The following is a 72,089-nucleotide window of genomic DNA, read 5'->3' as shown; positions in this document are numbered from 1 at the left end:
ATTACAAGAGAAGAATAAATGTTTCAAGTATAAAACTTTTTCAAGTGTCGCGCATTAATAGGATCTGGCAATTCTACCCCATCGGCATTGATGAGCCGATATGAGTTGCGGGGTAATGCTTCTTTGACGACATAGGGACCTTCCCAATTTGGCGACCATTTGCCGCCGGGACGATGCTTGAGATAAGCTGTGGATCGAAGTACTAAATCATTGACTTTGAATCTTCTTTCGATGATAGATTTCTCATATTGCCTGGCTACTCTCTAGCGATAGGATTGAGCATGCTCTGCTGTTTTTAGCCTTTTCTCGTCGAGTAAGTCTAGCTGCACTAGTCGCTGCTGCTGGTATTGATCAAGAGGTAGTTGCAGAAGTGAAGCAAATTTCAAAGCGGGCTTCTGAACATGTAGCGGCAATACTACTTCTGTTCCATAGACCAGTTCTAATGGGGTAGCATTCGTTGGTGTACGAATGGTGGTCCGATAAGCCCATAGTGCATCGTGGATCTTCTCATGCCAGTCACGGCCTGTTTCCACAGTTCGCTCCAAGATACGAATTAAAATCTTGTTGGTGGTCTCTGCCTGACCAATCCTTTGAGGATAATATGGAGCAGAAAAATGGTGATAGATCTTGAATTTTGAGCAGAATGTCTTCATCTTTTCGTTCTTGAAATGACTGCCATTGTCTGACACAATGTCATGTGGGATGCCGAAGCGGCAGAGGATGTTCTTGTGAATAAAAGAGACCACGTGTCGGCCTTCTACTGTGCGGAGACTGATGGCTTCTACCCACTTGGTGAAATATTCTGTTGCGGCAAGGAAGTATTTGTGGCCATTTGAAGCTGAAGGAGTGATGGGACCTACGACATCGAAGGCCCACATGGAGAACGGCCATGGAGAAACAACGGACTGTAAATATGTTGCTGGCGCATGGATAGAAGGTGCGTGTATCTGACATTGTACACACTTCTTTACATAATGATAACAGTCTTGTTGCATAGTCTTCCAGTAGTAACCTGCTCTTATGATTTGCTTGACAAGGGTTTGGTAGCCGACGTGACCACCACAGATACCTTCGTGTGCTTCTCGCACGATTTCTTTGGCTTCATCTTCATCTAAACATCTGGAATACTCTGAACTGAATCCGCGATGATAGAGGACATTTGCCAGAATGAAGTATCGAGTAGACATACGCTGGATTGCTCGCTGCTCTTTCTTTGAGAGTTCTGGAGGAAATTCACCAGTTTCTATGAAAGTTTTGATATTGTAATACCAAGGCTTCTTCCTTTGTTCAGTCTGGTTTACCTGTTCCGCTGGAATGAAGGCAGGTTGGTCAAGTCTGCCAATTTCAAAAGAGCGACAAGATTCTCCATTTCTGAATGTCATAATGGAGCCTAAACTGGCTAAGCCATCGGCCACTTGATTGAAATCTCTCTTGATGTGGAATAACTGAAATTCTTCAAAATTGCGGACAAGCGCTGAAACAATTTTCTGATAGGGAAATAACTTCTGATCTCTGACCTGCCATTCGGCTCGGACTTGAGTGACAATCAGTAATGAATCACCGTAGGCATGTACTCTCTTGACATTGAAGTCTAATAGAATCTTTAGACCTTGAATCAAGGCTTCATATTCAGCCATATTGTGGGTGCATTGAAAATCGAGCTTAAGAGAGAAGGGAATCATCTCTTTCTCAGGAGTGATTAATAAAATTCTGATGCCTATTCTGGCCATGTTTTTAGAACCATCAAAAAATAAATTCCAGACTGGAGATTGCTGGATATTGCAAATTTGCTCATCAGGGAAGTCATCTTCGGCTTTCACTTCTTCGGCCAGAGGAAAATCCGCCAATTGATCTGCAATTGCTTGGCCTTTGATTGATTGCTGTGAGACATATTCTAAGTCATACTGCATCAATAAGACTTGCCATTTTGCGACTCGTCCGCTGAGGAAAGGCTGCTCTAAGATGTATTTGAGGGGATTGAGTTTAGACAGGATTTTGACTTCTGATGCCAACATGTAGTGTCTTAGCTTCTGACACATCCATACCAGAGCTAGGCAGGTCTTCTCTATTTGAGAGTATCTCTTTTCATAATCTATGAAAGTCTTACTCACGTAATAAATGGCATGTTCTATCAGGCTGTCTTCTTTATATTGTGCCAAGAATCCACCGCATGCGACTTGATTAACTAAGATGTATAATAAAAGGGGTTTTCCCAATTCTGGTGGCTTCAGGATGGGAGGATTAAGAAGATACTTCTTGATTCGATCGAACGATTGCTGGCATTCTGGCCCCCATTCGAACTTCACTCCTTTTCTAAGTAAGTGGTTAAAGGGCTCACATCTCATCGCCAAATTGGAAATGAATCGCCGGATGGACTGCATACGTCCTTGAAGGCTACATAGTTCTTTGAGATTCTTCGGGGGCGGCATATCAATGATAGCCTTTGCTTTGGCTGGGTCAACTTCAATTCCCTTTTTGCTGACCAGAAAACCCAACAGTTTGCCTGATTCGACTCCAAAGACACATTTTTGTGGGTTAAGCCTTAACTTGTAAAGAATGAGTCTCTTAAAGACTTGATCAAGTACTTCGAGGTGATCTTCTCCCTCTTTAGATTTCACGAGTATATCATCAACATATGCATCCATGATTTTGCGCATCTGATCGTGAAAGATGATAGCCATTGCCCGTTGATACGTTGCTCCAGCATTTTTGAGCCCAAAAGGCATAACTGTATAGCAAAAAGTGCCCCAAGGCGTAGTAAAGGAAGTTTTTGATTGATCGCGGGCGGCCAACTTAATCTGATTATAGCCAGAATATCCGTCCATGAAAGAGAACATGGCATGTCCTGCCGTGCTATCGACTAGAAGATCGATGCTTGGAAGTGGATAGTCATCCTTCGGAGTTGCCTTATTGAGGTCTCTGAAGTCTACGCAAATCCTCACTTTGCCACTTTTCTTTGGGACAATGACGATATTGGCCAACCAATCCGGGTAGTCAATAGCTGGGATAAATCCTGCTTTGAGCAAATCTTCAAGTCCTTCTTTGACTTGTTGTTCTATTCTGGGATCCATTTTTCTCAGCTTCTGCTTGACTGGCTTAGCATCCGGCTTCAAGACGAGTCGGTGCTCGACCAATTTGGGGTCTATGCCCGGCATATCTTCATATGTCCATGCGAACACTTCTTCATGCCGCTTGAGAAAATCTGTGAGCTTTTTCTTTTCTTCAGGACTCAGACTGGTTCCGATCTGGAGAATTTTGGGATCTTCTTCTAAACCGATATTGACACCTTCAGTTGGATCTTGTACTAGAGGAGATGGTTCATCTTGCTTTTGAACAGCGGTGAACTCTGGTAATTCCTGAAGAGACTGATCGTATTCAGCACAATCATCTGACTGCTTTGCAATCTTATCATTTCCGGTGCTTGCTTTGATTCTGTGAATTGCTGTCGACTTCTGAAAGGCCTTGGGATTGAGAACGAGCTTCTTGATTGTCCGAGAAGTCATTCTGAAATTTTGGATAAGAAATCTGGTTCAGATAAATCGGCCTACAGTAAGACAAGCAATCATTTGAAGAGAACCATGCATAAAATGGCATTGAATTATAAAATGATGAGATAGACAGAAAGGGAGTAGATGGCATCCGGATAGACAAAGAAACTTGGAATTTTATTGATTGAATTGATCAATGACATTGGTAAAATGAGACATTTATTTGGAAAAGAATAGAAAGACAATAACAAATGGTCTTCATTGTGCCCCTTTGACATAAACAGTTTCCTTTGACGAGCTTCCGCCGGCAAACCCTAGTCCTGCTCTGTGGGGACGATGTTTTTGGATCATTGGCTCGATGCGGCCATCTTCGTTCCTGCCGAGTCCCTTGAAGGGTTGATAGCCATGCTTCAGGAGTAACTCAAATCCCTTTCTTGACTTCATGAATTATGGAAACAACGGGTGATCTTTAATGGTGCTGTAGTCGATTCGGCCTCCAACTTTGAAGAATTGAGGACCTTTCCATCGGGTCGTGGCTACTGTGTGTAGAGATGGCTCTGATGGTGCCTGAAGTATTTCTCGATTCTCTCCGAGATTGATCTCTTCACTTTCCCTGATGCTGGGAATATCTGCATTGAATGATGGCCGGGGAATCATGGGCTGCGGGAGCCTTTCTTCTAGGTCTTCTCCCAGTACCGTGGTAATCATCCCACCTTTTGACCACTTCACGCATTGATGAAGGGTAGAAGGCACTGCATTAGCATTGTGAATCCATGTCCTTCCGAGCAGCAAGTTGTAGGTTGGTGGTACATTAACCACATGGAAAAGGACGGAGTGCACCGAATAGTTGATGAACACCTCCAGGAATATCTTCCCTTTTGCCGTTTGACCATGGTTGTCAAATCCATAGATAGTGATGGGATCTGGAATATATTCTTCATCTTTGATCCCTAACGCTTTTGCGGTCATCTCAGGGCAAATATTGAAGCTACTGCCTCCATCGATCAGCACATGCGGTACTGTCATTCCTCTGACTCGAATGACGATGTAAAGAGCATTATTGTGAAAGGAATGAGGCTTTGGGAGGTCCTCATCCGAAAAAGTGATTGGTGCATTGGTCATGACAGAGTTCACAATCTGTGCCATGTCTTCAGGAGTGGTACTGGGCTTAACTTTGATTTTCCTGAGCAGATCATCCAGTACTTGTCGATGCTTGCTAGAATTCTTGGCCAAGTCAAGGATGGAGACATTGGATAGAGCGGTCAGAGGCTTCTGACTTGACCTTTCTGGCCTAGGTCTAACGATTTGCTTGAAGAAGTCAGGAGTTCCTTTTGATTTTGGGACTGACTTCACAGGTGCTTCAGAAACTTTCATTTTGCCGAATGCTGAAATTAAGTCCATCTTCTTGGAATCTGTAGCTGCCTGTCGTAGCACCGTCACCTGATGTTGAACTTGTAGATCTTGTGCAGAACACGGCTTGATGTGCTCATGCGGCAGAAATGGCTGTGCAGACACTACCGCTGTGGTGTGCGAAGGGAAGGGGTGATTGAGAATGTCCATTTTCTCTTCTTCTTCTCCTTCTACCAATAGATTCTTTTCAATGAGATCTTGCACGATGTTTTTTAGAACAAAGCAGTTCTCAGTGTTGTGTTCCACTGTCCTGTGGAACTTGCAGAACTGATCTTTCCATTTCCCCATGGGCACAGGGGGATCGGCCAATCTGGGCAACTTAACCATCTCTTTTGATAGCATGTACTCGAGCACATCCTCGAGTGATTGGTCAAGAGGAGTAAACTTTCTGTCATAGCTCCATCCTTCATGTTTGGTCTTCTCACGCAGTTTTGGCCCTTGATCCTGCTGAGGAGGCTTGTTGTACTTAGGAGCAGGCTTTGCTTTCTGATCTTTGTTGTTTAAACTGCCGGTGCCGTAGCAGTGAATTTTCTTCTGCCCTTTGTACTGATTCCGACCGGTGTTGTCGTTGTTGTTGGCAGAATAGGTGAAGTGAGCTTTCTTCTTCTGCTCACCTTGGGAGTTGTTCTTGGAAAAGGTAAAGCCTTCATAGACTCCATTTTCCACACTCAGTTCGAGCCATTCGGCTCGTTCAGTCAACTCAATGAAGGTCCTGGATGGTGCTGTGGAGATTAATCCTCTTAACGGCTGCAAAAAATTGTTGAGGATCAGGGACAATGCATGCCTTTCCGAGATAGGATCTCTCATCTTATTACAGGCTGATCTCCATCTGTGAATGAAGTCCCGTGCTTTTTCATTCTCATTCTGCCTTAAATTGCAGAGATGACTCAGTGTAGGCAGCGCTTCTGTGTTGAACAAGAAGCGTTCAATAAAGAGATTCACAACTTTGTCGAACTCCTTGAGCTCGATGGGGTTGATATGCTCAGCATACCATTTGGCTGCAACTCCTTCTAAGCTGCGGGGGAAGCATAGAAACAATGCTCGGTTATCCCTTTTGAACCGAGAGCATTCAGCAAAGAACGTGGCGAGGTGCGCTTTTGGGTCGCCAGAACCATCAAACTTGATGAATTTACGAGGGAGATTCTCCATATCATCATCCCCTTCTAAGCCGTCATAGAAGTCCTCACTGGTGAAGACTTTCTTGCCCTTGTCGCGGGCTTGCAGATCCTTGACAACTCGGGTCATTTCCTTGAACTGCGCTTGCAAAGGCTCTTCTTTATCTCTGCTCTTTGATCTGCGGCTTATACTTTGGCCACGTTTCTGAAATGCCGGAGGCACCTCATATTCTTCATCAGTATTTTCAGTGGAATCTGATTCATCTGAAATCTCTTCTGGCTGGATCTGCTTCTTGGGAGCCTTCTTACTCCTGCGACCATGGAACCTTTCTCTGAATGGGTTCCTTTCTGAGCTGGTCCCGGACTGCTCATTCATCATCTTATTCATCATTTTTCTGAACATGGCATACATTTGAGGGTCTATGCCGTCATTTTCTTGCTGCTGCTCTTGACTCTTCTCGGATCGAGGGGAACCCATTTCTTCTTCCGAGGCTGACGAGTACTGGGATGCTGTGGTTCTTTTGTCTGATCTTGTCTCAACCATCAAATGATACGGATGTTCTCTGCAGGGCAAAGACCTGATTAGATTATGAAGAAATTAGCTTTTGGAAGAAATATTTGCTGAAAATATGGTAGACAATTTGGAAAAGATGTCCCATTACTAGGGACTGAGTCGTCGTGGGAATCAGACAATTGTGTTGTCATTCCTTCTGCAAAAGAAATAAACAACTAAAATATGCCTTGTTACCTAGGCGAGGTCGTCAAACCACAATGGAAAGAGAGACAATTTTATAGAAATGAGAAAAACATGACTTTATTGATCTTGACAAAGAGGTGGGGGACAAACAATTTGCCACCATTCATGATAGTCGGCAGACACTCTAGGACCAGGAAAGATTTTAAGAGAAACAAAAGAATCCCAGCTGTAGCGGGCAGAATGATATGCCCCGGACCATTGCGCGGAAGTGAGATCAAACTCTGCCATAACTCCTGATAACAGTCGGGCTTCGACATACTGCTGCCTCTGGGAGAACTGTCGAACACATCTCTCTGGTTGGTAGTAAGTGCAGAAGAATGGTCCTAGCAATTTGAACCGCTTGCCATAAGCGTACGTATATCGGGGAGGAGACAGTTGACGATCAAAATAGTCCCAGACTACGTCATCCTCTTGAGTGTTGTTGATCATGGTTCGGTACTGCGACACTAGGAGAAGTTCTTGACCATTGTATCTGAAAGAGCTTGCTCGGGCTGGGATGTGTTGGAAAAACCAGGACTGAAGTGCGTAGATGCATCCTTCAACTAAAATGGATTCTCCAAGTGAGAATCGGGTCAAACCACGATATAAGAAAGCGAGCGCTGCCATGGCTATGGAGAGGCGATTGGTTTGCCGACTTTCCCATCTTCTCATAAGCTGGATTATTCTGATGTCCATATAGTTTTGTCCGTCTGGGAAGAGGGATAACCCTACAGTGCACAGAACCATTGCATTCTGAATCCTTTCTTTGGCTGTTCTTGAAAGCGAGCTGACTTCGACGAAGGTTCCGTACTGGCGGTACAACTCAAGTAGGTCAACATATTCATTTCCTTTCAACTGGATCAGGGGCCAAGATCGGCGGCCTGTCATACGAGCTAAGGAGTCTCGGGGGTCCAAACCCTTGACATTGATAAGGAATTGATGCTCTAATGGGTCTCCTGGTTGACCGGCTGGTTCTGGTAACCCCATGATTTCTGAAAATTCACCCATTAAAACGGTCATCTCTCCCCATGGGAACCAGAAGGTACACGTCTGAGGATTCCATCGCTCCGCCATTGCATGGATCAGGTTGCCATTGATGGTCTGCTTTTCGACTGCTGACGCCAGTTCTAATCCGCACTCGCTTAAATGGTTCGGGAACATTCGGGAAAAGCCCTTTAGCCAAGAATAATACCACCGGGGAATGAAAGTTCCGATGCTAAGGGCTCGATGTTCAGGACGACCTTGTCGCACCTCGAAGGAGATGTGACCTTCAGAAAAGATATGATCGATTTGACTGGATGCCATCGAACTGAAAACAGAGAAAGACTCAGAATGAGACTTAGGAAAAAGTGGGAAATTTTTTGAAAAATTTTGCAGGCAGGATAAAAATGCAACTAGAAATTCGAGATCCAGTAGAAAGGTAGAATGTAAAATCGCCTGGAGTTTTGGAAGAAATGGGATATTTGAAAAAAATCATCCAGGGTTTGAGAAAAAGATCTTGTGGAAAATAAGGATATTTTGAATAAGACCTAATGAGTTAAAAAAAACCTTGGCAAATATAAAGAATGGAGAAAATCATACATACAATCACATCCTGCACAAACATTTATGCACATTCAGCATTCTCTAAAAGGCTGACTCTAGATGCATCATTTTGAAAATAGCTGTAGGACCTTAATCCTAACTCTAAGTTCAGATCATCTTTGTCTAATCCAGTTATGCCGATATACCCGAATCGAAATCTGAGGTACGTGGCATAGAATTTCAACTCCGGTTCTAAGGTAAGGTTTTCCAACATCCTTGAGCGCCTACCGATATACTTCGGACTGTGGCCTGCGGTACGTGGTAGGGGGGTGTTAACCCAAATAGTTGGCCCAGTTGTGAGGCTCTGTCCCGAACTATGGTTCTGAAAGAGAGCCCAGCAACGTGAAGACCGGGTAATAGTAGGTAATGGAGATTTTGAAAAATGATCACATGCAAGAAATAGAGGGCTCTAAATCCTAGAGAGATAGATTTTGAAAACTTTGAAGAAGCATACATTGTTTGCATTCAGATCCTAAATTGAGGAGAGTTGTATTTAGACCTAAGTCTATGTGAGCATGAAAATTTCTCCTCAATATGGTCCTACCAAACCATGCCTAAGCTATATGCAATCAATGTCAGCTAGGTCAGAATCTAGGCTCCTAGGCTCACATGATATCAAAAGTAAAAGAGCTGACATTTTGTGAACATAATTTTGATAATTAAACTAAGTCAAGCATAATTTAGGTCAGACAAGGACAGGTCCCATCACGGTCGCCAAACCTGTTATCGTCGCGAATTTTTTCCCATCTCTTCCCTTCCTTGCGGAAGAGAGAGAGGGAAATGCTCTCGCGCTTCAAACTTGACCGGATTTTGGAAAATGTTTTTGAAATACTCGCCTCCGTTTTGAAAATTGCGGGAAAATCCATGGGATGGGGCTCGACCTGTCGGTACGAGGTTCGACCGTTTCTACCGCCTTTAACAGGGGTAATCGAACCAAGGACCACAATTGTGCTTGACTTAGTTAAATCATCAAAATCATGTTCTATCCTAAATGCACAGAGAATTCAGGCATGTGCTATGAGATTTTGGAAAATGCAGCTTGAGAAAACATGATATATGCTTAGAAAGTATTTGGAGTTGAAAAGATTCTCTCAGGAAAAAGCTGAAAGTCACTTTCTCAGGAAAACTCATGTGAAAACGGGTTTTTAAAATCACGGGAAAGTTCATGAAGTTGTGGGAAAATCATGAATGGTTGAAAATTCTGGGAAAATGGAAGTGATTCTTGAGAAAAAGGTGAACCTTTGAAAAGGGAAACACTTCTTATGAAAACTGGGACTTGGAGAGTTTTCTTAGGAAAATGATGGAAAATTTATAGGAAAACTCATTGGATAAGGAAATTCAAAACTTGGGCAATCGAAATCCTGAGAATTTTACCTTTGAAATACTTGGAAATCGATTTTGGATCTTGGAGAAAGATTGGAAAACTCTTTTGAATCTCTCAAGAAAATATCATTTTCCAGGGAAAACTGTAGAAAACTTGACTTGGGAAAACCGATTTTGGAAAATACTCAGAGTTTCTTGAGAAATCGATTTCTTGATTAAGAAAATCATGGGAAAACCAATGACTTCATGATGCGAATGACATGAGTAAATGAATGTACTTTGAAAAGATTTTCTGAGGAGTTGGTTGGAAAAATGTGCATTAAGTCCAAATGAATCCTTCACATATCCTGACTATGGCCATGAATATGTTTAGAACTTAATTGATTTAATGCACAATGCTTTGAAAACATTGGAAATATGATGTGCATTTTCAAGATAGCCTAAGAGTGTAGGCTTAATGTGACTAGTAGAAAGATGATGGATCTGGGTCTCGTCCATATTCCGACTAGGGCCGTAAATATGGATCCCACCGAGTCCATCAACTCCCTAAGAGTTGGTGCATGTGCCATTCGTGAACATCCATGGTGCTTTCGAAATAAAATGCATGAATCATAGAAAACAGGATATTGCATAAATTCAAACTATATGATATGCATCCTAGTCTAAGCAGGAAATTAAATCTCTTATTCCAAAATTTACATTATTACATCAGTAAATAAATGAAATAAAAGAAATTTGCAGACTTCAGCTCCTTCTTTGGGATGTCCCTGCCAAACTTGAAATAGGGTTAGCTCAAATATGTGGGTTTTTCCAAGATTTTCCAATAATATTGTGAAATTATTGGATTTAATTGGATATAAACCCTATTCTCATGCTTCCTTGATATTTGAAATGATGTAAATGCAGGGAAATCAGTGGAAAACAGTTTGAAATTCGGAATTGGGGTTAAAATGACCAAAATACCCCTAAAATCAAAGTTATACCTTTAAAATCAGGGTTTTTGAAGGAAATTTTGATAAAATTGAGATTTTGAAATTTAAATTGAATCAAATGCAGTAAGAGACATGATGACATGCTGCTAAACACATTAAGACTGTAAAAATCAGAATTTGACATATTGCAATTTATCCAAAATCACGAATTTCGCTTGTTTTTCGCTTGGATCTGGGTCCTGCGGGACCCTATTTTGGTATTATGGCTAATCCGAACCCCAAATGGATTCCAAATTGCACCAAATTCGGTATGAAGCATCTAATCACTTTGATAAACAGCCTAGAATGCTAAAAATCATGAAATAATATGATTTAAATGCTAAAATTTAAAGAAAGTCCTAAAATGGTGGATTTTGCCTATAGATCCGAACCAAATGCAATGCTTAACATGATACTGCAAGATTTACACCATGAAAACTTCTGATATTTTGCAAACTGTTAAAGGACCCGAAATGAAACATTTTTGGTTTTTACAGCCTCGGGATTTGAGCCATAGTGAATTCAGAAACAGGGATTTAGTTCTGACGTAAAAGTCACACTAATCTGATGTAAAATGCTAAAAATATATAAAACAGCCATGGAAACTTATGAAATTAATCAGAGCTACTCATGACACCTACCTGAACAACTTTCATGTTCATGACTTCAGCATTTGATCAACAAAAACATGGATAAAAATATAACTTTGTGTTCCTAAATTGATAGAACAGACCAATATGACCAAACAGGGGACTGACAAGAAAAATCCGAAGCAGGTATCAAGACTATTCTAAAAATCACAGGCTTTCAGATGCAAATAAAGAACACCTCGGACATAACTTTCACTTTTTACAGTTTTGGATTTGGAGCAACACACAAAGAGAAACCATAGTCCTAAGTCGATCCAAGATCTCAGAGGCCCAAATCAGGCTCTGACACGTGTCCCTAACTCTCGGATTTTTGTTAGACAAAAAAAAAAATCAGAACAATTGGAGAAAATCAGGTTAAAAAATAGACATTCTCCCGAGTTCAGAACATCTTTCGGATCGAAAATCGGATCTCCCATGAGGGATATCTCGATTTTACAAGTCGGCAAATGATTTTCAAAACGCATCCCGGGTAACAAAACCCGACTTGCCATTTTGAATGTTTACCACAGTAAACAAATTCAAATGCCTCTGAATTTTTGGCACGATTTTAGGGACACATAATAGCGTATTCCGTGATTTTTTTTGGGATTTTTAATAAAAAATAAATGCATGAAATGATGTGTGGACTGACTGACAAAAACAGAGACCTACTGAAAATGAGCAGAATTGAAATAAATGCTAAATTAATCCTAATTAATTCATGAAATGCACTAAATGAATGAAATAAAATGCAAATTAAACCTAGCTAAATGCATGAATGTTAAAAATCATCAAGGAAGCATAATTAAACATTTTTATATATGTCGTTTTATGAGAATAGCTCAATCCATCTCTCGGATGAGCTCTTTCTTCAAACGACTCCCGAATCGAATTATGGCATCAAATCAAGGGGAAAAGAAGTGAACCTTGCTTCGTTACGCAGCGTAGAAGCTCTTGGAATGGGCGGCTATCACGAGCTTCCTTCGTTCTTCGCTCCGGGCTTCGGATGGTTCACCAAAATCGACCTATGCTTGAATCGAATTGACCACTACACGAACTTTACTCCACCTTCTCTAATGAGCCAAAGGGGGAGCGATTTCCAAAGTTCAAAATCAGATTTTTAGGAAGGCTAGGTCGAATTTTCTAGTTCACCAAAAAATGGTCTCCTTTATGTTGGGCGTGGAGCATTATTTTTATAGATTTTCTGAAAAATTTTGAATTTCAAACAGGCTCAATCTGAGCCCTCCATGTGGCGCCATCTCAGGGGTGCTATTTTGTTTTTTGAGAAAATAAAAAATGAAATTTTTGTGAGTGAGACACCTCAGCAGGATTTGAAATTTTTCAAAATTTTGTTTTGCTTGATTTTCTCTGCAGGAAGCTCCCAGATGGCGCCACCTCAGAGGGTGCTCTCTTGGAATTTGAAATTCAAACTCACCTTTTGTAGGGAGTCCTCAGGTGGTGCCACCTCATGGTGGGCTACTTTTATTAAAAATAAAATAAAAAAATAAAAATGGAGCCAAGTGGAGTCCTGGAATGGCGCCACCTCAAAAGGTGTTCTGAGGTGTAAAGTTAGAACAGTAGGGGCATGCCATGTGGCACCACCTCTTGGGGAGTTCAAATGTTTGAAATTTTGCTTTTTCTGCAGGAAAGGAGATCTGGACATGTGGCAGTCCAGGATGGTTCCATACTTGACAAGTGTCAGCCTGCTGGAGGAGGTTCTTCAGATGGCGCCACCTCAGAGGAGAATTTGAATTTCAAATGGAGGTTGGCCCTGGAGGAATGGAGGGTGGACATGTGGCGCCACCTCAGGGAGTCTCCTACAATGCCATGTGGCAAGAGGGAGGAAAAGGAGGGAAGGAACATGTGGCGCCCTCATAGGCCATCTGGGAAAATCAGAGCTCAGGATTTGCGCCACCTAGGCCTTGTTTGAATTTTGAATGGTTTGCTTTTTCTGAAGAAAGCCAGGAGTGACATGTGTCTCCTATTTTTCTGAGAAACGTAGGGAGAAGACATGTGTCCTCTACTTTTTCTGAAGGAGGTAGAAGGAGACATGTGTCACCTGCTTTTTCTGAAAGAAGCAGAGAATGACACGTGGCAGAGGGGAGAGAAGGAGGGCCAAGCCATGTGGCGCCATCTCAGACAATATGGAAAAGGTAGGAGTTCAGGATCTGCGCCACCTATGAGGAGATTTGAATGTTTGAATTCTAGTTTTTCTGGAGAGAGCAGGAAATGACACATGGCATTTGCTTTTTCTGAGGAAATGAGAGCTTGACATGTGTCCTCTGCAGGAGACACACTCCAAATGGCGCCACCTCAGAGGAGACAAGCCTACCTTTTCTGGAGGAAGCTAGGAGTGACACGTGTCTCCTACTTTTCTGAGAAAAGTAGGGAGGGACATGTGTCAGACTACTTTTCTAGAAGGAGGGAGAGGTTGACACGTGTCCTCTGCAGGAGACACACTTCAAGTGGCGCCACCTCAGAGGAGACAAGCTCCACTTTTTCTAGACAGGACAACCTATGACACTTGGCATCTCCTGGTAATCTTGGAATGACACATGGCGCATGATAGGATACTGACACATGGCAGATACCTGGGATGACATGTGGCGGCTTCTTAAGGTAGCCCCACACTGACACTTGGCATGGAAATGGGAGGAGAGAGAAATGACAAGTGGCACCAATCCAGGGGACAAGGCTCCTATATTTTTGGGTTTTTCAAAATTCAAATTTTTCAAAAGAAAAGCTTGTGTGACTCCACCTCAGTGTGGGTCCCACCTTGCTTCTTTACTGAAATAAGGATAAAACAACTTCTTTTTGGAATTTTCATAAAATCTGGACTAATTGGTAAGATAGGAATTTTTGGAAAGAGTTGGCCCCTATAGGGCAATTTTGTAAAAGGAAGATATTTGAAATTGTCAAAAGGGCAAAATCTGAGGTGAAGTGGCTGAAATCCATATTGAAAACTATCCAGATCGTTTTCCTGAGAAAATATTTTGAAATTCAGAGTACTGGGGGTAAAATGGGAAGAATTGATAATTTTGAAGACCCAGGGTTTTGAAATCAATTTTGAAAAGAGTTGAAATTCTAATCTGGATTGAAAATTTTGAAATCAAGAGTTCTGGACCTCGAAATGACATGCTGTGCAGTGCAGTGATTTGAAATGCTCATGCAATGATATGCAATGTCATGTCTTATGAAATGCAATCTTGAACCAAGACTTGGAGATGTCTATCTCCTGTCAGGAGTAAAATTTTGAACATCTGAGATAAAAAATAGAGAAATTGAGAGTTGCAGATGAAATTTAGACTTTTGCAAGGTCCGAGCTCAGAAAATGACCATTTTGCCCTCCAGCGATTTCAGAGCCTGGATGATGATGCTTGGTGGAAATGTTTGGGGAGGTGAGTGAAAATTTGGGGTGTTTACATATCCCTTGATTATTCTTTTTGTTTTGTCATTAGTTTATGTAAATTTCATCACATTTAATTTTGTTTCATTGCTTTACACTCGTTTCATCTATTTGGTTTTCTCCCATTGAAACCGTATTGATAGTTGTATTTTTCGATTCTAGGTGCAAAGTTCATTCATTATTTTATGTAGAAAATCTTATCTATAAATCCCGAAATTTTTATTTTGGTTAGGTTTATTTTTATGTGATTCTCAGCAAAAAAACCAAGTCTTTTTATAATTTGTAGCCCCCATAAAAAAATCCAAAACAGAATCGAGTTTCGAACCCCCCAGAAATTTTAATTTTTGTTTTAGCAGACAAGAACCTATGGGATCTCCTAGATGGACGATTCAAATCTTCTTTTTAAAATTACAGTAGATTCATGGTGGAATATACTAATTATCTGGAAATTTTGGAATCTTTATAAGTAGATTTGACCTCTGTTAAAAATCAATTTTCCCAGACCTTTGGGAAAACCTTGATTTTTCCTTGTTAGGGTATAGACAGACCTTAATGTGCTGTGTTCGCTCAGCCCGTAGCTTGAATGCAAAAACTTTTAACACGAAAGTTGTTTCTAACCCCTGTTTCTGTCATTTACCAAAATTTTAGGATTTTTTGGATTATCTAAGTATTTTTCATGAAATTATCTTTTATGTCTGACAAATTCTAATATTCAGAATTTCCAGAGATCTAGGTCTCTGATAACAGTGTGCTCATTTCCAACCTGTAACCCAAATCCCAATACTGTAAAAAAAATAAATTTGCCTATGTCTGTCAGGGACATTTTTCCATAATTTCAGACATTTTCCCATCTGTTTGTTCTTTTTCCCACATTTTTTCCCGAAACCTGTCTATTTTCCCTAAACCCTAGAGTCGCCGGATTCTGATCCAACTTGCCGAAGCTGTCCAGCTCCGACCATAGGTCAAAACCAAAACATGTAAAAGGAAAAAATCCTTGCCTTAGTCCTCTGTGACCCCATAAAATTTGAGAGATTTTTATGGAAGTTTGATATCCGAAATCCCATTTATAATCAACATTTTAGGCAAAATTCTGATTTTTTAGGATTTTTAGCTATTTTCTATATTAAGAAAATAACAAAAAATAAATTTTCGAGTTCCATTATGTTTTTAAGGTTATTATAGGTGTCCATGTCAAATTTGGCTCAAATCCAAGTTTATTTGCTTTGTATGTTAGTTTATTTTTAAATTCAGAAGCGAAAATCAGACAAAAATAAAGTTAAATTTGATATTTTATGATATTTTTGCCATTTTAGGATTTTTATCATGTAAATAAGCATATATAATCATATTAGGGTTAATTTCAATCTCATTTGCATTTCAATTTTCCATTTTCGCAAAATTTATTTCAGAAAACCCTGGTTTCAAGGCCATAGTCTTGTTATCAGGGGTATTTTGGTCATTTTGACCTAAATTTCGAAATTCCAATTTCTAATTCCATAAATTTTCATGCATATCATCATATTTCATCATATTATGTTTTATTTATTTTATTTGATTTTCAAAATTCCAAAATTTATAAAAATTCTTTCAGAAAACCCTGATTTCAAGGTCATCAGGGGCATTTTGGTCATTTTGACCCAAATTTCGAATTTCCAAGTTTATTTTCAAAATTTATTCATTTTTTATCATGTTTATATCAAATGGGGTATGATTTTGGTTTTATTTCTGAATAATATCCGATAATTTTTAATATTTTCGGATAAATTCAGAAAAACCTACATCTTTGTGCTAACATTGTTTTCTAGTTTTGCAGGAACATTTAAGAAAAAGACTTAGTTATTTTATTTTATTTTTATTCAATTCAATGTAACATCAAATGTAATAATTTGGAATAAAAAAAAATCTGCTTAGAATAGGACTCCATTGCATATAGTTTAATTTCAGCAATTTTCAATATTTGATGTATTATTCATGCATATATAATTCAAATTCAATATGGTTGACACGAATGGAACATGCACAAGCTCTTATGGAGTTTATAAACTCTGTGGGATTCATATTTATGGTCATAGTCAGAATACGAAGAAAACCAAGATTTATGATCTTCATATTAGCCACATTCAGCCTACACTCTTAGGTTAACTTCAAAAATGCACTGCATTTCTCAAAGTTTCAAAAAGATTTCCCAATTCCTCAATGAAATTCTCTTTCAAATTCATATTCATTCATTCATATCATTCAACTTGCATTATTTTCAAATTCATTTTCCAATTTCAATTTGAAAAAAATCAATTTTCTCAAGGATTTACCAAGTCTTTCTCACGATTGGATTTTCTCAGAACTCTGAATTTTCAAATGAGATTTTAAAGTATTTTCCAAGTTCAAATTAAGATTTTCCAAGATTTCTACATTCTCAATTCCAAGTTTTCAATCTCAAAATTGATTTTCTCAGATTTTCCTAAGAATCTATTTTCCATTTTAAAAATCATTTTCCAATGAGCTTTCTTGATTTTCTCAGAATTCTCAAATCCATTTCCTCAGAAAAGCAATCTAAATCTCAAAATCAATTTTTCAAAGTTCAAGTTTTCTTGAGAAATCATTTTTCAATGCAAATTTCTGATTTCTAATGAATTTTAATGACTTTCCCAAGAATTCCAATTTCAAGCACTTTTTCAATCATTTTCCAAGTACATCTCAATTTTCCAAAGCAAACATCATGTTTCTCAAACTTGCATCTTTTCAAAATTTCATAGCACATGCCTGATTCTTTGTGCATTCTAAGAAAATAGAGTATAATTTAGATAATTTAACTTAGTCAAAGTGCACAATTGGTCCTTGGTTCGATTACCCCTGGTAAAGGCGCCAGGAACGGTTGAACCTCGTATCGACAGGTGGATCCCATTCCACGGAATTTTCTCGCAAATTTTCAAAACGGAGGCGAGTGATTTTCAAAACTTTGGTCGAGTTTGACTCGCAGAATCGTTTCTCTCACTCTCGCAGAGGGAGAGAGGAAAATTTTTGTGATGATAAGAAATATACATAAAGATTTTATCTCAGAGAGGTCGGACCAGGGATCAATAGAGACAAGAAAAGATTTTGACACTTCATACACAAGCTTGGAGGAAAGTTGTATGGGGTGACAAATACTGACCAACATGAGTATGAGGTTGATCTACCCCCAAATGGATTAAATTCATCTGTATATAAACTGAGCTTAACATTTCTCACTTCTATTGCAAAGGTCTGATGAGTACGATCAAACTGCTTTCAAGCTTCCGCGTCAACAGGATGCGTGATCTTGTCTTCATCATGTCAAACTTTATTTGCATGTTATCTTATGTGTTTAGCTGTCCTCGAAGATATATACAATTGTTGCAATCTAGGGGTGAGAGGAAAGTAGCGGAGTGACTTGTATGACACTTCTTTTGACCTCGTGCTAACATTGCCTCTTATCTTTGGCTTGAACCGAGGGTGCCCACATGATGGACATGATCTACTATTTTCTTGATCTTTGAAATACAACATGCAGTGATTTGGACAAGCATCTATCTTTTGATACCCCATACATAGAGTGTTGACCATAACCTTCGCACGATAGAAATTTATAGAAATTTCTCATCTATGGGCAACATAGTCATCACAATAGAGCACAGACAATCAAAACATGATTAACTCAAATTATACTCTAACTTTAAATTCAGTAGTTAAAGAACTGCAGACAAGATAGTGTGACTCTCGCAACCATTCCATAGTGGCTCATCAGCATATCTAAATAAGTCATGAAATCTACTAGCTGCATCGTTTGCTGCTTCTTCCTCTACCCTAGTTGGTACATCACTAGGATTCATAGAAGAACCTAGTTCTGGTCCTGCGGCATCAAATATCTAATCCACATATGGATTATTGTGCACCACATCCACCCGTGCATCAAAATTGTTCCAAAATTCTTTACCATGAAGCGTCCAATTATGATAACCACTCATAAAACTTTTCCTGTATAGGTGATGTCTAACGCTATGAGGTTCTACAAATTGATTATTCTTATACATCGTGCAGGGGCACCTGATCCGACTGATGAGATCCACTATACTGACACTTGTCGTTGCAAATTCAATAAAATTGTCAACACCATCCATATATTCAAGCGACACCTCATTATCAACTATCCTACGGTACATTCATTCACGGTTTTGCAGTCATTTTATCTTATAATATTACGGATATTATCTTCACTAGTTAAAAGAGAATCATAATAATATGTCGATGTAAAAAATATTAAATTTATCATGCATTATTGGTGGATATAATGATTTGATATATATATATATATATATATATATATATATATATATATATATATATATATATATATATATATATATATATATATATATATATATATATATATATCATAAGGATATTTAGAAAGATGAAATCGCATTCACAAACAAGATACATCCAATTTAAGCATGTTTTCATGATACAATTTTACATAAAATGCATAATCAAATCGAAAATAACTTCATGTAAGCATGGATAGTCATGTCAAACATTGCAATACATTCAATCATTCATATCATAACAATGTCAAACATGTACCTGCAACAAACACACTCCAATATTCCACTAACTACTACCATGGCTAGCATGGAATCCAAACTACAAAAATAAGAGCACTTCTATTCTCATACATTCAAATCATGCTTATCAGAGATCCACAACTAAGTGAGTGTGTGAGCAGGAAAGTATTGCATCCAAGAAAGTAAATAACATGTAATATGCTTGCATCATTTACTCACCACGGGTATTTACTCGATTTGCATGCTTTTGCATTTGCATTTTTCTTGTTTCTTTTTGCATGACATTTTAAGCCATATGCGATGCTTAGCATTAAACATCGCGCATTTTACTCTGCTACGCACCTGTAATGCACATTTATATACGACAGGGACAGAAACCCATTAAGAGGCGATAGGGGCTCCGCCATCGCCTGGCAGAGAGAGAGAGACAGTATACCTGCAAACTCATCGGTGAAGAGGATCCGACCGCGGGTCGGCTGCGGAGCGAGGCTACCAAAATAGAAGGATGACCGACGACAAGGTCACCGACGTGGGTCAGGAGAGAAGAGAGTGATCGAGGCTGTCGGAGAGGGAGGAAGATGAGAGGGGGAGGAAGAAGAGGAGGTCAGTGAGGGTCGCAGGTGGGAGGGGGGGGGGCTTCGACGGCTGCCAGTCGAAGGTCAGATGGGAGAGGAGAGATGGAGAAGAGGGATGAAGGCAGTAGTGAGAGGGGAGGTGCAGTCGGGGAGAGATAGGGTTTGGCCCTCTATGCCCTTTTAAAGGCATGACGAGGCTGCCAGAGAGGGAGGTGTGGTTACCTGGTGAGGCTGTCAGAGAGGGAGGTGGGGTTGCACGGTGAGGCTGTCGGAGAGGCAAGTGGGGTTGTCGGCGAGGAAAAGAGGGTGAGCCGGACGTGGAGTCGGGGTCACCGACGTTGGGTGGCTAGAATACAATGAGCGGGAGAGACGACTCAACTGATGGAAAGGGGCGACAGAGGGAGAACGATGAAGGGAGGCCGAAGGGAGGTGGCCGGCGAGGTCTCCGAAGGGAGCTGTCGGTGGGTTGCCAGAAAGTGGGGGCAAAGATGGCGAGCAGCGCAACGGCGGTCGTTGAAACAGGGGGGAGAGAGAGAGAGAGAGAGAGAGCAGAGTTAATTTTGTGCCCTAACTGCATCATTTTACATTAAAAAATCGCGATAAAAATGTTCTGTCCCAAAATCCATCGCTACTTAGCGTCAAAAAAATTATGTCGCTCATCCATCGCGAAGTTGCAATGGAGTTTGAGACACAATGTTTATGTCGCTAATTAGCGATAAATTTTGAGTCAGAATATTTCTGTTGCAAATTATGCAACTAATTCCAATTTTAGAGATGACTAATTTTCTCTCGCTAATTCGTCGTAAAATTGAGACAAATTATCTTCGTCGCTAATTAACGCTTTTCTTGTAGTGAGCCAAACTATGTTAAATCACTTTTTGCATGTGTTGTTCAACCTGTGATCATAGAGTGCATGTGAGGATCTCGTTGTTTTCGGTGATTCATCAGACGGCGTTAACAAAGAACATCATTATTTTCAACTTATTTTTAAATTTTTGTGGATTTAATCTTACATATGTGATCTACACAATATGGTAGAAAATGAATTTTGATCATGTATTTATATGTAAGCGCTTTTAATGTCTTCAAAATTCAGCAGCCCACAATATGCCAAGGTTTTTTGAATAAAAATATAATTATTTTTTGGTCATAAAAATATGACCCAAGATGTATTTCCCAGCAAACAAAACATGTTGAACACATCTATGAGGTTAGATTGAGTTGTCATGTACTGAACCTATGTTTTTTCAACTAGATTATGCATACTCTAAATAGTTTGCATAAATAAATATATATAATGCGGGTAAGTTCGAATGGTAAAAACAAGTGGTTGTCACTGTTTCTAAATGGTCATTTTGAGCATAAAAAAAACATTGTTGATCACATGCAAAATCAGATCGCATGAACGGTCAATGAAGCTTGTTTCGTTGTTGGGTGTTCAAAGATACACCCTCCTTTCTACTCTATAGATGTGTTTGGCATAGTCAATTTGCTAGAAAATGGTACTTGGATCAGGTTTTATCGATCAAAATGTGAGTTTTTGTTTCGATGTAACTAGTCACGGCTTGCCTAACCCCAGCTTATCAATCCAATAAAAAAAATATATGATTTTTTAAGCTTCTATAATTATCAAACCTTATAAAAATCTACCTACTTGTTGGAATCGAACAATCTAAGAGTCCATTCTTATAAAATCAAGCATATAGAACACATTGGTCAGATTTGAGAAAAACATGAATAAAAGCCTTCATAAAGCCTAGTATGCTGGCAGTATGCACGAGTCAAAGTAAGCTGCTACCCCTTACTCTCTCTCTTTCATATATATATATATATATATATATATATATATATATATATATATATATATATATATATATATATATATATATATATATATATATATATGCTTGATTTTGTGAGAATTGACTTTTGGATAGTCCCATTCCAGCACCAAGTTAGGTTTTTATAAGATTCAAAAATCAAGGGTTTATAATTTTAAAAAATATTCAATGCTTAAAAAACTAATTTTTTCTCAAAAAAACATTATTCAATTGTGATTTTCTAGCAAATCGGTCATGCAGAACACATCTGTAGGGTCATATTTTTGAAAAACAACCTTAAAACACCTATTTAACCTTGATAGGCATGCGGTAGGCACAAAAAATGTCAGGCATCTACCTATTTCTTTGTATATATATATATATATATATATATATATATCAAGGTTGTTAAATGCGATGAGGCGAAGTGAGGCGTTGAGCCTGTTATGAAGCGAGGTGTAAGCCTTGAGGCATTGAAGCGTAAGCTTCATGATCAAAATAATAAAATATTAATAAAATAATAAAAATTTTAAATAAAAACTACTAATAAACGACAATATAAAATAAATACTACTTTCCTATAATTAACTCGTATAATTCATTTTCTTATATGTATGCACATGTAAACTACAATTAAGTTAGACTCATAGTGCAAGATAAAACAAGTTATATCTACAATCATGAAATCATATTGAATACAACGAGGGCTCCGCTTGTATGGTAGAAGTTGTTAGTTCACGTCACCATGTGTTAATACATTGAGAGATCAAAACCTAATGGAATGTTATGTAATTCCAACATGTACTCACACGTATACTCATTTATCCAACAATTCGTGGTAAAGATCAAGTGCCACCAAATGAAAGCTGAAGGAAGCTACTTCCATTAACACATCTAGTGGCCGATGGTTGGGCTTATGTTCAGTTTTTAAAGAGTTTGTTTGATCTAGTAAAATGGGTTTGGTGAGCCGAACACAAACAACAGATGTTGAACTCAATTCGGCTCTTACATGCTACTTGAATAATAAAGATTGTATCTTAAATATATTTTACATCCCAACAAGTTCAAATCCTATTGCATAAAGTCTTGAAACAATGCAATTTCTTTGGCAACTGAGCCAACTCTAAGTTTCCTCAATATGTCTAGAGTTCACTACCTGATTCACAAACTTGATACTCCCCCAAGTCCCCAACTGGATGACCTCGCAGACGCTCGACCTCGCCAGCCTCATCAATGTCTTCGCCGACTGAATGACCTCGCAGTGGTGGTCCGACCTTGAAGCGCACCCCTCGATGCGAGGCGTGCACTTCACCCATGTGAAGTGTGCGCTTCACGCCTGCAAACATCTCATACAGAGCCTCAGTACCTTGAGTTTGTGCTTCGCCTCTGAGGCGTACGCTTCAGGTACTGAGGGGTAAGCCTCTCACAACATTGATATATATATATATATGCTTGATTTTGTGAGAATCGACTTTTGGATCGTCCCATTCCAACACCAAGTTAGGTTTTTATAAGATTCAAAAATCAAGGGTTTATAAATTTAAAAACTATTCAATGCTTAAAAATTTATTTTTTTCTCAAAAAAACATTATCCAAGTGTGATTTTCTAGCAAATCGATCATGCGGAACACATCTGTAGGGTCATATTTTTGAAAAACAACCTGAAAACACCTATCCAAGCTTGATAGGCATGCGGTAGGCACAAAAAATGTCAGGCACTTACCTACCTACCTATATATATACCAATTTTGACCAAATGCTAAAATCCCTTTTTATGCCACCAGTTGTTTAAAAACCATTTTGAAGAAATTTTTGACCTAAATTATATGTGTAGCCTTTAAAACATTCTCAGGGCCCGAAAGAAATTTTCAATTAAAGAGCCTTAGCTTTCAAACATGACAAAAACTAATTAGTGATTTAAATATCTAGGTACAAAGTTATCGCCAAAACAAGATGGACTTATTCAACAAAAAACCTATTTGCTAGTAGGGCCTATTTTGAGTACTTTTTTAACCACCAAAATTATAGAACGCAGTTTTACACGTAGAAGATGAATCGGAGTAGAGGATGTTATCTTTTAACGTACCAAACCACAGTTTTATCTGATTTCTATATAGGAAGATATACTGGACTTATTAGTATTAGCATGGTTGATTTTTCAACGATAAGTCGTCTTGTCATCAGAACTTTTTATCTTGTGGAACTTGTTTCTCTTGTCATCAGAACTTCAAGAGCTTTTAGAATTGACCAACTTTCTTGCCTTTTGGCCCAAATCTGCATGGAAAATAAAGATAAACCTACTTAGATCATTGTTGTTATCCTAGATTTTGGATTAGGACTACCACATTAAATGAACCTAATCTATCTTAGACTTTTTAGCCCCCAAGTAGGGTTTCCATTGAAAAGGATTCTGCCATGTAGTCTCTTTGGCTAATCACAAGTTGATTGCTATGCAATTGTCAGATCCAGACATTTAGGTCTGAGATCTATAAGGAAAGACCCATAACCCAGTTAAAAACCTTTAAATAGGGGTCAACCTCCTTTTCAAATAATTGATTATTCTTTAAATATAAAAGAATATTTAATCATCTCAATATCTTATAATATTTTTGGGTTGATGGGTTAATCTATTCTATTTGTTTCCTATTTAAAAGAGATTTTTGTTGTTTTTTATTTTTTATTTTTTATTTTTGTATATATAAGAACCTAGCAACCTTGCCTAGTGTACCATTCCTTGGTGACAGTAGCAAAGCTTATAGGGTCCGGGTATGGTATATAACAAATTAATAAGAAGACCCGATTAAGACCCGGGTCCATACCCGAAGGTCCGATTAATACACGTATCCGGTCATAGTTTGTGAAATTTTATACCAAACTCAAGCCCGGCCAGAGTTCCGATTAAGATCAGCAATTTTCAATGTAAAAATGATAAAAAATATTATTTTGCAGGGTGTGGTCCAGGTCTGGTTCATATAGTTTTTATTGAGTCTGGGTATGGTTTCTCTTCTATTAGAACCAATTAGACCCGTTCCAGACCCGATACCATACCCAAAAATCTGGTCCAAGTCTGGTAACACCTAGGTCCAAACCCAACCCAACCCGTTGACACCCGTAGTGACAGTACTCTTGTCATGTGTAGTACTATTTATGGGCAGAAAAATAGACCCATGTCGATGGGAAAGGGTGGAAGTCTCATCTAACAAGTATCATAAAAGGGCTTTTCACTCACCCAAATCCATACGTCCTACTTTTGGCAAGGGCTTTAAAAGTAGCATTGAAGGTTATACCTTCAATTTACTTCATTTGCCCATTTAAAAGCTAACTATTTTTTTTATTTGAGTATTTTTCTATTGAGTTTTATCTATGACTCAGCTGACTCGACCGAGTCAATGGTAAAACTCGTTGACTCTGTTGTGTTTTGGTTGACTCGGCTGAGTCAATGAAAAGACTCAGTTGACTTTTCTCTAAACTGAGTTAACTTAGTTTTTTAACTCTGTTTCAACTCCACCTAGTCATGAGTTTACTCGCCGAGTTTTCCAACTAAGCTTTTATCAGAATCTATTTTCGAAAATCAATTTTATTTCTCTAAAAAAGGATCCACAAATATATGTGTGTTAATATTTGGTGCTACTGAAGGCATGGTACTGTTGGGCTGAAAATTATAGGTTCAAGATTTATTGTCCTAATTTTACCGCATAGATGAATTCAACGTGATCTGTTTGCTAACGATCAAACCTTGGATATTGTTATTTTGATCTAAAAGAATGATTTTTTGAATTATGAAATTTTAGTGCATTGCATACCATTATTTTTTAAGCCTTTAAAATACATGCTTATACGTTACAATCACATGATTCAACACTCATTTGCAACTAAATAAACCTTGTAGAAATTACTTATAATATCGAATTACTTATACCTCTGTCTATTAGTGAATCATCTTCCAAGGGATTGTGAAAGATGTTTCAGTAAAAATATTTTTGTTGGATCCCGCTCTAATAGCTCCCAATAAATCAAATACATGCATCTTGTTCCACAACAAAGAAAGCACTTTTTATTCTTTCATAATTTACAAAAAATCTAAACATATATGAAAATAAGGTGATTTAGACTCAATAGTGTGTGTATATATATATATATAGGGAAGGGTGTAACATCGGATGCCCGTTTCGTCTGACGCTATCGGATGTAGTTACACTGCTGATCGCATGCAATGTCAACGGCACAAAAAAATTTGTGCAAAAGGAGCCTTTAGCGGTGTTCTTTTCTACCGCTAAGGGCTCCTTTTTTCGCAAAATCAGTGTGTCATTGATCGCACACATGATCAATGGTGCTGCTCTTTCCACATGGGCATCCACTTTAACTCTCATTATATATATATATATATATATATATATATATATATATATATATATATATATATATATATATATATATATATATAGTGAGGGGTAAGTGCCTAACCGAATGAACATGCACATTCAGGTTTAAAAAAAACTTTTAACGGCAGTTTTGAACGCTAAATGTATGGGCAGAAAATACACTCTTAGTGGTGCTTCAAAAGTGTGGATGAAAAAATGGTCTTTAGGCTTTAAAAGCATCACTAAAGGCTATTTTTTAACATGAATGTGCGCTGAACGTCATCACGCGTGTGCAATGGATGATTATCGCACGTCTGTACGATTAGGCTCCTACCCATTTTGCTATATATATATATATATATATATATATATATATATATATATATATATATATATATATATATATATATATATATATAACTGAGGAATCCTTACGTGCACAACTCATCGTTATTGATGGACAGCCAACACACAAAAATGTGTTTTTTGCACTTTTTGGCTTTAGCGGCAGTTCTTGAGTTACATTAAAGGTCCCAGTTCCGCTGGGACCTTTAACAGTGGTCAAAACCGTCACTAACGCCCCTAAGGGATGTGCTCAACATTTTAACAAAATAGTTTTAGCGCTGCTCTAGAACCTCTGCTAAAGGTGGTTTGCATGGTTTTTTGATGCTTTTTCAGCATTTTTTTTTGGAAAAACAGTGAGTGTCCATCACTCGTGTGATGGATGCTCTACAAAACTCCACTGGAGTTTAGAACCTATGGATTGCACAACTCTCTCTCTCTCTCTCTCTCTCTCTCTCTCTCTCTCTCTCTATATATATATATATATATATATATATATATATATATATATATATAGAGAGAGAGAGAGAGAGAGAGAGCAACTACATGGAGCCTTGCTGAGTGTCCATCGTGGGTTGTAATGGACACTTAGAGTTTTTTCTTGCAAAACTGCTTTAACAATGTCATATTAGAATAAAAAAATAAATTAGCAACGGTTTGTGACCACTATATGGAATCAAGGGCGGCTTCTCGAGGTGATATCTCCATCATCGGAGATCCGATCGACGATACATAAAAAGCAGTGAGTTCGTCATGATGTCTGTATATCATGTAAAAGTGTCAGATTTTTCTATGGTGTTTTTATATTTTTACCCTATCACAAATCAGAATCTGTTTTACAGAACCCATTATGCATTGTTTAGACCCTAGATCAACTTGTGTGGAATGTATCTCCCTAATTGGAGATCTGATCGATGATATATAAAAAGGAGTATCTTAATCTATATGTTTACTGTTATCTTCAAAAAATTTATAATTTTTTAACACAGTTTGCTATATTTCCTTATACTTGAAACCGGACATATTTATTTGAATTCATTACATATTCGCCGGAATCAAACATATATTGCCAGAGTGATATCTCCCTAACTGGAGATGATTTTTCCGATCTATAAAAAAAAATTGTTTATCTGTATAGTATCTTTCTGTAAATTTTAATGAATTTCTATAGCTTTTTAATACCCGATTCGGGTATGACACTGTGACAGGTATATGCCCGCGGGCAAAATCGCATATTTTAGTTTTTTATTTAATTTTCATATCAAAATAATACTAAAAAATATTTTTTTTTGATTTTATCTTAATTTTAGGGTTATTAGAAGTGTCCAAGTCAATTTTTACAAGTTTTGGAATTCGTTTGAGGCCCTATTTGATTAAATTATGAAAACAAGATGCTCGCAGAGTCCTGATTCAAGTGAAACACGCGCAAAAATCAATATTTTTCTAATATTTCAATTTTTTTCATGAAAAGCGTCATATTTTTAGTGTTTGATCATGTTTATAATCATGCTAGGGTTCTCCACACCCGATTTGATGTTGATTTGAATCCATTTGATCTCTAAATTAAGAGTTTTACAAAAATCTTTTCTGAAAACCCTGATTTCAAGGCCATAGTCTTGTTTTCAGGGGCATTTTGATTATTTTTTTATAAAGTTTTGAATTTCAAAGTTGTTTATCTTTATTATTTATTCAATTTTACATTACTTTTTTATTATATTTATCTTAGGAAAACATAGAAAAAAGCTTATATTCGGATAAATCTAGCAATTTCCAGATATTGTTGGATAAATCTCAGAAAGCCGACATTTATCCACTAACAAGTTTGCTAGTTTTTCAGGGACACTCAAGAACGTATTTTTGTTATTTTCTTTTTATTTATTTTAATTTATTATTAATGTAAATTATAAAAAATTTAGAATAAGAATTTAATTTTCTGCTTAGAATACGGTTATATTGCATATAGTTTACTATTTATATAAATGTCAATATGTGATGGATGATAATTCATGCATACTCAAATCCACCATGGTCTACACGAATGACACGTGCACTAGCTTCTAAGGAGTTGATAAACTCGATGCGTTTCGTATTCTTGGTCATAGTCAAAATACAAACGAAACCTAGATTTATCATCTTTTTCTAAGCCACAAATGCCCTACACTCTTAAGCATTTTCAGAAATCATTGCATATTTTCCAAACTTTTCTAAGTATTTACCCTTTTAGAATCAAATGAACTATATTCCATATGTATTTGTGGTCATAGTCAGGAATATGTAAAGAATTTATTTCATCTAAGTTCTATAAGGCATAAAAAAATTCTTTTATCAAAGATTTTCCCAAAATTCTTCAAAAAATATTTTCTCAAATTGCATTCATGCATTATCTAGGTTAGATTACATCATGAATAGTTTTTCACAGGGCCACACGCTCATCCTTTTGATCAATTCAAGAGTTCAAAACTCAGAAAAAGTGATTTTCTAAAAAGTCTCTAAAGTTTCTTCAAAATTTGATATCCTTTTCTTCAGAAATCAATTTTTCTTTCTTCAAAAATGCTTCTCAGATGTGGCTCACGATTTTCAAGGTATCATCTTTTTCAAGTATTTTCAAATATTCAAAGCATACACCATGTTTTCAATCTGCATTTTCTGAAATTCATAGCACATGCCTGATTCTTTGTGCATTAGGAATAGAACATCGATTTAGATAAGTTAAGCAAAGCAAAGCAATAGATTGATCCTTGGTTCAATTACCCCTGATTATGGCACCAGGAATGGTTGAATCTCGTACCGACAGGCGAGTCTCATTCTTCAGAATTATCCTACATTTTAAAATGGAGGCGAGTTATTTTAAAAAAAAAAATCAAAAGTGAGTTTAACTTGCTAAAGTAAAATTTTTCTATGATAACAATATTGATCATAGCTATGGCCCATTTTAAAGGCGATTCTTCTAGAACAAAGCAGTAGAAATGTCCTAAGCAATAAAGAATCCACTCAATTTTCTTAATAATATAAGTATAATTGATTATCTGCAAAAGGGATCTCTTTACTATCGTCAAGTTGAAGATCGATAGACAAGTTAGACCCCTGGGGACAAAGAAAGTTCAGATCATCTCCAAGTTGATGGAGCATGTGACATATCGTTCTAGGGAAAGTTTGGATCATTGCTAAAGTTGAAGGTTGATGCAACGAACCTCCCGACAAGCCCTAAAAGATATTTTATTGATACTATAAGAAGATTTCAAAGAGACAATTCTAATTCTTGGGGACAAGGAAGACCTTCATCATCTCCAAGTTGAAGGAGCATCTGACGTGTTCTTCTAGGGAAAATCAGAACAAGTCCAAATTGAAGGCTAGTGCAATGAACTTCTTGCTAAATCCCAACAAAATTCAATTCTATGTCTCAAAAGGTGCAAAAAGTATATGTGTGTAAATCCCAGATATCAAAAAATACCAAAATTGCCATGAATCATTTTTCTTATGCGAAATCCTTTCATCAATATCTTTTCATTACTTGCTTTTATGCAATTAAGAATATTTCTTCTCTCTTCATATCAAGGAAATTTATAGCTTCCTTGAAAAAACTCAACATCAAAATTTGAATCTGACTGTTGAATCTGTGGAGTTAACCTCATTGGAGGAAATACTCTAGGTAAAAGTGGAAATATCTTTTGCACATACGTGCACATTTTCAAGCATTTGAATCAACTACAATTTTATCTCATTGACAATATTTTCTGGCTATCTTGATATGAAATAAATACTCGATGCCCATTTTGATACAACTTAGAGTTATATTACTTCTTTGAAAGAATTGCCTTATTAATTTTCCATTTGGCTCCTACAATATCATCTTTTTCTTCCTGTGCAGGTAAGAGTTAAACATGAGCCTCATTCTGAAGAGGTATTTTTCGTTTCCATTCAGGTAAGGGTTAAACCTGAACCTCATTCTGATGAGGTATTTTTCAATCTCATTCAGGTAAGGGTTAAACCTGAGCCTCATTCTAACAAGGTATTTTTTTGTTCCTGTTCAGGTAATGGTTAAACCTGAGCCTCATTCTGACGAGGTATTTTTCGTTCCCATTTAGGTAAGGGTTAAACTTGCGCCTCATTCTAACGAGGTATTTTTAATTCTCGTTCTGGCAAGGGTTAAATCTGAGCCTCATTTTGACGAGGTATTTTTCGTTCTCATTCAAGTAAGGGTTAAACCTGAGCCTCATTCTAACAAGGTATTTTTCATTCTCATTCAGGTAAGAACCTGAGCCTCATTCTGATGAGGTATATTTTTTGTCCCATTCAGGTAAGGGTTAAACATGAACCTCATCTTTTCAAGGTATTTTCTTCTCATCCAGGTCAAGGGCTAAACCTAAATCTTTTCAAAAGCTTATTTGGTCTCATCCATGAGACCTCTCTCTCTGATCAAAATCCCCATCATGATTTTCTCATTCCTTTTTATCATAATCATTTTCACAATCAATTCTTACACAACCAGTTCAGATTTCCTCACTAGGGCATTTTTTTATTTTTAAAATTTGGCGTTTTTCTTTGCTACTAAGTTCGTCTTTCAACCAGCTTAGCAGCAAAGTGGGGAATCTGTAAACACCCTAAATTTTTTAAAGTTTTAATTTTTTCTCTTTTTGCCCCTAGCACCCACCTTTTGAGTCATTCAGAAGGACAATTGGATCAATTTTGATGATTTCTGAACTCGGCCTCAGATCTATTTCATCATCGGATATCTGAGATCTAATTTCATTCTTGTTTTCCAATTCTATTCTATTCTCTAAGCCTAATCCAAATTCAAATCCCAATTTTCATCATGAATTTGGGTTTTTCATTTCAATTTTCAGAAATCCATATTCAGGGTTTGATTACCATTTGGGACAAATTTCCTTTATTTTTACCTTCAATCGAGATCCAGATTCAATTTTTATTCAAAACCTTGAATCCAGATCCTTTTTAAGATTCAAAACTAATCCTCTTATTCTAAAAATAAATCAAGTATTTTCCTCATTTCAAAATCGATATTTCAAAACTGGATTTATTTTAAAACCTGGATTTGGATTTTTAAATATCAAACTGGATCCATATCCAAATTTAAAAACCAATTTTTATCTTAATTTCAAAATCAATTCTTGGATTTTAAAATCCAACATTTTTTGAAATCTTTTGAAAATTATTATGGATCCAATTTATAATTTAACCTGGATTTAAAAAATCAAAATAGATCTTGGATCCAGTCAAGATCCATTTCAAAATTCAGATTTTCTCTTTTTATTTCTTTCATTTTCATATCTTTGTTACTTTTGAAAAGAAAAAAAATCTCTTTTGTAAAGGGTGCGCCACTTGTCATTTTTCAAATTTAAAGTGGATTTTCATTTTAAACTTTGCTTATTTCAATTTCTTTCTAATTTCATAAGTAGCAATGTAGATATATTTTGTTTATGTGTTAATTTTGATTTCATGCTTTTTGATCCATTTAATTTGCTATTTGAATCATGCAATTTTATTTTAACCATTAGAATTATGAGATTTTATCTTCTATAGATCAAATCCCATATTCAATCGGCCAAATAATCTCAATTTATGCTCCAACACTTTGATTATATTTATGAATGCGTTTTATTTTAAATTTTCATCATCCATGCATTTATTCATGATCTAAAACATCAGATCTCACGTTTGAGCATCCACACATGTGTAATTTGCTTTTATCATGTTTAAATGCTTTCAGTCCATATTTTCAATTCTGGCTTGTTTTAGATCTATTAATTCACCTATAATTAGAGCTCATTTTGATTAAATTTTTTTAAATCAACTTCATGCATATGTTTTCGGGATCTCCACCAAAAATCAGATCATTTTGAGTTTGTTTGACCCACTTTGAAAATCGAAATTAGGAACCTGTTATTCTGTACAGTCAGGATTTTAGTAGAATCAGGACCAACTTTCCGGGGTGATTTCTCCCTAATCGAAGATGATCTCTCTAATTCATAAAAAATGAAGTGTTCATAGTTGAATCTAGTTTGTTCATTCCAAATTTCAGTAATTTTTATGGTATTTTCATACCTATTTTTTGTCGAAAACCATAACCCTATCACCCTGTGTCATTCTAATGGCTCAGATTGTGATCCATTTTGTCAGAGTTATATCTCTCTGATGGGAGATCATTTTTCAATTCTGTAAAAAGGGTTCTCTTCATTTATATGTCTAGAATTTTCAAAAAAAATTATGGTAAATTTATATTTTATTTTGATTAAATACCAGAACCCTATATTTTGATTTTGTATGGACAATTCTGCATGTATTTTGATTTTGTATGGACAATTCTGCATGTATTTTGATTCTATATGGAGAATTCTGCATGTATTTTTTATTCTGTATAGACAGTTTTGCATGTATTTTGATTTCGGTCTCATATTAGTTGTTGCACTCCTTCAACAAATTGCCATGCGATTTACATTGTCCAGCAAATCGCTACTCGATTTACAATATCCTTTAACGAATCACCATTGTGATTTGTAGTGTCCTTTAGCAAATCATCATTCGATTTGTGTCCTCCTTCACTAAATTGTCATTGTGCTTTATAGTACCCTTCAACAAATTGCCATTGCGATTTATAATGTCCTTCAGCAAATCGTCATTCGATTTGTGACCTTCTTCAATAAATCGTTATTGTGATTTACAGTGTTCTTCAATAAATCACTATTATGATTTACAGTGTCTTTCAGTAAATAGTTGTACAATATTCTTCAATAAATTGCTATTGCGATTTACAGTGTCTTTAGCAAATCGCTATTGCGATTTACAATGTCTTCGGCAAATCGCTATTGCAATTTACAGTGTTCCTCAATAAATCGCTACTCGAATTAGGACCAACTTGCCGAAGATTGTATTGCCAATCTGTGAAAAGTGATGTTTTCATGATTGAATCTAGTTTATTTCTGCTAATTTTCAACGATATCTATGGTCATTTCGTGTCTGATTTTGGTCGAAAACCAAAACCCTATCATTCTGTATCATTTGAGTTGCTCAGATTTTAGTCTATTTTTCCAGAGTCATATCTCCCCAACGGGATCATTTTTCAGATCTGTAAAAAAGGGTTTTATTCCTTTATGTATTTAGTTTATCCCTGTCATTTTATATAAATTTTTATACTTATTTGCTATTTCAATTCTGTTAAAAACATAAACTGATTACAGAACTTCAGGTTCTGTAACAGGTTCATTTTCTAAAATAGAATAGTGACTTCCTGAAGTCACCATTTCTAAACCAAAATTGTTTTTTCCATTCTGTAACTTAGGAAAGTTTTCTAATCATGTTAGAAAATGTATCCCAAAAATTTGGTATAATTTGAATTCGTATGGCCTCTAAAATGTCTAAATTATAGAAGTCTGCTCACTTTTCTCAAATTCCTGTTTTCTAAAACTTAAGCCTCAATGCTTGATTAATATCTCGATATTCAAAGAGAATTTGCACAATCTGTAAAAAGGAGAAATTTTTTCTGATGTGTCATGAATCCATGGGATCAATTTGAGCTCTTTTTGACTTCATTTCAGCTTAAACATTCTGACTGGTTTTCTGTAGAATTTTACTTCTGCAAAATTTCTTTCTTTTTACCTCATAAAGTCTTCAATTTTGATTTTTCCTTCCTTGATTTCTCAAAAATCTTCAATATTAAATGGTTTTTAAGAAAAGTCCAGAGTCTTCATAATAATTATGAGTATTTTAATACATCATTTATTTTATTTTGCTTAATTTTCCTCATTTTGGAGCTTGAAAGGCTTATTTTGGTTGATTTCCTTCAATTTTCCAATATTGAAGGAAAAATCGATTAAGCCTACATTTATTATAAATATGTTTGATCAATTTTGCAGGTATTTTATTTCTTTATTATTTCTTTTTGCAATTATTATATTAATTCAAAGGTTGTAAAAATTAGATTAATGAGAATTTTTTTTTATGCTTAGTTTAGAACGAATGAGCATATAGATTAATTTTAATTTTTCATAATTGATTATTGCATTTTTCTTTTATTTTTTAATTCACTATGGAAAACATGAATGAGCACGTGCACCATTTAATAAAGGGAAAATAAAACTAAGTAAAGTTTGTATTTACGGCCATAGTAGGAATATGAATAATACTTAGAATTATTATTCTTTATTAAAATATAAAAACCAACTTAAACTCTTAAGTCAATTTCAAAATCATCATATTTTCAAAAATACATTTTCTTCTTTTATTAAAATTCAAAATAAAGATTAAATCAAAATATATTTGTCGTCACAATCATGAATATATTAAAGTTTAATCTTGTCTGAATTCTATAAAGGCATAAAAATTCATTTTATTCTTTATTGGAATTTAAATAAAGATTAAGTTCGAATATGTTTGTCACCATAGTCATGAATATATTAAAATTTAATCTTGTTTCAAATTCTATTGAAGAATAAAAATTGATTTTAATTCTAATTTTAAATAAATTCTTTTAAATGCATTCATCAATTAAGATAGAATTACATCATTATTTTATGTTTTTCTTTTTAAATTTCTAAGTAATTATCGAAATTTATTTCAATTCATTTTCAAAACTGATTTTTCAAAATTCTAAATTCCAATTTCTAATTCAAATTCTATTTCAATTTCAAATTCCTTTTTAATTTCAAAATTTTAAATTCAACCTTGAATTTGAATTTTGAATTCTAAATTCCGTTTCAATTCTGATTATCAATTTTTTATTTCATTTTCAAATAAAATTCCATTTTGAATTCTAAATTTTTCGTTTTAGATTTCAAAATTAACTTCAAGTTCCATTTCAAATTTCCAATTTTGATTTCAAATTCAAATTTTGAATTTCCAATTTCGATTCCAAATTCAATTTTGAATTTCCAATTTTCAAAAAAAATTCAAAGTTTAAGATTAATTTTAGATTCAATTTCGATTTTCAATTCAGTATTAAGTTTTGATTCTAATTTCAAATTCGATTTTAATTTTCAATTCAAACTTCAATTTCAAAATTCCAATTCAAAGTTCAAACTTTAATTCTGATTTCAAGTTTAAAATTCAATTTTTATTTCAAACTTCAAATTTCAACTCTGATCAAATTTTATAAATTTCTATGATCATTTGACCTTTCATCCATTGTATTTTTCAAAATCAATTTTGTAAAAAACATTGTTTTGTTAAAATGAAGTTAAATTGGGCATTTTAACAATTTTAAATTCAAATCTCAAATACAATTTGTGTATTTCATGAATTGAAAATATCTTTTATAAACTTAGAATGCCTTAACTTCATTTTAAATAAATTTTTGAGTTTGTTTTCCTTTTATTTCAATCATTTTCAAGATATTTTCATGAAAACCTCAATTTCAAGGTTAAATTCATTTTAAATTCAAACGTTAAAGTGGATTTACCCATTTCAAACCTAAATTTCAAAAATTTGAAACTTCAAAACATCATTTTCAAATATTTTGTAAAGTCATACATCATTTTCTTTTTATTTTGTTTAATTTTTCTTTATTTTTTGGGGGCATAAAAGGCTAGCTTTGGATTTTCTTCAATTTTTTAATAATTAAAGAAAATCCATAAAGGCTAACTTTGTAGGATTTTCTTTCTTTTTCTTTCTTTTCAATTATTGCAATTAAAATCAAGGGTTGTAATAATTACATTAATGAGTTTTTTTTATGCTCAGTTTAGAATGAATGAGCATATAGATTAATTTTATAATTGATTTGTTGCATTTTATTTTATTTTTTTAATGCGCTATAGAAAACATGAATAGCACATGCACAATCTAATAAAGAATAAATAAAACTAAGTAAAGTTCATATTTATGGCCTTAGTCAAAATACGAATAATACTTAGAGTTATTATTCTTTATTAAATAAAAATTTGACCTACATTTTTTAAAATCGTCATTTCTTTTAAAATTAATTTTTCTTTCTTCCTTTATTTGAATTAAAATAAAGATTAATTCAAAATATATTTGTGGTCCTAGTCATAAATATATTAAAAATTAATTTTCTTTTAATTTTATAACAACACAAAATTTCTTTTTCTTTATTAGAATTTTAAATAAAGATTAATTTAAAGTATATTTGTGGCCCTAGTCATGAATATATGGAAATTAATCTTGTTTTAATGCTATAAAGTATAAATATCTCTTAAAATTCAAATGATTTTTCAAAAATAGCATATTCATCATTTAAGATAGAATTGTATCATTTTTTTTATTCAAGTTATTTTTAAATTTTCAAGTGATTTTCGAAAAGATTTTTCAAAAACAAATTTCAATTCAAAATTCAAAGTCATTTTCGATTTCTATTCTCAAAATCAAAGTTATTTTCTAAATTTATTTTCCAAATAAATTTTTGAAATTCAAAACCATTTACAAATTCAAAGTATTTTAAAAAATCATTCTCAAGTTCTAGGTATTTTTAAATATTTTCTAATTTCTTTTCAACACATTTTCTTGAAATTCTATTTTAATTCCAAATATTAATTTCAATTTTCATTTTTTTTTATTTCAATTTTAAATATCAATTTTAATTTTCCATTTTCGAAATTCAAAATTCAAGTTTGAATTTCATTTCATTTCATTTCAATTTCAAATATCAATTTCAATTTTCTATTTCTTCCAAATTCCAAATTTTGAATTTTATTTTCATTTCAAATTCAAATATCAATTTTAAATTTTCCATTTTCAGATTTCAATTCTTAGTCTTGAATTTCATTTTAATTCCAAATTAAATTTTGAATTTCATTTTGAATTCCTAATTCTAAAATCCAATTTCAATTTCGATTTTTTATAGTTTTCAATTTAAAACTTTCAAATTCAATTATATTTTCAATTTCAGATTTCAATTCTTCAATTTCAAATCAAAGCTCAATTTCAATTTCCAAATCTAATTCTGATTTTCAATTTTAGTTCTAAAATTCCAAATACAATTTCAAAATTCCAAATTTGATTTCTGAATTCAAAAAATCAATTCCAATTTCGATTTTCTATTTCAATCAATTCAGATTTCAAATTTCGAAACTTAATCTTAAACCTTCAATTTCATTTTGCCATTTTCAAACTCTAATTTCAAATTCAAAATTTAATTTCAAATTCCATTTCAAAATCGAATTCAATTTCATAACTCAAATTCAATCCAACTTCAAGTTTTCAATTCAAACTTTAAGTTTTCAATTCAAACTTTAAGTTTTCAATTCAAAATCAAATGCAACTTCAAGTTTTGAATTCAAACTCAATTTCAACTTTTCAACTCAAGTACAAATTCTTCCATTTACTAAAGGATATTTTCAAATCGATTTCAAAATCACTTGGATTTCTAAAATCTTTCTAAAAGAATATATATTTTCAAAGTTCAAAATCATAGCACAAGCATGATTCTATGTGCATTTTAGGACATAGAATAATTTTTTGGACAAATTTAGGCAAAGTAAAAGCATAAATTTGATTATTGGTTCAATTACCCTTGGTAAAGGCTCCAGGAACAGTTGAACCTCGTACCAACGAACGAGCCTTGTCTCCTAGTTTTCCCATAATTTCTAAAAACAGAAGCTAGTTATTTTTTAAAATCTTTTTAAAAGGTCAAGTGAAACCCTGTGAGAGTTTTCTCTTTCCCTAAAAAGAAAATGAATTTTTTTTCAACGATTGCAGGTATATGCAAGGATGACACTCGCTTGACCTCAAGCTCATTGAACCTGTTGAGGACCCAGAGTCCATCATTAGGATAGCCCATAGATCCAGCCCCATAGCTGAGGATCAATAGATTACCCGTCCTCTGAGGGAGTATTTTATTCCTAATAAAAATACTCCTGCATCACGAGACTTGATATATGAGTGAACCAGTTTAAAATCAAGGCCAGTATCATACTGATATTATCCGCTTTCTATGGCCTTAGCAAAGCTGATCCCTACCATCATCTTGATGAGTTTCTAGAGATCTATTCTACCGTGCGGATCAATAATTTTGTAGATGACGCGTTGAGATTGACTCTTTTCCAGTTCTTCCTCAAAGATAAAGCCAAGCATTGAATGAAGTCTTTGGATATGGTTCAAATTACCACTTGGTACTGAATACAAAATGATTTTTTGAAGAAATATTTTTCAATTGATAAGACAAACCAATTTCCTAAGGCTATCACCAGTTTTACGCAAATTGAGGAGGAACAATTTCATGAAACGTGAGAGAGGATGAAAGATCTTCTCTGAAAGTGTCCCTACAACTAGGTGCCCCACTAGCAACTGCTGCAGTATTTCTATGATGGGCTGATCGAAAAGAATCGTCAGATGGTTGATGCAACCTATGGGGGCACTTTCATGCTTAAGAGTGAAGACGAAATGTAGGCCTTGTTCGAGACCTTGAGAAAAAATTCTATGCACCATGCTTTGGCCTCTCGAGCTAAAAGGGTAACACATGCCCCTGTTGGAGGGAAGAAGGCTGTCATGTACAAGATAGGGACACACCTTGAGTTACAAAATAAGGTCGACCTAGTAACCCAGAAATTGGATCAACTATTGTCGAATCCCTCACCAGGTATGTTAGCCCAGCACACCATGTCTTTGATTATCCCCTAGCACCACATTATCTTGAATTTGTGCAAGAGCAAGTTCAGGTGGTGCAAGGTTTCGCCAAGCCCACACCCAACCCATTTTCCAACACTTATAACATGAGTTGGCGAAACCATCCCAACTTCTCGTGGAGAAATCCACATCAATCCCCTATTCCTTCCCAAAACCAACCCAGACCAGAAGGTTACCAGTCGAGCTATTAGAGACCGAGTTTTCTTCAAGCCCAACCCTCATTTAGTGAGTCTCAATCCCAAAAACCCACATTTAGCCAGTCCTTTGAGGATAAAATATTTCACGCATTTGCGGATATCAAGGAAAACCTGAATTCCCATACCAAGTCCATTGCAAAGTTAGAAACTTAGATAGGACAACTTGCCGAGGTGCTAAGCAGGCAAAGCGAGGGAACATTTCCTAGTCAACCCTAGGGAAAAGGAACCCATTCATGGCCTGCATATAACCGATGCACACCAAGAGCAGGCCCAGACGATTACCACCCTTTGGAGCGGGAAGGAGTTCTATGGAACAAGGGAGACTACAAGAGAATTTGATAGGAAAATTAGGGAGCAATCGATCCCTTCAGAGACACCACAAGAAAGTGGGAGGGCCCCACCACCTGAGCCTTCCAAATCATACATACCCAAAGCCCCATTTCCTAAAGTTTTAGAAAAGCTTAAGTCGTTTGACAAGCAAGGGGTGAAGATGCAAGAGATGCTTAAGATTTTCAAGCACGTTCAGATTAACCTCCCCTTGCTAGATGTCATACAGCAAGTTCCTACATATGTAAAGTTCTTGAAAGAGCTTTATAAGCAAGGTATTTCTAGGTCAACTTAGTCTATGACCTGGTGGAAATAGAGCTGCTATGGACGTTGAGTGATCCACCTCAGGAGGAGGAGGATGAATCACTCGAGAGAGATAGTTGTAGATTGATTGATAGATGGTCAGGTGAACTGAATTGGACCTGGCACTTCGATCTCCTCCCGGATTTGGTAGATCAGCCTGCCAAACCTTCGATTGAGAACCCGCCTGAACTTGTGCTAAAGCCTCTACCAGCCTGCTCAAGTATGCTTTTTTAGGAAAGGACCAGACTCGTTTGATTATCATTTCATCGGACCCGACGAGCACTCAAGACTGCCAGCTTCTGCAGGTTTTGCATGAGCATAAAGAGGTGATCGGTTGGTCTGTGGCAGATCTCAAAAGAATATACCCTTCTTTTTGCATGCATCAGATCATCATAGAAGATGACGCTAAACCCTCTAGAGAAATGCAAAGGAAGTTGAATCCCCACATGAAGGAGGTAGTCAAGTAGTTGGACACAAGAAACATCTATCTCATATCTCAAACAATCAATGGGTGAGCTCAATCCAGGTTGTCCTCAAAAAATCTAGGCTCACCATCACCATCAACGATAAAGGAGAGAGCATCCCCATGAGGACTACCACAGGGTGGCGAGTTTGCATCGACTATAAAAAATTGAACAACGCAATGCAAAACGATCATTTCTCACTGCCATTCATTAACTCGATATAAGAACAACTCACATACCAACACTATTTTTATTTTCTGGATAGCTATTCAAGATATAATCAAGTGGTCGTTCACCATGAGGACCAGGAGAAGAATATGTTCACTGTCCATATGACACCTTCTCGTTTAAGAAAATATTGTTCGGGCTCTGTAATGCCCCGACAACATTTTAAAGGTGCATGATGGCTATTTTCTCTCATATGGTGGATGACATCCTTGAGATTTTCATAGAAGACTTCTTAGTGTATGACTCTTTATTTGATGATTGTCTCCATAATTAGCCTACATATATTTTTGTGGGACCTGCACATTTTTTGGGGTTTCACCAATATTTTTAGCAAAAAAATTTAAGTAAACCATTTTCTTTGTCTCGATGAGATGAAGCGAATTGGCTTTACAAAATATCTTAATTTTGTCCAGAGAGTGAGTTATGGCTCCTTGACTGTTTAAGCATATTTCTCTGAGGATATATACAACCTAAGTATAATTAGCTGTACAAAATTCATTCATTTTGCATTTTGGGTTAATACTATAAATTTACATAAAATACCTCTTAGTTTTATTAAGATTTTTTATTAAAAAATTATGGGTCTTACAATATCTTTAGAGAAGATGTCGGATTTTTATGTTAATGAGATTGTTCATCTTCATAGTGTTTCACAATATATAGTATCAGATCATGATTCGTGTTTTACGTCATAATTTTAACATCAGTTACAGAGCATGCTTGGTACAAATTTAAAGTTTAGTACCACTTTTCATCCTTAGAAATGATGATCATTCAAAAAGGACTATGCAGACCTTGGAGGATATGCTTTACGCTTGTATTTTGGACTAGTTCAGATAGTGGGATAAGCATGTTAAGCTAAGAAATTTTGTACATAACAACAAATATCATGTGAGTATCCATATGGCCCCATATGAAGCTTTGCATGAGAGGCCATGTCGATCTCCAAACTATTGATGCAAAGTTGGGGAGAAAGCTCTTGAGTTGCCAGAGATTATTCAACATTATTCAAATCAAGTGTAAATGATTAATCAAAAACTGTTGACACCTTATACAAGGCAAAAGAGTTTTCGCAATAGGAGATCATGTCTTTTTGAAGATCTCGCCAACTTGAAGTATTTTTCATTTCGATAGAAAGTGCAAGCTGAGCCCTAGGTACATTGGACCCTTCGAGGTATTAAAAAAGATTGGTGTGTCAGCTTATCGCGTGGCCTTACCGCCATAATTTTTGTCAGTCCACAATGTGTTTTACATTTCAATGCTCAGAAAGTATGTCAACGATCTATCTCACATGATTCAACTTGAGGATATTGAGGTATAAGAGGATTTGATAGTGGAAGAGAGCCCTATTGAGGTTATGGACCGTTAAGATAAGGTCTTGAGAAACAAGGTGATTCTGCTTGTCAAGGTGAGATGGCATCGCCATGGCATTGATAATGCACTTGGGATCCAAAAGCCGATATGGGTAATTGATACCTACATTGTTTGCTTGAATTTTGAGGATGGATTTTTTTAGTGGGGTAGATTGTAATATTGGACATCTTTTGGTATTCTTATCAATTTATATCATATTTGGATAATGAGAATTTTAGAGATATATTTATGACTTTTAAGTAAGTGGTTGTGTTCGTATCAAAATTTTAAAGAGAACAATCTTTATTTCGTCAAAAATGGAGTTAATATGAATTTGAAGCACACTCGGCCAGTTTTATGGGTATTATAGTCATTTTGAGAAAATTTCAAAGGTATTTCTATCTTGAGAGACATTGTCATCCAATTTTGTGTTGACCAACCCAGTCAATAGTGAGAATGCCATTTCAGACAAGTCTCTATTGACTGAATGGCATCCCTGTTATTTTAGGGTTTGCCCAAGGTCATTTTTAGGTTTTAGAGAAGCCAATGATGATTTTAATTGCATTTGAAGGCAATTTGGTCTTTTTTATCAGCCCCAGTTGACCACATGGCAGCTGAGACACAACCAAGTGTCTCGGTTTCTTGGGGACTAGGTTCTAGTAACCAGGTTGGGAACCAGTTAGCCACAAAGTGGGTTCACTCGGGCTCAACTCAAATTTTTTTAGTCAGGGTGTGGATCAGATCCGACCTAGAGCCATTTCATGGGTTATAAATACCCCAGCCACCTGACCTTAACCCATTCAAGGTCGGGTTCCTTCTCACTCACTCCCTCTCTCACCACCCGGTTCTTCTCTCTTCACCCACCACTTTTTTTGGCTACTGCCAGTGCCACACCACCAATGGCCACCTCCGGTGACACTCACTGACCACCCCTCCCCCCCTTCTCGCCGGTGCCATGGTTTTTTTAGTGATCCCTACAGGCCAACCACTCTCTTCTACCTTTATTTTCATGGTACAACCCTCTCTCTCCTGTTGTTTGCCTACCACCCCAACGACTTGATTTTCGTCCTCCTCCTCCCTGGTCTCGCCGAAAGGCCAACACCACCCCGCTTCTCCAGCCAACCTCATCAGTGCCTCCCTTCTTCTCACGCTATTTTTTTCAGTGACTTCCAACTGCACCCCATTTCTCCCTCTCTCTCTTCTCCCATTTTCTTTTTGTCAGCAGAAGCAGGGCTTTATCCAACATCTCTCTCTCTTCTCGTGGTTGCAGAGCAAGGGTGGCCGAATTGCATGCTTGAGCTCAGCTCTCAAGCCGGGTGTGAGCCTTGGGTTTCTCTCTCTCTCTCTCTCTCTCTCTCTCTCTCTCTCTCTCTCTCAGGTTTTGTGCTGCCATCGCCAATGACCTCACCACTTTCATCATTTGTCGATTCCCTCTCTCTGTTCACCGTCGCAAGCCCCGCTTCGTAGTGTGACTCTGCACACAAACTTTTTTTGCTTTTGTTATGGGAACTAAGACACTTCCCTCAACCATATTCTTGAACGCCATCAAATCACTGTTTTGGTTTGGTATTCTTTCCAGGCATCTTCAGAGATATATTCTTGCTAGTATGCATTTCTCGGGAAGGACCGACCCAATAATGACAGTGTTAATTATTATTACACTTTTTGAAGACTTCACCAGTCAAATTTTCAAAAAGGGTAGGAGACTCGATCTATCTTTTCATAGTAGCAACATGTGTAGGCACATTACATGATTTAGAAAAATATTTCTAAAAATGTCTAAATATGATTTTTGATAATGCGTATCATGCTAGTTGTTTTCATAAATGCATGAAATCGTAAATGAAATGTATAAGGGAGTAGTTTTCTTTGAAAAACAATTGTGTATTTTTACATGTTATACACATGCTTGAATGCATGTGTGTGTGTTAGAAATAAGTTTCGTATGGATTATGCCTGTTGGAATGATTTTATGGAAAGTAGTTTTGTATAATTGATGCATGAGGAAAATGAAGTTTTATGCACCATAAAATGATATTTTTCCTAAGAAATTAGACTGAGTTTTCTTGAGAAAAGCTTTCAGTTTTAACTTGATAATAATTTGAAAAGGTTGTTGTTAAAGATAATAAAATATTCTTATTTGCTGAAAACTGTTGTTTATTTAAAGTTTTGCAAAACTTATGAGTTTAAGCACATTTTTTAATAATTTTGAATAATTTCAAATTTAAATATATTTTAGAAAAGTGTTCTAAAATTTTTGGAAGTTCATAGATTTGTGCATTTTTTTGAAAAGGGTTTCCCGAACTTTTAAAAGTTTTAGATTTGTGTATGCTTTTTCAATAGTTTATAAAATATTGAATAGTTGGGAATTCAGTTTTATTCTTTAAATAAAGTTTTTCGAAAATTAGAATATTGGTATTTTCCTACCTTCATTATAAATGTTTTTTGAAAACTGAATTACTTATAGAGTTGGGTGTTCTATAAATATGTTTTCAAAAATTTTGAGGATTGGCAGATTCGTGGATTTGTTAGAATAAAGATTTTAAAAATTTCTGTCCAAATGCATATTTTTGTTTTAGGTTTGGTGCCCGAAGCTATGACATACATGAGTCAACCCCTAAATGTTTCACAAGCTTTTGGGCAGACCTAAGGGTCAACTCTTGCTTTCTGGGAGTCGACACTCAGGGTACCTGGGTTGATAGAGTCAACTTTTGCAACCAAAATATGTTTTTCTTCTAGATTGAGTTTGGTAATGGTTGTTTAGCCTGGTATTGCATGGATCAACCCTAGAACAACTAAAGAACTTGTGTTTGATGTAATTCTGAGTTTAATTCATCAGTTTGAGTTGGGTGGTCTGATGAGGGACCCAAATCATGTTGAGATGCATGTGAATGAAATTATGACCTTTTCTTTTATTTTTAGATTAGGATTTTATTTATTTTATTTATTAATTGGGTTTGTAATGAGGCCATTATTCATTTGTTTAAAGTTCTCGGCAGAGGGTTGCACTCTCTTCCTTATTTACTCAAGTAATTAATTTTTTTTTTGGCAATAAAGCGTAGTTTAGTTGTGTGCTTGAATACAAAGTATTTCTCGTTCCCTGAGATCGACCTAAACTTCACCACTAGTGTGAACCAATTTTTATTATTTGATGCATGATTTGCACAAACATTTCTATTAAAAATATATTTTGAAAATACTTTATTGAAAAAGTTGCATCACAGGACACCTTACTTCCAGTTTACATGTATTTTTGTCGGTCCTACATATTTTTGGGGTTTTATCAATATTTTTAGCAAAAAAATATGAGTAAACTAGTTTCTTTATCTCGATGAGACGAAGCGAATTGGCTCTGCAAAATTTCTTAAATTTGTCCAAAGAGTGAGTTATGGCTTCTTGACTGTTTGAACATATTTCTTTGAGGATACATACGTCCTAAGTATAATTAGCATTGCAAAATTCATTCATTTTGTATTCTGGGTTAATACGATAAATTTACATAAAATACCTCTTAGTTTTATTCAGATTTTTTATTAAAAGATTATGGATCTTATAATATCTATGGAGAAGATGTTGAATTTTTACGTTGATGAGATCGTTCATCTTCATGGTGTTTCACGATTTATAGTATTAGATCGTGATCCATGATTTTTTTTGTTATAATTTTAGCAACAGTAGCATAGCATGCTCGGTACAAATTTAAAGTTTAGTACCACTTTTCATAATTAGATAGGTGGTCATTCAAAGAGGACTATGCAAACCTTGGAGGATATGCTCCACACTTGTGTTTTGAACTAGTTCAGAGAGTGGGATAAGCATGTTAAGCTAACAAAATTTGCATATAACAACAAATATCATGCGAGTATCCATATGGCCCAGTGTGAATCTTTGTATGAGAGGCCATGCTGATCTCTAAACTATTGAAGCGAATTTGGGGAGAAAGCTCTTGAGTCGCCAGAGATTATTCAAAATTATTCGGATCAAGTGTAAATGATTCATCAAAAACTGTCGACACATTAGATTAGGCAAAAGAGTTTTTGCAGTGGGAGATCACGTCTTTTTGAAGATCTCTCCTACTTGAAGCATTTTTCATTTCGATAGGAAGGGCAAGTTGAGCCATAGGTACATTAGACCTTTTGAGGTATTGAAAAACATGGATGCGTCAGCTTATCACGTGGCCTTACCACCATAATTTTTGCCAATCTACAACATGTTTCACATTTCAATGCTGAGAAAGTACGTCAGTGATCTATCTCACATGATTCAACTTGAGGATATTGAGGTATAAGAGGATTTGATAGTGGAAGAGAACCCTATTGAGGTTATGGACCGTCAAGATAAGGTCTTGAGGAACAAGGTGATTCTGCTTGTCAAGGTGAGATGGCATTGCCATGGCATTAAATAATGCATTTGGGATCCAGAAGCCGATATACGTAATCGATATCTATATTGTTTGCTTGAATTTTGAGGTTGGATTCTTTTAGTGGGGTAGATTGTAATATTTGACATCTTTTTGTATTCTTATAAATATATATAATATTTGGATAATGAAAATTTTAGAGATATATTTTATGACTTTTGAGTATGTTGTTGCATTTGTATCAAAATTTCAAAGAGAACGATCTTTATTTTATCAAAAATGAAGTTAATCCGACTTTGAAGTCGGCTAGTTCTAGGGGTATTATAGTTATTTTGAGAAAGTTTCAAAGGTATTTCTATCTCGAGGGATATTGTCATCCAATTTTGTATTGACTAACCCAGTTAATACTGAGAAGACCATTTTCGACAAGTCTCTATTGACTGGATGGCATCCTTGTTATTTAGGGTTTGACCAAGGTCATTTTTAGGTTTTAGAGGACCCAACGATATTGATTTTAATTGCATTTGAGGGCAATTTGGTCTTTTTTATCAGCCCCAATTGACCACATGGCAGCTAGGACCCAACCAAGTGTCTCAGTCCCTAGGGGACCAGGTTCCAATAACCAGGTTGGGAACCAGTTAGCCATAAAGTGTGTTCATCGGGGCTCAACTCAAAAAATTTTAGTTACGGTATGGATCTGATCCAGAGCCGTTTCATGGGTTATAAATACCCCAGCCACCCGACCTTAACCCATTAAAGGTCGGGTTCCTTCTCACACCCTCCCTCGCTCACTACCCGGTTCTTCTCCCTTCACCACCACCTCTTTCGGATACTGTCGGTGCTGCACCACCGATGGCCACCTCTGGTGACCCTTACCAGCCACCCCTTCCCCCTTCTCGTTGGTGCCATGGTTTTTTCGGTGCCCCTGCAGGCCAGCCACTCTCTTCTACCTTTATTTTCATGGTGCAACCCTCTCTGTCCCATTGTTTGCCTACCACCCCAGCGACTCGATTTTTGTCCCCCTCCTCCCTGGTCTCGTCGGAAGGCCAACACCACCTCCCTTCTCGAGCCAACCTCGTCAGTGCCTCCCTTCTTCTCACCCTATTTTTTCCGGTGACTTCCCACTGCACCCCGTTTCTCCCTCCCTCTCTCTCTCCCATTTTCTTTTTGTCAGCAGGAGGAGGGCTTCAGCCAACGTCTCTCTCTTTCTTCTCATGGTTGTAGAGCAAGGGTGGCCGAATTGCACGCTTGAGCTCAGCTCTCAGCCGAGGGTGAGCCTTTGGTTTCTCTCTCTCTCTCTCTCTCTCTCTCTCTCTCAGTTTTTGCACTGCCATCGCCTCGCCACTTTTATCGTTTGTCGCTTTCCTCCTCCGTTCACCGTCGCATGCCCCGCTTTATAGTATGACCTTGCACACACACTTCTTTTGCTTTTGCTACGGGAACTGAGGCACTATCCCTTGACCATATTCTTGAACGCCATCAGATCACCGTTTTGGTTTGATATTCTTTCGAGGCATCTTCAGAGATCTATTCTTGCTAGTATGCATTTCTCGAGAAGGACTGACCCAATAATGAACGTGTTTGTTACTTTTATATTTTAAAATATACTATTGTAATCCATTGTGGATTGATTTTGTAAATAGTGCTGATAGTTCATTGAATTTTGTATGGAATTTAAAAAAAAAAAAAAAAAAATATATATATATATATATATATATATATATATATATATATATATATATATATATATATATATATATATAATGGTTTTGTTCCACTTTGCAAATGAGATCTGATTATAAAGTATTTCCTTTACATTACTCGGGCTTTAAAAAAATGGAGAATTTAAAATAGTTTGTCTTCCCCCTTTGTTTTAAAAAGAAACCTTTTAAGTAATTGTTCTTCCGCTGTGCTAATCTCTTTAAAGTTATTCTTTTAAATTAAAAAAAAATGGCTCGGATTTACGTAGTGTCACAAAGATAATGTCAATCTTTTCCTTGTGTGAAATTGATTTTTTTTTTCTGGAGTTCTTATGGATACGAATATTGGCAATCAAATTAATTTGAAATTCAAAACTGATTAACAAGAAAAATAATTCCTGCTGTTTCTTTTGGATAGAGAAAGCTGGGGTTAGGCAGACCCCAACCAGTAATACAACCATACCTTTTGGGATTCCAACTTGCAGCGTTCCAACACAAGGTGACGTGCACTAACTGCTCATGCCAGACAAGCGGAGCCCCCATTGGTAAAATAATTCCAGTTGTTATTTTCATATATTTCTGAAAAAAAAGTCATATTTGTCACTTTGACCAAGGGTGCTATGAGACATATTGACAAATACCTCCGTCATTTTGAAAATATCACCATTTTTTTAAAGCATTTTTTTTAACATCAACATAATAGAAAATCATGCTCATACTATTTTCAAAATCACCAAGTAGTGACATTAGCTTTGCATTATGCATTTCATAATTCGATTTGTATTTCATATATTCATGCTTAATTTTATTATGTTCATGAAACTTTTTGTTTTTCTGACATTTTCCCAGAACAAAAAATGCAAATCCGAGATTTTCCCTAGCCAAGAAAATCTCCATAATGCCATGAAATTTATTTATGCAATGTGGTGATTAGAGAACCATAGAGCTCTCGATTGCCATTGTCAAGTAGTGCCAACTAAAACCAAAGGGGGCTCTTCTTGCCTGGTAGGAGCTGCTAGTGCAAGTCACCAATCCCAATGATATAGTTGTATAACTGGTAGGTAGGGGTGGCAATCCCTTGGTGGGTCAACCCGGCGGGTTGGTGGGTCAGCATACCTCAACCCGAACCCGACCCATTTACTAAATGGGTCGGCTGTGGCAAACACGAACCTGACCCGCCAACCCGTTTATAAACGGGTTGGGTCGGGTAAACGGGTTGGCGGGTTAGCGGGTCGGGTTGGCAGGTTGGCAGACGGGTTGGCGGGTTGACCCGCCCGCCTAACCCGTTTATTAAACGGGTCAGCCGGGTTGGCATACCCCTAACACGAACCCGACCCGTTTAATAAACGGGTTAGGTGGGTCGACCCGTTTATTAAATGGGTTAGTTTAAGCCAAACCCGAACCCGCCTAAGAGGCAGTCGTGTCAGGTTTTGCCACCCCTACTGGTAGGGGTCTGCCTAACCCCATCTTGCCTTTTAGAAAAAACAAAAGTAGTGCCAACTCAATGTCTGCAAATAGCCCACAAGGGCTCCCTAGTACTCACCTAATTGAGAGGACATCAAGAGTTCGAAACCCATAAGGGGCATCCCTTGTCACAAGATCAAATTTGGGTGCACTTCTTGCTGATTGGGGTTTTATCAACCAAAGTCTGCCAATGCGCGATTGATGATTGGAGAAGAGTCGTGAGGTTACTTTATGGTGGAGAGTGACATTTTGGAAGAGTTTGGATGGCGACCACCCTATCATCAATGGAATATTTAGACCATTTCAAATATTGAAACTACGTGGCATTGTAATAAGCTTCTAAATTTAGAAAATAGTGTGGGAAACCAAAAGCTTCGCCTCAAAAATCTGTCTGGACTTGGTTTCCCTAGGGTTGTTAACGAGGTGGAACTGGATCTAACCCTGGTGGGTCTGAATGCGGATCTGACTTTGAGGTGCTGGTACCAGGTCTGTCATATGAAAACCATATTCGGGTCCTATATATGAAGTTTGTATGAACCAGACTCGGTCCATACCCAGTAAAAAAATATTATTTTAACTTTATTACGTTGAAAAATCATGAGTCTTAATTGGAACTCGGATTGGACACAGGTCAGGTATGAAAGTTTCCAAACCACACCCAGATCCATATACTAATCGAACCTTCTGGGTCTGACCCGGGTTCTAATCGGACCTCCTCCTTTATCGCCAAACCATGACCCTATAGGATTTGATACGGGTCGAGTGCCTGTCAAACTCGACCCATTAACAACCATAACTCGCACCAATGATTTTCTGTCTCCAGAAAGTCACTAATTAAAGTAAACAGTTTCCAGTCGCCTGAAAATAGGAGCAAATTCTATTTGTGGGAATGTTTCCAACTTCCTTGGCTACTGGTGAGGAGTTGGCTTCAAAAGTTGTATAAAAAGGAGACCAACCTCTGCTTTTGGAGGGTGGGGGACCATAGGCAGACATCATTTCAGAATGGAGATGGGCTCTCGGGTACCCCTCTGTTTTGCTATCCTTTTCTGCTTATACCTCACACCTACCTATGCAGCCAAAAAGGTTCTCTCTCTCTCTCTCTATATATATATATATATATATATATATATATATATTTTGGGTGTGAAAATTTTCTAAGGAATGAAAAAAAATGTTCAAGGAATTACCTTGATCAGTTCAAAACATTAACTTGCGTAATTGTTTTCTGATGTTGGTAGTCATATATCGTGTACATGGGGAAACATTCTCATGCATCACTAGACGACGTAGATCACGAGCATGTCAGAAATATCCATTATGATTTCCTTGGAACCTTTCTAGGAAGGTAAAAAGTCTACTAACCTTATAAACTTGTGTTGTTCGTATTTACTATGAAAGGTTTTTTTGTTTTTAAAAATTTTTGCACTGTGACTTTCTGCAGCACTGAGAAGGCCAAAAGCGCCGTCTTTTACTCCTACACAAATCATATCAATGGGTTTGCTGCCACTCTCGAGGAGGAGGAAGCCGCTGAGATAGCAAGTAATCATATTAAATATTTCTTTCAAAAAATATAATCATATAAAATATGGATATGTGATCTTTTTAAGGAAATAATATCACACACATTATTTCAGCATTACACGTTCATGTTTTCATGTATCTACTCACCAAGTGTTGGATAAACAGTATAGATAGATTTAGCATGCTTTATTTTGCATGTTAGTATATTTAATTATCTTCAATGCAATATATACATATATATATATATATATATAAACAATTTGACATAACACATTTTAATTTTTCAGCTTTTGGGAATCTATCCTCATAGATGTGATCTAGATGTTCAATTTAGCTGCGATTGGCTCTTGGATTAACAAAATCTAATGTCTGTATAGGATTTTCTAGCGATCCAAAAAAACGGTGGTCATAACTGCACCAAATTTCCCTGATTCAAAATTATGTAGTTTTTCGACGGAAAAACACGAATCAAGGGTCGATTCATACTAAACCGATCATACTGAACACATTTATGAAGTTAAATTGAGTCAAAACAATTTGTATTATGAGGCCCCAACTACAATTGCAATGATTTTACAGACAATAAATTGCAATTATTTATCTGTAACTTATGCAAAGTATCTTTTGCAATTTTGTTTTGCAGAGCACCCAGATGTGCTGTCCGTGTTTCCCAACAAGATTCATAAACTTTACACTACCCGATCATGGGAATTCATGGGCCTGGAGAAAGATGGCCTGACTCTACAAAACTCAATATGGGAGAAGACCAACTACGGTGAAGATGTGATTATTGCGAACGTGGACAGCGGTATGTATGCGTCATCCATGTTGCTCACGCGTCTTTAGTGACACGACCGGACACGCTCAGACATGATATGATGACATGGATACTGACACATATGGATATCATCCTAATATGTTTAATATATAATTTTCGTATCATTTCATCAAAAATACATTGTTTATGCAGTTAAATATAGCAAAATAGTTTTTAATTGATTGAAATTTTTAAAAATTCGTGTCTGCTTCACTGGATGACGGATTTCAATGCTTGTGCACATGGATTAATAATTTTCATTATATTTCACATATAATGTTGCATCTATTGTACATGGTGAGCCCAACCTCCGAGAATCAATAAGAATATGGATCCTTGTGCGACTCCATATATAGAACTTTAATTATAATTGATTTTGGTAAAGTGATTGGATCAGAAGTAAGGATTTGATCCAAACATTCAAATGTATCTGAATTTGGAACTGCCCATTCCCATGAAATTAAGCCCGTTCCCTTTAATGGGAACGAAACAAACCAGCCCTTACTGGATCACAAATTTTTTCTTCACTTAAGAGTCCCGATAATGAGACTTTTCTTTTTTATTGAATTGAATTGATCCATACTTGCACCCTTGTGTTTGGTCATATTTAAAGTCATCTTTGTGATTTTCCATCATATTAAATTTCTTATATGTACTCCTTTTGTGGTGTTGCCAGGAGTTTGGCCAGAATCAGAGAGTTTCAACGATGAAGGTTTTGGGCCAGTCCCTGCGAGGTTTAAAGGAGTGTGCGAGAATGGCACTGACCCACATGGTTTTAAATGCAACAAGTATGCTTCCTACAACCCTCCTCCTCCTCCTTGCGTGGAAGGTTTCATGAGCTTATAAGATCATGTCGACTCATATCTAACCAGTATTGTGTCTAAACTAAATAAGTCCAATATCAAGAGCATCACACTAGGTCCTATATAACAGAATCCTAGTTCGGCCAGTTTTTACTGTACAGGAACCGTTGCAAATGTGGTCATCCAGAATGTGCTTATTCAAACCAAATGGTTGATCTGAGAGTGAGCGGAAATCTCTTAGGTGGAGTTTGATGCTCTGGACAAGCTGGGCAGTGTTTGTCCAGAGCTCACCGGACTCAGACTGGCGTGTCCTACCGCAACCCCTTTGGAAACACTGGCCAGGACTGCCTTGTCCGTGCATATCAAACACAGGACAACACCCGTGTAAGGACAGCTTTATTTCCGTGGGAGTCTTGTTGCACCGCCTTAGAGGGAATTGAGATCAGGTGCAATGTGATTGCACACTCTAAGTGTGTTGCTGCACCACCCTCTGCTGTTGGGTCCCACAGCTGACAGACTGTATCCGAGAGATGGTCGGGTGTTCAGGTGCAGCAGCACACTAAAAGTGTACAATCACATTGCACCTGATCCTCCCTCCCTTATAAGCAGTAATAAGAGTATTGGTTTTCCTGAAAACCCAGAAGAAACCTATGTATTTTTTGAGAATTAAAAGAAAGATGAACTGCTTTTGGAAGGACAAATGTGAATCCTTGGAACACACCTGCTGCGTCCATTCATTATGTGATGGAGCCCCTTTTTTTATTTTTATTTTTTTCTAAATTCTATGCAGCCCATGGAAGATCTAACTTATCTCATCTTATATCTCATAATGATGCAGCCTGACTGCATACTTATTTATATACATATATTTGGACTTGTGGATGGTTCTAGGAAGTTGATCGGTGCCCGTTACTTCTACCTTGGCTATGGTGGTGAGGTGACCATGCAAGACTTCGTCTCTCCCCGTGACCATGCCGGCCATGGTACACACACTCTGTCGACTGCAGCAGGCAGCTTTGTGCGCAATGCAAACATATTTGGTGTTCTTAATGGCACTGCTAAGGGTGGTTCTCCCAGGGCTCGTGTCGTGACCTACAAAGTCTGCTGGAATTCATTGGAGAGAGGCGTTGGATGCGCCGATGCCGACGTCATGGCTGCCTTTGATACAGCCATTGCTGATGGTGTGGACGTGATCTCGGCATCGCTTGGACTCCATTCGTTTGACTACTATTACGATGGGGTCGCCATCGGGTCGCTTCATGCTTTTACAAAAGGGATCGTGGTGGTCAGCGCTGCCGGAAACGACGGGCCTACACCGGGCACAGTGAGAAATGTGGCTCCATGGTTAATCACCGTTGGAGCAAGCACAATAGACAGGAAGTTTGTTTCTTATGTGACTCTTGGCAATAGCATCACTCTCGAGGTTAGTGTTCAAAGTTTTCTCTTAAACTTTAAAAATTACCATGAGATATGTTTAATGTTGAAAATTATATCTAATTTTAAGGCATTTTGGTCACTTGACTTAGAAAGGAAATGTGTGACATTTAAAATTGTAATGTGTTTCATTTTCAAAGGGTGTCTAGAAAGAAAATTTTTGCGTGATCCCTCAGACGTGAAAATGAGGGTGTAAGAGAAAAAAAGAGTAGAGAAGAAGGGGAAATGGTGGCGGATGCCCTACCTAGCATATTGGAGGCATTTTGAAGGTGATTTGAAGAGAAAATGAGGGCTGGATATTGAGACATGAAAATTAGAGTAAAATATCATTGCAATTTTGGCGTTTAATAAAGTATTTCTCATGAGTTTTGTATTTTTTTTGCTCTTTATGTATTTAAAATTTGTTGTGTTACTATGTTTGATTCTTGAGATTATCAAATAGAATATGTTATTTGAGTGTATATCTCTTGTGATTTTTTTCCTTGCTTCTCTTTTAGGCCCACAAACTTGATGTCAGAGATTTTATTGTTAATACATACTAATTTTTTGATATGTTTCATTTTCGAGTGCCTGTATTGTATAGGGAGAACTATGATAAGTTGAGTATTCAAATGAAGGTTGTTTTAACTTCACAAGAGTTGTGTAGAATTATAAAGAAAAGCTATAGTGAGGTTTAAAAAAAGAAGCTACTTTGAACCAAAATGAAAACGATACTCTTAAGGATTCATAAAGTGAGATAAAAAAAACATTGTTTTTTATATATCAACCTTTAGATGAGTCAAATTTTGAGATGATTATCAATGCATCATCATCAAACAAGGGTGTTGAGAAAGTTATGAAGGTTAGGTTTGCATATGTAGAAGTTAATTTTGAAACTTTGCACATTAATAATACTTAATCCATTTCTGACTAAATCAATTGAAGAAAAATTGTGAAAAGATTGAAGATGTTTGTGTGGTAGAGAAGATTCATCATTCCCATTCCCTTACCTCTAAGTATGAACCTCTGGTGGTTGCCATTGAAGAAACTAAAGATTTGGACTCCATGATGGCAGATCAACTCATAGGTTTCTTGCAACTACATAAACAAAGAATAAACAAGAAGTCAAGCATTTAATTAGAGAACGTAACTCAAACTGAATTTTCTTTAAAGGATGAAAAAGAAGAAAGTCTTTCAAGAGACAAAGAGAAAGAGGATATAGAAACCGGAGAAGAAGATGTGGTCCAATAGGAAGAGGTGATAGAGGCAATTCCTATAATGGTGAACACGAGAAATAAAATTTAAATGCATTGTAACTTTAATTGGCAAGGCTATGATAAAAAGAATGTGCAATCCTTTAGTTGCAAGAAGTTTGATCAATATTGCTATGGATATAGAGAAAGTTAGATAATAAAGTTGGTCCATATGCAAATTGTCTTGAAAATAAAAAAAGATGAAATGAAGAGCACAATATTCTTGGTATATAATGGCGCGAAAGTGCATCACATGTATAGTATATAGATACCGATGAAAGCAATCATATGTATGACAACAAAGAGATGTTTGTGGGGCTTAATGAAGCCATCAAAGGCAATGTCACATATGAAGATTACTCTCAAAGACGGGTGAAAGGCAAAGGCAAGAATTCAATCTAATTGAAGAATTGAAGCCACAAATTTATTTCTAATGTTTACTATATGCCAGAATGAAGATAAACATTCTTAGCTTTAGGCAACTCTTAGAAAAAGGTTATGACATACACATGAATAATCTTGCACTTTGTACAAGAGATTAGAATAATAAGTTGATCACAAGTGTGACTATGAGCAAAAACTGCGTGTTTACATTGAATATTCAAAATGATATAGTCAATTGCCTTAAGATTATTGTGCATGATAAGTTATGGTTGTGACATTTGGGTTATATACATCTTAATATTTTTGGATTGAAGACCTTGACGTGATTGAATATGGTAAAGGGGCTTCCTATGATTGATAATTCACATGAAGTTTGTGAAAGTTGTATTCTTGGAAAGCAAGATAGAAGGAATTTTACAAGAAGATGCATGTCAAGAGTTAGAAAGCCATTGCAACTTGTGCACGCTGATATATTTGGAGATTTAGAGCTTATGTCACTTAAAAATAATTATTTTCTCACTTTCATTGATGACTATAGTATAAGACATGGGTGTATCTCTTGAAGAAAAAATCCAATGTGTTTTAAATTTTCAAAGAGTTAAAGGCACTTGTAAAAAAGAAAAGTGGTTATCAAATCAAGTATTGAGGTATGATAGAGGTGATGAGTACATCTCAAATGCATTCCAAGAACCATTCTTGATATAGCAAGAAGCATGGTGAAAGGAAATGATTTGCCTAATGACTTTTGGGTCAAAGTCATAGCATGTGCTATGTATATTCTCAATAGATGTCTAACAAAGATTGTAAAGTTCAAGATGAAGTTTCTACAGGCCAAATGTTCAACACTTCAGAGTTTTTAAGTGTGTTATTTATGCTAAAATCTTCAAAGAAAGAAGAACCCTGCTTGAAGACAAGTGAAAATGCACTTTTATTTGTTATAGTGAGCACACAATGAGTTATAACTTATATAACCTCATCACCGAGAAAGTGTTTAAAAGTAAAGATATTGAGTTTAAGGAAGAAGAAACATATAATTAGAAGGAAACTAAGTTGTAAATGAAGTTGGCATTAACATTGAAAATGAAGAGCAAGAAAGAGGACCACAAGCTCCTATGCATAGCCCTTAATCACATCCAAGTTGCTCTCTATCTCCGTTCAATTCACTACTCTAAGAGAGTTCCAGTGAAAGGCTTCAAAGAACAAAAAATAATAATGATATATATATATATTAAAAATGATGTTATTGATGATGATCCAGTTATCTTTTGTTTTCTTGTACATTGTGACCCTATAAGCTTTGAAGAAGCAAATCAAGAGAAGTGAAAAGATCCATGGATAATGAAATCAAATCAATTGGGAAGACACATGACACTTAACCACTCTCTCACACGGGCACAAACCTGCATGTGTGAAGTTGGTTTACAAGAAGAATGCAAATGGTGAAATAGAGAAACAAGGCTACAAGCAAAAGCAAGACATTGATTATAAAGAGGTATTTTCTCTTATTGTTCTATTAAAAACTGTTAAATTATTGATTTTTATAGTGGTATAAAATAGATGAAAATTATTTTAAATGAATATGAAATCGGCTTTCTTCATGAATGGCCTTTTTATGTTGAATAACCATCGAGTTATATGAAGAAGGAAGATGAATAATAAAGTTTATAAGTTAAAGAAAGCACTATACAGCTTGAAGCAAGCACCACATGCATGATTTTAAAAAATGCCCCTATGAACAGGTCTTATATAAGAAGATGAATAAAAAAAAATGACATCTTGATAGTATAGTATACAAGAAGATGAATAAAAAAAATGACATCTTGATAGTATAGTATGCTTGTATGTTTAAGAAGAACATGACTCGTGAATTTGAAATGACCGATATGAAGTTGATGTCACAAAGCAAATAAAAGTTGACATATTTATCTCTCAAAGTGGCTATGAAAAAAGAATTCTCGAGAAGTTTAAGACGGATGGGTGCAATCCTGCAAACACACCGGTGGAGTGTGGAATTGAGTTGAAGGGTGCTCGTGATAGTAATGTGAATCCTATTTAATTCAAAAGCCTTGCTGGAATCTTCCGGTATTTGACATGCATATAAGGCCAGACATTCTTTATAGAATTGGCTTGGTGAGTGGATGCATGGAAGCACCAAATGACGTAAATTTCAATGCTACAAAAGAAATACTTCACTGCATAAGAGGTACATTTCAACATGGTTTATTTTATTTATTTGCAAATTATTTTTGTCTTGTTGGTTATACGGATTGTGAGAATACTTCTGGTTTTGCTTTGTTTATGGATGACACCGTATTCATGTGGTGTTATGACAAGCAACTCATTGTCACTCTATCTATTTCTGAAGAGGAGTTGGTTGTCGCAAATTCGTGTGCCATTTTCTATAGGTTAAAGAGTTGGTTGATTTTTTGGAAATTCATCAAAAAAAAGCAATGAAAATAAGTATACATTGACAACAAACCGGGAATTTCATTGGTGAAGTTCACGATCTTCTATGATGAAAGCAAGCATATTGACAATAAGTTTTATTTTGTTAGAAAACAAGATGAAGACTAAGAACTGAAGTTAATGCATTGTCGGTCACTAGAGCAAGTAGCAGACATGTTTTCAAAGCCGCTAAAGTTTGATGTATTTAAAAGGTTGAAGGTTATGTTTGGCATAAAAGAAATGAAGTGAAATTGGGTTTAAGGAGATTTGTTGAAAATTAAACCCAATTTAACGCCATTTTGGTTATTCGACTGGGAAGGGAAATGTTTGATATATTTAAAATTGATAATGGGTTTCATTTTGAAAGGGTATTTTAGAAAAAGAAATTCGTATGAGCTCAAGAGGGGTGAAAAAGGGGGGCGTAGAAGAGAAGAAAAAAAGTAGAGAAGGGAAAATGGTGGTAGATACCCTAGCCACCTTGAGAGCCCTATTCCTAGCATAATGGAATGGAGGCATTTTGAAGGCGATTTTAAGAGAAAATGAGGGCTGTATATTGAAGCACGAAAATTAGAGGAAAAGAAAGACCATTGCAATGGTGGCGAAGAAAGCATTTCTCATGAGATAAGTTGTATTTTGTCTCTTTTTATGTATTTGAGATTTGTACTGTGATGTATTAATCACCTTGTTTATATATGTTTGATGCTTGAGACTATCAAACAGATGTTATTTGAGTTTACGTTTGAGCAGTTTCTCTCTCGTGCAATTTTCAAGATTGTCAAGTTCACCATAACGACCACTACATAGTAAGCTCATTCATCAATGGTTTATAAGTAGTTGTAGAGACGTCGGAGTTCATAAGGTACTAATAGAAACATCACCGACTAAAACATTAGTCTCACTGCTCTGTTTCTCTAGCAGCAGGGTTGAGTTCTAGTAACCAACTTTGGTCATCTCTGATGGTTGTTGAATGATTGTGATTTAGAAACCTTTCTTGTAAAATCCTGCCACATTTTGATTTACTTACTAATAAACGATTCCCCTGTTTGATTAGGGACAAAGCCTTGCCTCAGCATCCCTGCCAAAAGGGTCTTACCCATTGGCTTCAGGGCATGACCTCCAAATCTCTAACCGTACTGCTGCGTAAGTTATTTCAGTATTGCCTTCTACTTGATCAATGGCTTTGCTTTTGTTCTGTCCTGTACTAATAATGCAACTTCTCTTTGTTTGAAACTACCAGTGGTTTTTGTTTAGAGGACAGCCTTGATCCAGAGAAAACAAAGGGAAAGATTGTGGCTTGCTACCTTGGAATAATTGACGGAGTTATAAAGGGCTACGCAGTACAGAAGGCCGGAGGAATCGGCATGATCCTGTGCAATGATCCCGATACCGGAAACAGATTCTCGGCCGATTTTCACGTGCTTCCAGCCGTTCAAGTCACTGCATCAGATGGCCAGAAGGTCTATGACTACATCAGTTCCACAAAGTATGGTGCTTTTCCATATGCCCTTGTTCTTGTTAACAGACCGCACATTTGCTTGAGAAAATTGCTTTGAACAGCAGGAATGTTGGAGTTCATGAACTTAGCCACGTTTCACCTGATTGCCAAACATACCCAGGTCAAAAGAACTGTTCATGATCTCTTCTTTCTTAACATTGGAGTGTTTGCCAAAATCAAGATATTTGACCTCAGCTTGATCGAATTCGGGTAAACTTATAATTAGGCCTACACAAAACCCTACCCTTAAGAAAGCAATCAAACCTCAAACATGGGCTTTCAGATTGACGATAAATGAACCAATCTCTTGTAAAACCAATTGTTCTATGGGTTTAACTTACATACTATTATGTTGAATATCACAATGAGACGAGTGTGGGTAATCTTACATATGGTATTGTTTTAGATAACCAATTTTTGTGTTTGTATCTCAAGGAATCATTTTAACTTTTCTTTTTTAATTGTCAATTGAAGTTACGTACCTTGATTCTGGACTGTTTCAACAAGTTTTTATTATGAAGTATATCTTTATAATGGTGTCTCCTAAATTGGAAGCTGTTAATGACATCCCAAAAATTATTCTTTTCATGGGCATGCCAACGTCATAAACAGCATGAGTTGGAGGTCAAGCTTTCGAGTCCAACTCATTACAATACAGGAATCCGAGCTCTGGCTTGGATAACCGGACTAAGATCAAGCTCCTGTTTGACACTCATTCTAACAAGCTGATGAAGTCAGCAGGATGTATAACCAAGAACCTTGTTAATGCATGCAGGTCTCCCGTAGCATATATTTCTCCTCTGGTCACCACACTTGGCTCAAAACCTGCACCAGTCATGTATGAGTGCTCAGGCCAGGGGCCTAATTCTATAACTGAGGGGATTCTCAAGGTCAGCATAAGTAAAGTACCCATGATAATCTTCAGGAATAAACTGATATACGTCTTGATCCTTGGGTCATTGTAATTGTGTGGTTGACCCTTTCATTTACATGGCAGCCTGATGTAATTGCACCTGGAGTGAACATACTTGCAGCTTACTCTCAGGCTAAACCAGTGACATTACTTCCATCCGACCAGCGCCGGGTGAAGTATTTCGTCGACTCTGGTACATCAATGGCATGCCCTCATGTCGCCGGTATTGTTGGCTTGTTGAAGAAGGCTCATCCTGATTGGAGTCCGGCTGCTATTAAGTCTGCAATTATGACCACTGGTGAGAATTAATCACTTCTTCGTGATGCATATGATACAACGAACATTCTAGGTATCAGGACTGCCTTCAGTCTTATATGGTACAAGTTTTGATATTGCTACTTTGTGACAAGTTTTGATATTGCATTTATGCTCCATTCTGCCGTGTCCTAACTTATCCCATCAAATTTATACTCCCTGCGTGAATCCTCTTACAAGTAGATATTACTGGTGAATCCTAATTTGTTTCGTGTATTTGTTTATTAAGCGAGCCCGAACAGCAACACCGGGGAACCAATCTTCAATGCGTCTCTAGTGAATGCAACACCATTTAGCTATGGAGCAGGTCATGTTAGGCCCACCAGCGTTTTGGACCCAGGCTTGGTTTACGATTGCAGCACTGATGATTATGTTAACTTCCTCTGCGCCATTGGTTATACCTCTTTTCAGTTCTCTTATATGAACATCCCTGCCCATTGCCCCTCTCAGGTGCCTAAGGTTGGAGACCTCAATTACCCTTCGATTTCTTTCATTGATCTTAACGGATCAGATACCGCCTCTAGAACCGTCAAGAACGTCGACACCCCTGGAACTTACAGGGCTATTATCCAGTCACCACCTCATGTGTGTATCACAGTGAAGCCAGAGTTCTTGACGTTCAAGGAGGTTGGCGAAGAGAAGCAATTTACAGTGACTGCTGAAGTTAAGGAGGGTGCTAGTGATGGTTACGTGTTTGGGAGCTTAACATGGTCTGATGGCAAACACCTTGTTAGAAGCCCAATAGTGGTCAAGGTTACCAGAAACCAAGCACGTCCTACAGTCTAAATCAAGTGGAACTCAACGTGACCTACAGTCTAATTTCAGTGACGGAGCTGCAGGTTGAACGCCCATGATATTCCAGGCACTTCAAAATTTGTTGTCTTCTTATTCTGGAAATTTGTCATGATAGTCAACAATTTCTATTCTACTGTATCTACATCACAAAAAAAAAAGTTAATAATAATATTAAAAGTGCTACAAATTCTCATTCTCAAGGTTTTCTTTATGATTCATTGTGCCTTCCCATACACTTTTCGTTTGAAATAACTGGGTTGCTCGAATGGCTGTGGGGCTGGGGAGAAAGTGCTGACCACTTCGTCCCAGGTTAGACTCTCACCATGTGTACATGTTCCTACTGGTGGGCTCCGTAAGGGCTTGGATGTCAGCGACCCCTTCCAGGGTTTACCTTGCAAATGAGTGGGCCCATTAAGTTACACCATTCTTGGCAAGGGTTCCTCATCATAAAAAAGAAAAAAATAATTGTAAGAAAACCATTGACACGACAAATGGAGAATTATTTTAGTAAATCCAATTTCACAATCATTTGCAATATTGTAGAAAACCATTGACATGGCAAGTCAGGAACAAGTTGAATGTTGGTCCATATTGGCTCAGTCCATATCCAAATCCAATGCAAGTCAAGGTGTGCTGATGTCCAATATTGTTATGCTAAACTTGATCTGCTTCCATAGCAAAGCGGATCAGACCACATTATAACATTTTTCTTGTTTAATTCCTAAAATCTCCGAAGCAGGTTATATGTCCCCCCCCCAACCCCCAAAGAGGGCCATTAGCTACATCTTGTGTTCGGGGGTCCCAATGAGCACCACATATGTAAGCATGTGCGGCGGCTCGTATCCTCATGTTTGTCAACATCACTTAGCGTTGGAGTCCGATGTGATTGCAAAAACTTAAGTACCCTTTCCTCTATTGGTGGCAAAAAAAAAAGACGATTCTAGAAAAGGAGTGGTTGCAAAGACTTAAGTACCCCGAAGATGGTTATTTAAGACTCAGTCCCTGTACTACAGGATTATCCGAGAAAGAAATCTCCCATGGAGAAGGCCATGAACATCAACCCTCTCACTCTCTCTCCCTTCTCTTTCTACTTCTGTGCACATCCAGCAGATGATCCTACATTGCTCCATCAAGCATCGACTGACCTTACCACTGACTGTAGCATCGTTCAACTTGATAAGTTGTGGAGCCTGATTTAGAGTTTTGGCCCTTAGATGAGGGGTGTCTGGGGGCTCCCCTCAGCGCAGGTCCCGTTTGACCAATTTTTTTTTAGGGCCTTGTATAATTTTTTTTTTCTTTCCCTCTTGTAACTATCAAAAAAGAGCAATAAAATGTTTTGTTTAATCGTGGTGCTCATGTTTCCTTCAATTGTTTTTTGCTTGAGGTTTTCGTAACACCCTTTCCCACGATTTTTCTGCTTTTTTTTCGCTATGCGATTTTCGTAAATCGCTACTTGATTTAGCGATTTGCCATTTTTTTCACTGTGCGATTTTTATAAATCACTACTCGATTTAGCGATTTGCCATTTTTTTTTGCTACATGATTTTCGTAAACCGCTACTCAATATAGCGATTTACGAAAATTACATAGTGATTTGCCATTTTTTTTTGCTACGTGATTTTCGTAAATCGCTACTCGATATAGCGATTTACGAAAATCACATAGCGATTTGCCATTTAATTTTTTTTTCTACGTGATTGTCATAAATCTCTACTCGATTTTGTGATTTGCCATTTCTTTTGCACCAAGCGATTTTTATAAATCTCGATGCCGAACACCTCCCCCTTGAGCACGATCTTCGCCGTGATCAGGCTATAGTCGCCAGCCATCCCGATGGCAGTCTTGAGGTTCATGAGGGGAAAGCCGGAGGTTGTACTTCGTTGTAGGTGTACTGGAGGAAGATTCTGTTGTAGGTGTCCCTCGAAGGCGGAGGAGGAGCCGCCACAATCGGTTTCCCGCTGGACTAGAGCAGCATTCCGGCCACTGCTAGTAGAAAGAGGATGACGATCACTATCGGATCACTGACTCTTTTCCTCCCTTGATTTCTTCTCTAGAGAGAGAGAGAGGGTTTTACAGTGTTTCACGGAGAAGGAAGAAGAAGATGATGACGAAAAGTTCAAACAAACATTTTTGATGGCTCAGGGTAATTTCACCGAATCACCATCGGATCGCCGACACAGGTTCATTTTGTTGTTTAGACTTTAAAGAGTTAACATCATCCTCAAATTTCTGGATGGAGGACATGTTTGTCCTTTTTTTGAACCGTTTGTTTCTCTTTTTTTGAATGGAGGACATTTTTATCATTTTCTCAAATCGTCGTTTTATGGCAAGAATAGCAAGAAAGGGTACTTAAGTCTTTGCAACTGCACCAGACTTCGATGCTAAGTGATGTCAACATACACGAGAATACGAGCCCCATGTGCTTATATACGTGACGCTCATTCGGACCCCCGAACACGAGATGTGGGATTCAGTGCATCATCGGGGGAGAACATACACCACCCTCCCTAAAATCTCCTTACCACTTCTTAAGACCAAAGAGGGCATTGGTGTGCTCAGATAATTCCTCTTGAAAACCTTTTACAAATTGCAAAAACAAAAAATAACCATATTGTCCTTGTAAATGACACGATTTCATAAATACCCTATAATTTTCCAAAATCCTTTTCACATATAAATTTTTTTATTCTTGACTTTTATCCTTCGATAAATATATATGCCATCCAACAATCATCTCATCTCAATAATAAGAAGATTCACATAATCAATTTGCAAACCTTAGGAAATTTGAATAAAGCATTTGTGAATATGGCTATCTTGAATTCAAACATAGGAGATTCACATATGAAATGCATGGATCTTTTGAGATTTATAAGCCCAATGCAAACTTTCTACAATTTAAAATTTCCAGCTTGACAGGTCACTCCATACATTTGTGATAGTCTTGACATTTGTGCAATGTCATGCAAACTTCTTTTAACTAAGACTCACATAAAATCAGGATATACTTCTGCAAATATATGTTCGACCTTCACAAATGTATGTTGCAAATGTCCCTAACTTCGCAATGCTTTATGTTTCAAGTTCAACAACTTCACGTCATACATATGTGAATGTTTTGACCTTCGTGCATACATCATGCAAATAAAGTCTGGACATACATTCAAAAATATATTGAGTAAACCTTCTATTAATATTATATGAAAAAATCTAGCACTCACAAAAGCCTCATATTCGCAAACATTATATATGAAGCTGTGAATGCAACTCGACTTTATTTAACAAGCGAATGCCTTAAAGTTATTTTGTGAATGTCCTTACCTTCACGTGTTTTCTGGTTCTAGTTCAACATGTTCATGCCATACACTTACAAACGTCCTACTGAGATATACATAGACGACTCATGAACCTTCTTCATATATGAAAAACTTCTAACCTCAGTTGTAGACCTACTGAATATTCTCATATTTAGCATGTGAAGTTGTTAGGTTCATAAACATTCTCGTTACCTTTAAGTGAATCTCTTGACCCTCGTGTGTTACATTTGTGAAGCTTCGTACATGCACTAAATGTGACTCTTCATATATATATATATATATATATATATATATATATATATAAAGCGCGCGAGAGAGAGAGAACTAAACATATTAGCTCCTCTTTTCTTGTTCTGCCCCATTAGGCCCCATAGTTTAAAGTATTTTATGATAGATATGAACAGTTAGATACATTTTTAATGCCCGATTTAGTAGGAATCGACTCTTGGATCATGTTTTTTTGACAGAAAAATATATTTTTATGAGTCAAGAAAATTTGGTGCCTTCATAGCCATTAATTTTGGATCACCGAAAAAACCTGTATATAGGTCAAATTCCAGTGATCCAAAAGTTGGATCCCACTAAACAAACCTGTAGATCACATCTATAGTGTTAGATATGAGAAAAAATAATGAAAACTATGATTTTTGAAGGGCATTAATGGGCACATTACTCATATATATAAGTTTTGTTCACATAAAATTAGAGTTTCTTAGTGAGGTTTTTGTAATCCTTTGTAGTCATTCTATTTTTTTTTTAATTCAATTTCATGTATCTTTTTTTTTATCTTTTTTTTCTTAATTTGGTAAACCTCTATCCTCAAATTTAATTGTTTATCTTTTGTTTAACAAGTATTATACATATGACAAGAGGAAAATGACATAATTCTCAAGTTATTTTTGCATTTTCAATAGCTTATTCTATTTTTTTGTAATTCAATTTCATGTAAGTCTCTTTTGTCCTCTTGTTTACAGTTATCCTTGAATTTAGTTACATAAGAAATTGTTTATCTTGTATTATAAAGACGATGATAGAAGAAAGTGTCATGACGAGACCAACACCTATTAGTTGATTAGAGAAATAGGTAGAATATGTACACGCTATAAAAAGACTAATCAAAATTGCTCTCTACCATAAACCTTGTGTAATATATTGAAATTGCTATCTCTTGAATCTGATCTTTCCATAAAATTACCCACTAGTTGATGATTAATACATTCATGTATGACATAATGTTGATTTGTGAATCAACAATGCACCTTTATGCAATGGATTTTTTAAGGGCATTCAGTCATAGTATGTGGGTTTTTTCTTGTGCATACATCAATCACTAAATTACTGCATATCTTCAAAAAATTTGCCTTTGTGCAGTGGATCTTTTAAGGGCAATTAGTCATAGTTTGTGGGTTCTTTCTCATGCACATAACAATCACTAAATTACTGCATTTCTTCAAAAGTATTGTTTTGAGGACCCATAGTAAGGACTCGTCTTCTAAGCCCATCCTTCAGTCCACGAGCATACTTCATCATTTGACACACTCAGTTAGGTAGGTATTTAGACAGTAGCATTCCAAATTTTTAAATCAAGTAGTATAGTCCACTAGCATCCTTTTACTCTATTTAAGATCCAAAAACTCCTGCATCTTTTTCTCATGATCAAACATGTAGAAGTATGCTTTATTGAACACTCCCCAAAACTCTTCCCAATGTATGATTGACACTGTTGCAAACCGTACCTCCTTGGTAGTCTCACCATTTCACGTCCTTAGACAATCAATAGGACTTAAACAACATTTTTTTCCTTGAAAACCTTGAGGATAAAAAATATCTACTCTATCTCGCAGATGCACGACTCGGTTCTATTTGGGTCAGCCTTTCTGCTAAAGGATGGCGATTTCATCTCCATGAACCACTTGAAATTCATTGTCTAAAGTTGTGGAGGTCTGGCTTGCTTTACTCGTATGACCCATGTCAAGGTATCGAGGGCTCTCATAAGGAAGTCCCTTGACTTCTCGCAGTCCCTTGGCCGACGAGGCATCAATCTTAGCAAAAGAAAGAAATTTCAATTAAGTTCTCATATTCGATTTAAACCTCTCCCACAGGTTAGAACTTAAAATAATACTATCCTTGGTGGATCACATGGATCCCACGACATAACATATCCTTAGTAGCAGTGGCATACTGACATAGATACAAATTCTTAAACCTTTCAATCATCTGAATTTGATTTGAACTAATTTTGACTGCTCTGATACCAATGTAATTCCCTGCCTTGACTTGAGGAGATTTTTTTTAAACATAGTGAAAGACTTTTTTTAACCAATTCAAAACTATATTGAAACTTAACGTATTAAAGAGTTAGTGTAATAACTATAATTTTTAAATATTAAATAAATTCATTATATGAAATTAAACCCTATGGATCTTGAACTGAACTGGATATGATCTGAAGTCTATAAGCTTGATCCAAATAATATTCAGATTTGGATTTTTTACCATATCTGGATACTGAAACGAATCCATATAAAAAAATATAATGAATTAAGATATTATCCAAATGGTTATTTTTATTGGATCTGGATATTTATTCAGATCCATATTTTGGGGACATACCTATAAATATTTAAATTATCTAAGGACAAAATAAAAATTTTATGACCCAAGAGCATATACTGGTAAATAATAAAAATATAATAAGATAAAATGTTAAATTCTTAGGTACTTAATATGAAATATTGAAAAATATAAGGTCAATTTTTAAATTTTATATAAATAAATAATAAAAAAAAATAAAAAATATCAGGCATTGATCAATGTCTGACAGCCACCTCATGACCTCCTCACTTGGGAGTGAAACCTAGGCAGGGGGAATACCCCCTTAGCCTATAAATATCCCTCTAGGGGTGGTTTCTCTCACTAGAATTTGTCACTCCCTTAGAGTTTCTCTCGATCTTTCTCTCTCCCCAGACCCTCTCTCTCCAATTTAATTTATATGACCTATAAAATTTTAGGAATTTACATAAGAATTTTTGTGATGAATGCAATTTTTTTATTTTCTTGTTCAATTGATCTGTGTGATTGATTTGTGTTAAAATATTATGTTTTTGGCTTAACTTTGGTATAATTGATAATTAGTTGCTAACTAACAAATAAATTAAGAGTTTTGATTAATTAAAAACAAATTAAGTATTAATTTATTGGTTGGATAAATTAATTTGGTGGCTAATTATGCTATTAAATAATAATTAACTATGCAAGTTAATTATACCATAGTTAGTAGAAAATTAATGCTAAGTGATGAATAAATACAACTATTTAGACTTATTAGGTTTGGATTGGTCTCAATTGGATTTGGATCCAATTGGGAATTCAATGTGATATGATTTAGTGTTGAGAGATGAAAAAAAATTTATAAATAGATAAAAAATTAAATGATAAATTAAGATATAACAAAATATTATTTTTGGGATTATTGAAGTTTGGATTGGACCAAACCCATTTCCAATAGGTTGAACTGGATCCAAGGCAGGACCCCTCTTGCATGCCATGCACATGTGAGGGAGGAGGGGCTCCTTGAAATTCATATGAAGGGTTGGAAGGAAGGTGAGGCCTACATGATAGGGACCCTTCACCTTTCCCTTCACCTAAAGAGCCTCTCATTCGAATTCCTATGTATTTCTATAGGACCTTACACCTTTCCAAGAAAAATCCCAAAGAAGGCCAACCTATCCAAAGATCCTTTTAGAACTTTTCTATTTTGGTGAAAGATGAGAAAAGGGGTTTTTGAAGGTGGGAAAAGGAGGGATCTCTTAGATTTTGAATTTTTGAGAGGGAGGCTTGACTCAAGCTCCACTATTCATCTTCCCTTAATCTCTCATAGCCTCTCATTTCCACCAACTCTAGCCTCCCCTTATTTCATAATTTTTAGATAGGGGTCAACCCATCTCCTTTCATTTTGTCTGGTCTCTTCACTCTCATCTCTCACTCTCCATTAAATTTCTCTTGAATGCCTTGGAGCTCCTCAAGCTGTAAGCGAATTTTTTAAGGAAGCGTGGGCTTGGACTTTGTCACTCCTTACCTCTTATTTCATTAGTGTAGTGTGAGGTGCCTTGAGGGAACTCCATTCTACACGTTTTGAAGTGGAGGATCTCTTGTGCTTGGTGATTTTTCTTTTTCTCACCCAGAGATGTAAGTAAAATCACTCTCATCTTGACTGGGGATACCATGACCTCCATCTATCTATCTATCTATATATATATATATACAATAGATTACAATAGATTTTTTTGTGTAAGTTAAAACCATCTTCATTTAGAATATAGATGCTAAGGCATGCATCCAACCGTGTACATATGTATATTTCCATATACATATGTATATGAGGGTTTGTATGAATGAGAAATCCATACAATCTCCTTTCAATGCTTATATTCTTGTATAAGCTATATGCATATGTAGTTGTTCATCTAAATGTATTGCGATGGTTTATTTCTAGCTAAATGCATTGTGGATGTAGTGTAGTTTAAATGAATCAAAATTTGTTTTTTTGATCTAAATATATTTTTGATGTAATCTTTGTCTAAATACATTCTTGATGTAGTTTTTATCTAAATGCATATGAAATCTACAAGCATATGTAAAGGATAGTCTCATGTAGATATTGTTCTTTTGTGTTGTCGTGGATGCTAGATTTTTTTCTAAATACACATGTAGTGTAGTCTAAATGAATGAATGTTTGTTTGTTTGATCTAAATATAATTTTGATGTAATTTTTGTCTAAAAACATTCTTGATGTAGTTTTTATCTAAATGCATACGAAATCTACAAGCATATGTAGAGGTTAGTCTCATGTAGATATTGTTCTTTTGTGTTGTGGATGCTAGATTTTTTTCTAAACACACATGTAGTGTTAGATCTATCTAAATAAATATGTAGATGTTAGTTTTTATTTAAATAAATTTGTCAATATTAGTTCTTATTTAAATAAATATGTGGTATTAGTTTTTATCTAGATTAGCATGCAATGTTAGTTATGGTTCTAAAAGTAAGTGCATATGCAGTGTAGATGTATATTGCTAAAAATAAAATGTTTTTATGTGTGATTTGATATGGTCATTTTATGAAATACAAGTTTCATTAAGAAGTCTCACCAAAACTGTTTTTGCTTATGAGTTTGGGTCACTTTATAAAGATCAATTTCCATGTTCATGTAGTTTCCAAAAAAAAAAAATGTAAACAATTTTTGGACCACGCCTTAATGTCCAAGAATATAAATATATTTATGGCCTTAAATCTGGTCCATAGATGGATGTTTAAAAATAAGTATATATTTCTTTAAATATATTCAACAAAAATATATATGCAGTTTTGAACTGTAACGCCCCAAAATCCCAACTTGGAAAATCCTTAGATTTTTAGAGTAAACTTTTTTTTTTAAAACATTGCATAAGCAAAAAAACATAAGGGAAAACAGTTGGAAATTCTGAGAGGGTTATGGGATGAATCAGCAAGTAGAAACAACACATTTCAATACAATTGATTTACAAAGTATGAGACCAACAGGTATACATTATTTCACTTTACAAGATGTCTCCTAGACAAGGGATTTCTCAAAACCAATTGCCAAGATTACCAAGTTCTAGAGTGTGGGTTCAATTCTCGCAGCACATCGAGCCCCATCGCACAACTTGTTAATCACCTGCATCCCCATAAAACAGGGTCAGACCTCTTGCGAGGTGGTGAGATAATATCTATAACTAACCATTTTATGAAAAGCATAAACATAACTCACATGATTAATCATTTAGAATCATTTATACATTCCATTACTGACATGTAAGCAATATAACTGTAAACAGGAAAATGCAACTTTGGCAACATGATCGGAGACAAGTAGTAAGAAGCATTAACAAGTGTCTAGCATGCTTATGTGATTAAAATTAACATTTAATGGCAACAATAAACATTTTAGCAATTATAACTATGAACAGAGAAATACAACTTTAATCACATAGTTATCACAAGGCAGTGAGTGATATCATCATGTAACAAGCATGCATATAGATTCATAACTCAGTGTACTTAGCAATCAAGCAATTAAACAATTAGATAGTTAAGCAATTGAGCAAGTAGCAAATTAAGCAATTAACTACGACATAAACCATCAAACTCTAAAGTCAACAACTAACAAATTAGTTTAATTGCATTATCTTGATTACCCCCTTTGGGTATGCAAAGGAATCTCGTATTTTGTGAGAAATATCACCGGCATCCATTATTTCGACTTATGTGAATGTGCAAACAAGTGGTTTATCCTAATTATGCTTATCTAGCAACTTTTCCTCCTTCCGAGGTACTTGAGCCCATCTGACCTTATGTTTCCTGCAGGGCAACACGAACAACATGACGAGGTCACACTCGTACATTCACGTGCTCTAGCACAACAAGCCAAGACAAGCACTCCATCGATAAAGGCGATAACATCATTCATCATTTAGGAGTGTATGACATTATCAAACAAGTGAGCTCACCTCACGAGGTGGGTCCATTGCCCACACGCAACTCGCCACAGAGTGCCAACATTCAATAAGTCCCAAAAGACAACTATACCCCTATAATGTGCCTCAAGTCCCCTTTGCATTTTTGGGACAAATCAAGTGTCAAGTGTGCATCATGTGTCAAGTGTATATGCACATAAATTTGTTTAAGCATTCATCACATGCTAAGCAACATCGTTAAATATAAAGCACTTGATTTATAAACATGCTCAATTCAACACATTTTGGTTGATGATCAACATGCTTCATTAAGACGTTTAAGTTCAGTGACATGGTGCATGTGAACATATCAAACTAACAAGTATGTCATCTAAACTATGATAGTTGAGCCATCATAATATGAACATCGTATGCAATTCATCACCGAGTCAAGATGTGAGAATTACATGTGTTACATCATGATTCATCAAGAATGTCGTAAATCATTCTAAGTTGGAGTGATGCCACTTCATTAAGCATTCAATCATATATTTCCATAATTCAAAATACATGTGCTATATCATTGTAAGCAAGTCATACTGTTTTGCACATGATTTATTGGACAATTCGCATCATGGTCGATGCCATTACCATTCATCACACATCATGGAATATCAATCATTATGCTCACAATTTGCTTCAAGCCATAATTTACATGTTATAGGATATCTGACATTCATTTCGATAAAGCGAGCCTCAAACGTATAATTCATTCTAGTGATGAATTGTGCGATAGCGTACTTTGTCTCAATGAC

At 36.2% G+C, this 72,089-nt stretch overlaps 1 protein-coding gene across 1 annotated transcript; it reads left to right on the top strand.

Annotated features, from left to right (window-relative positions):
• Window positions 1–20,173: 20,173 nt before the first annotated feature.
• LOC149848937 (subtilisin-like protease SBT5.3) lies at window positions 20,174–61,472 on the top strand. The gene is made up of 15 exons (XM_090005929.1): window positions 20,174–20,308; window positions 30,209–30,262; window positions 39,397–39,730; window positions 39,772–39,978; window positions 42,397–42,470; window positions 50,566–50,672; window positions 50,769–50,866; window positions 51,492–51,656; window positions 52,342–52,453; window positions 53,360–53,891; window positions 59,015–59,103; window positions 59,201–59,446; window positions 60,234–60,348; window positions 60,456–60,669; window positions 60,916–61,472. Exons 1-15 carry the CDS (start codon window positions 20,174–20,176, stop codon window positions 61,470–61,472), a joined length of 3,039 nt encoding a protein of 1,012 aa, XP_089862055.1.
• The last annotated feature ends 10,617 nt before the right edge of the window (window positions 61,473–72,089 follow it).

This window comes from Nuphar pumila, chromosome 1, assembly GCF_984573655.1.
Source record: "Nuphar pumila chromosome 1, dmNupPumi1.hap1.1, whole genome shotgun sequence".
In the NCBI taxonomy this organism is placed as follows: domain Eukaryota; kingdom Viridiplantae; phylum Streptophyta; class Magnoliopsida; order Nymphaeales; family Nymphaeaceae; genus Nuphar; species Nuphar pumila.
This window is presented reverse-complemented; position numbering and strand designations above follow the sequence as displayed.

What these genes read in the sequence shown, in the direction of transcription:
- LOC149848937 (XM_090005929.1), top strand. Translation starts at nt 20,174, where the DNA reads ATGAGCGGGAGAGACGACTCAACTGATGGAAAGGGGCGACAGAGGGAG. An exon ending in GACTAGGTTCTAGTAACCAG is followed by an intron (nt 42,471 to 50,565) that starts GTTGGGAACCAG and finishes TGATGTTGGTAG; the next exon opens with TCATATATCGTGTACATGGG. An exon ending in TAACTGAGGGGATTCTCAAG is followed by an intron (nt 60,349 to 60,455) that starts GTCAGCATAAGT and finishes TTTACATGGCAG; the next exon opens with CCTGATGTAATTGCACCTGG.